This window comes from Marmota marmota, unplaced genomic scaffold, assembly GCF_001458135.2.
Source record: "Marmota marmota marmota unplaced genomic scaffold, marMar, whole genome shotgun sequence".
In the NCBI taxonomy this organism is placed as follows: Eukaryota; Metazoa; Chordata; class Mammalia; order Rodentia; family Sciuridae; genus Marmota; species Marmota marmota.
In genome coordinates this window covers 3109160-3180096 of record NW_025999944.1, presented here as the reverse complement: position 1 = coordinate 3180096, position 70937 = coordinate 3109160, and the positions used below count along the sequence as shown (strand labels likewise).

General features: G+C 48.3%; 2 protein-coding genes across 5 annotated transcripts in view; one reads left to right on the top strand and one right to left on the bottom strand.

The window, feature by feature from the left end:
- The window catches only part of Clu (clusterin), a 14076-nt gene extending 4517 nt beyond the window's left edge, over positions 1-9559 (bottom strand). For 2 of the 3 annotated variants that reach the window (XM_015499446.2, XM_048801530.1), the window contains exons 1-5: positions 9405-9559; positions 6055-6185; positions 4485-4633; positions 1749-1919; positions 679-1090 (exon numbers count right to left, since the gene is read on the bottom strand). In XM_015499446.2, the coding sequence (XP_015354932.1) occupies positions 679-1090; positions 1749-1919; positions 4485-4633; positions 6055-6148 (826 nt within the window). In that variant the 5' untranslated portion in view covers positions 6149-6185; positions 9405-9559. Of the gene's footprint in view, positions 1-678; positions 1091-1748; positions 1920-4484; positions 4634-6054; positions 6186-8933; positions 8958-9404 lie in introns of those variants that run through there. The other variant, XM_015499447.2, reaches the window with a different exon arrangement.
- Positions 9560-19250: 9691 nt separating this feature from the next.
- On the top strand, positions 19251-51691 carry Scara3 (scavenger receptor class A member 3). Of its 2 annotated transcripts, XM_015499445.2 has the most exons (6): positions 19251-19551; positions 34588-34686; positions 35870-35989; positions 38433-38531; positions 39762-40805; positions 49816-51691. In XM_015499445.2, exons 1-6 carry the CDS (start codon positions 19545-19547, stop codon positions 50265-50267), a joined length of 1821 nt encoding a protein of 606 aa, XP_015354931.1. In that variant the 5' UTR covers positions 19251-19544; the 3' UTR covers positions 50268-51691. The 2 variants fall into 2 exon arrangements, with proteins under 2 accessions (XP_015354931.1, XP_048657485.1); XM_048801528.1 differs by lacking the exon at positions 34588-34686.
- The last annotated feature ends 19246 nt before the right edge of the window (positions 51692-70937 follow it).

Here is a 70937-nt window from a genome sequence, read left to right as displayed (position 1 = left end):
TGCTCTCCTGCTGGCTGGTCAGCAAGGCTCTGGAAGGAAGGGGTGCATCCTCCTCAGAGACTCCTGACACCACAACTTCCACCCCTGATGGAGCTGCAGGAGACGCTTATTCAGCACGAGGCCCTCCGGCACTTTCATGCTTTTCGGGCCAAACCCCAGAGCCGAACCATACAGAAGAGGGCGCAGCGTGGCCAACAGAGCCTTGATGAAGGAAATCTACTCCTGAGGGTCTGGGCTTCTCCTGTCCACATCACACCTCACTCTTAAACTATGCATTGCGCCCTCATTCTGAACCAGGCCCCATGGTCACAGCCATGAACCCCTTCCTTAAGGGTGATGTGGCTGTGACGTACTTCCCTGCCAAGAAGGTGTGGCCCCACACCAAGCCCCCTAAATTCACCAGGGAAAGAGGCTCCAATCCCATAGGAAGGGCAGGCAGTGTCATGCAGAGCAGCAGCTGGTTGGCTGGAAATAACACCGACTCCAACCCCTGCAGAACTACATGGGGGAACCCCACTTTGTCGGCCCTGAAACCTCATGCATTCCTTTACCTCTGTCGCAGTCCTCTTCCTCTTTAAATGGGTTAATGCCACCCTCCCGGGGTTGCTGGGAAACATGGGGATGAACACATCTAGTGGGCTCCCATCCCTCCTTGGAAGAAAGGGACCTCTTTCTGACCTCTTATGAAGTCCATGTTCGGGGACTGGGAGCCTAGGCCGTGGAACGGGACGTCCATGGCCTGTTGAGCCTGGTGTATCATTTCGAAGAAGGGCTGGAACAGGTCCTGGAAGCCCAGATGCCCGTAGGGGGAGAGAGGCAAGATGCTGCGGGCGAGGCGGGACTTGTGATAGAGGAAGTGAGGCCTCCGGTGGGGGAAGCCGAAGGGCGAGATGTAGCGGGTGTCCTGGGGCTCGTGGGTGAAGAAACTGTCCTGGAACAGTGTGTCCATGATCCCCGAGGCCCTGGTGAAGCTGTCCTGCATGGCATCCAGGATGTGGTTCTGCTTACGGTCGCTCTCCAGCAGGGAGTCGATGCGATCGCCGTTCATCCAGAAGTAGAAGGGCGAGCTCTGGTTCAGGAACTCCTCCAGCTGGGTGGCCAGACGACTCAGTGAGGAGGTGCCTGCCCGGCCAGCCCTGCCTCTCACAGCACAGGCACACAGCAGGTGACTGAAGGGCCCCCACTGGACCAGGTCCCAGGTGTACCACCTGGGAGGCCAGTGCCCCCACCACCCACTCCACCCCCACCAGGCCCTGAGGTGCACAAATCCCCTAGAGTTGATGAAGTCCAGTTCAGAGGGGCCCCCTGTCACTTGTGGCCTTTAAGGACACTGGCCCAGCTGCTCGGCTGCTCAGCATTCAGGGAACAACCAGATTCACTTGAGTCCCAACCAAGTGAGGCCCATAGGTAAGGCCCGTGGATTCAATATTAATGCACTAAAAAATGTTTTAGTTTCCTCCGCCTCAGTGGGCGCAGGACTCTGCCACGCCACGAAGCCGTTTGTTGTTATCCAGCTAATCCTTGCTGGGTAAAGGTCTTTGGAGGGAGGCACATACCTGACACACGTTAGTGACAACTGCCATGTCCACACTCACATGAACAATCATGACTGACAATCACAGTCAATCATGGCATAGGGTCGGGATGCAACCGGCCAGTACTAACCAACAGCACTGGATGTGGAATGAAGTGTATTTTACTAGGTTCTCCTCACTCCCCACTCAAAGCCTAAACCACACCCTTTTCACCTGGTGGCCAACTAAGCCCGAGCCGCTTCTGCACACGCGTGCGTAGAACTTCATGCAGGTCTGCTTCAGGCAGGGCTTACACTCTTCCCACAGGGCCATCATGGTCTCGTTGCACACTCCCGGGATTGCCTTCAGCTTCATTTCAGAGTCCCTGGTCTCATCCAGGGCATCCTACAGGGAGACAGGAGGCCAGGTTTGCCACAGAGACCACACTTCACCCCTCCCCTGCACTCCCGCTAGGTGCCTGGCCCTCCCCACCTGCAGGACTCCTCATGGTCTGATCACCAGATGTGCTTATTTCCTCCCCTGCACCAACACTTGATCCCACATTTGCCCACCTGGAATGCTCTTCCCACTTGGCTTCCCATAGCCTCTCCTCCCTGGAGGCCCAGCTGACCTCTAGAACTCAAAAGTTCTGACTTACTGCTGTGGCAGTTTCTACCCCGATTTACTTCTCACTTATACCTCATTTGCTATATAATCCCATAAGAGTGTATCCCAAGGAATTTTCAAAATAAAGAAAAAAAAACTTTATATAGGTATATGTCATTGCATATATTTTATATACGTGAAAAATAGTCTGGGGGTCCATTTTCAGAATCTAGAATTCAGCCTTAATTGGATCCAATAGTAGTCCTTCCCTTTTGCCCGCACTAATTCTAAAATCAGCCAATCACATAGATGGTAACCCCAGACCCCTCCAATAAGAGTGCAGGGAGGCACTGTGTTAGGTTAGAGATACAAACAGAGCGAATGCCCACCTGGGCACTCTTGCTAGCAAGGTTTCCCTAGCACCCCCTTAGGTGGGAGTAAAGGTCTGCCTTGCCTACCCACTTTCCACAATGCATTTTGATTTCTTGCAGCACCTTGTTATTTCTAATATATACACACATCAGAAACAATCCAGATGCTCAAAAGCAGAGTACAAGTTAAACAAATTATAGAACAGTAATCCACTCATCAGTTTCAGACATCCAAGGTCAACCTACTACAGTCCAAAAATATTACAAAAGTACCATGAAGAGTTAAGATGTTTTGAGAGATTGCATTCATACTTTTTGTTACCATATGTTGTTCTAATTATTCTACATTACCATATGTTGTTATAATTGTTGTTGTTAGCCTCTTTTGGCACTTAATTTATGGATTAAATGTTATCAGAGGTATGTATGCACAAGAAAAAAACAATATCTACAGGTTTGGTGGTGTCCTTGAGTTCAGACATTCACTGTGGTCTTGGAACATATCCTCTGTGGATAAGTGGGGAGACTACTTACCATATGTACCAACAGGTAACAAATACATCATTCATTACAAGGGATATTTATAAGTTTTAAGTATTATAGTAAGCATTTTTATTTTAAAAATTCATAATCTTGAATACAGCCATTGTGGGGGAAAATATAGAGGAAAAAAAGCAGGAAGAAATAGATCATATGTTAACAGTGACTCCCTGCTCCCAACCCCCAACTCAGAACCTATTTGGAGCCTGCACATGGTCAGGGTTTAGAAAAACCTATTGAAATGAATCTGGGCATCAAGCCCTGAGCCAGGCATGGAACAAAACCAGATCCAAGATTTCACCCCCAAGAGTCTTTGAAAAGCAAATAAACTTTCCCCATTTCTTCACTACAGTCCCAGCATCAGGTGACACAGCCCAGGAAGGACTGTGGGTCACCATGGCAACCCAGCAAGGCACCCCACTGAGTCCCTCCCCTCCCCGCCAGCAGGGAGGGCCCAGGCACGGGTGTCAGCTCACCCTTACCTCTTTCTTTCTTTCTTTCTTTTTTATTATTTCTTTATATATGACAGCAGAATGCATTACAATTCATATTACACACAAAGAGCACAATTTTTCCTATCTCTGGTTGTATACACAGTATATTTACACCAATTTCTATCTTCTTACATGTACTTTGGATTATGATGTCCATCACATTCCACCATCATTTCTAACTCCATGCCCCCTCTCTTCCCCTCCCACCCCTCTACCCTATCTAGAGTTGTTCTATTCCTCCCATGCTCCCCCTCCCTACCCCACTATGAATCAGCCTCCTTATACCAGAACATTTGTTTTTTGGGGATTGGCTTACTTCACTTAGCATTATCTTCTCCAACTCCATCCATTTACCTGCAAATGCCATGATTTTATTTTCTTTTATTGCTGAGTAAAATTCCATTGTGTATATATGCCACATTTTTTATCCATTCATTTACTGAAGGGCAACTAGGTTGGTTCCACAGTTTAGCTATTGTGAATTGTGCAGCTATAAACATTATGTGGTTGTGTCCCTGTAGTATGCTGTTTTTAAGTCCTTTGGGTATAGTCCAAGGAGAGGAATAGCTGGGTCAAATGGTGATTCCATTCCCAGATTCCAAGGAATCTCCATACTGCTTTCCATATTGGCTGCACCAATTTGCAGTCCCACCAGCAATGTATGAGTGTACCTTTCCCCCCACATCCTCACCAACACTTATTGTTGTTTGTATTCATTAGCTGCCATTCTGACTGGAGTGAGATGAAATAATTTTTACCCCTCACACATCAGATAGAGCACTAATCTCTAGGGTATACAAAGAACTCAAAAACCTTAACACTAAAAAAACAAATAACCCAATCAATAAATGGGCCAAGGACCTGAACAGACACTTCTCAGAAGAGGATATACCATCAATCAACAAACATATGAGAAAATGCTCATCCTCTCTGGCAATCAGAGACATGCAAACCCTTACCTCTTTCTTCTTCTTGGCCTCCTCTAAGGTGTCAAGCAGCGACTTGCGTTCCTCATTTGTTTTTTCTATCAGAGTCTTTATCTCCTTCACCCCCTTGACAGCATTTTGGATTTCCTTATTAATGTACTTACTCCCCTGGGTGGACATCTCTACAAGAGAAAGGCAGGAGGCAGGACGGGCAAGATGAGATCAGGTTGGGGTGACAATCCCAGAACCAGATAGGATGGTCAGAAAAGTCTGTTTGGCCCAGAGACTGTCAAAGCTGGGACCCCGCCCTCACCCTGGGGAGGTAGCACACAGCCTTGCCTAGCAGGACACAGGTCCCCATCACAGGGGTCCTGGGTGGTTCTACCCGACTGCTCAGAGATGCAAACCTCAGGAGCAGCACGTCTCAGAGAAGCACTACGCCTTCCCACTGCCACACCACCTTGGGGAACCCACAGCCCTCAAGATAGAATATACCGTTATTTTGGCTACACATTTTCTGGAATTCTGTTTAACCAAATATTTGTACTTCTTTGTTCCAATGCAGAGTGGCAGGTGACAGGGACAAGAATATGAATGAATGGCACTGTCACCAAGGAGACTGCTTATCCTGTGCCACATTCTCTTTACCTACTTACTCCCAACACATGATCATGCCCACCAGATGGGAAAAGATGGGGACAGGGAGGTTTAGGGCCCATGGGCACACCATGTCCATCATGTAGGATGAATAAGTCCTGAAGGTCCATTTACAGATGGTGCCCACAGTTGGCAACACTAGATACCATACTTGGGGTTTTCTTTAGGAAGTAGATCTGTGTGTTCTCACCACAGAAGTAAAAGGTAACTAGGGAAGGTGACGGACATGCCAATTAGCTTGTAGAGTGTACATGTATTTCAAAGCATCGGTGTGTACTGTGATATATAATTTTTCTGGTCAATTATACCTCAAGCTAGGATGGGAAAGAAGCAGAGTCATGAGATCAAGATAGTAGCCCAGGATCTACAGCCAGGGAGTGGCAGGGCAAACACACACCCAGGTCTCCTCTCCAAATCTGGGGTTTTAGCCATGACCCCGCAGAACTGGTCCGCTAGGAAGAGGGGGTGGGTGACAGGAGAAGGGGTTTCTGGAAGGGGCTCAGGGAAGAGAAGACTGCAACTGCCAAGCACTCACGCTGAACAGCACTGTCCCTTCCCTGCCCTGTGAGTGGAGAATGTGGAGCCTGGTTTCTTTTGGACAGGTGAGGACACGTGGGCAGCAGCCCCATCACAATGCCTCAGATGGCCAGGCGCAGTTTGGGGAAAAACCGTGGGAGCCAGTAGGGGGACAGGGAAGGGAATGGCCCAATGAAATGCCAAGGGCTTGGGAAACGCAGACCAGTGCCCAAAAGACACCTGACCACAAAGAGCCTCAGCTCCGGGGGCAGGGCACGGATGGTCGGAGAGGGTTAGACAGAGAAATGCAGACTTGGGTACAAGATGAAAATGGCCTTCAGCACTTGGGACTGCAGAGACGGCACGTGAGCTTGTGCAGCAGCCCTGCCCTGGGCCTCGCCAAGTTGCACTCAAAGCCCAGTTTACTTGCCCTGGAGCTCCTGGTTGGAGACCAGTGGTTCTCCCAGGACCTGTCCGTCGCCCCAGGTCAGCAGCAGCCCCACACACAGCAGCAGAGTCTTCATGGTGCCACCTTCTCTGATTCTGGAATCCTAGCACGCTCTGTTTAGAGAGAAGGGGAAGCCATCATGGGAACAGCTGGGCCACTGTTGGCTTCCTGCCCAGCTCACTGCCTGCTGCAGCTTCCAGGAACTTGGGGACATGTGGCCCTCAGCCGTCCCCTCAGCTGGCATTACTGCAGTTTTATCCCTGAGAAACTTTGGAGGACAGACCAGACCTGCCACTGACACCTTCAAAAGAAAACGAAGGCAGGAGATACACTGAGGGTGCAGACTCGTGGAATCAGAGCGGCTGGGCTCCCCGCCAAACTTCCTCCTCCCACTAAGCAGGGCACACAGGCTTCCTGCATTGGGTCTCCTTGTCCAGAAAGGGCATCTAGGTATCAAACACTGAAAACAGGTCCCTTGGATCACTCATCTGTCCCTTCCCTGTTCCTCCTCACTTATTCACATCAGACATTACCAATCAATCACCACTCTGTTCCCCTCAGAGCCCCAGCACCACCTGAAGGTGCTTTATAAGAGTCTGAGACATGAGCATTCACCCCCTTAGGTTGGCACAGGAAGTTAAAGCCATTGGCCATCCTTAGTGTGAGACTTCAGGCAGGCTGCCTGTGGATTCCGAGGTATCCATCATGAGCACAGCAAAGAAGGGAGGGCCATCCAAGGGGTAGCGAGGGCAGAGTGAAGGAAGGGAAGGGCCAAGTGAAGGGTTAACCATGAGCCCAAAGAGCAAGTTCCCCAGAAAAGTCCCTTCAGGAGGACGTGCTCCTTGGCTCTGCCAAGTCCTTTTCAACCAGCCCATTCCCTCCAAGCTGGCACCAGTGTGCCCTGCCAAGGCACCCCTGCCACCATTGGGCCACTTGCCCTGAGCCAGGGGACACGGGCCACAACCTGGGTCTTACACAATGGTCCCTTTCCTAGCAGCTAAAGTTGTTGCATAAGACAACTCCCCCTGCACCCTCGATCCCCCGCTCTGTGGCTTATCTGGGCTCACCGATTTCCCATGCCACTAGGGTTCACATCTAAAACCTGCTCTCAGCAGGCCCATCTGGACACTGGGTAGATCATTAATAAGACAAGTCTCTCCTGACGCAATCAGATGCAGAGCAGGCAGCAGCGTGGGAGTGAGCGCGGGTCAGCGCCTTCCCCAACCATGGGGTGGGTGGCTGAGCTGGGCAGGACTTCAGGCCCACTAGGAAGGATCTGGTCTCATAGGCTGTGCTCAGTGAGGCCTGGAATGCCTCCGGCAGGTACAGAGCCTTTGTTACACAAGAGAGATAATGCTAGCCAGAAACCCCTCTCCCAGAAGGCAACCCCTCCACCCCCACCCCTGCCCGAGCAACAACTTCTGGGAAATCTATCCTCAATGGTCAGAAACAGGTTCTCACCCAAGGGCAGGGCGGTGGACCTGAAGAGAGAGGGGAGAGGGCAGTCAAAGCAGAGAATAGGATGGAGGTGCTGGAGATGAGCAGCTGGCATGGGGTCTGTCCCAGCAGCCATCAAGCTCAGAGCTAAGAAAGGGGTCACTCTCCAACCCAGCCTCTCCACCTTCAGGGGCCGGGCCAGAGCCCAGAGGCAGGTGGGGCTCCCTGGGTCCCACAGCAAGCTGGTGGCAACCCAGGGTAAGAACCCAGTCCTCCCAACTATTGATCCAGTATCTTTTCTTGATACCAAGTCACTTCAATCTCTGAGCCTCTGGACCTAACAAGAGCTTACTGATGTAAATACCTTCTATAAACCCAAGGGTCTGATATAATCATTGTATATTCTGACTGCTTTCAAACCTGACTGAGGGTCTATCCTGGGTATTGGCAACCTCTAACTGGCATTTCTGGAGAGGGGCAGAGGACTGAAGCAGGCCTACAGGCCACCTATGGTCCTCTGACTCTGGTTTAGCCTTAAGGAAATGATGGGTTACTTTTCCAGGGTCTTGTGATAATGCTTTTTTTGAGTCAGCATCTGCTTTTCTCCAAAACTAGGCACCTCTTGGATACTGCTGGTCCAAGGACAGCATGAGAATGAGGGCCAAAGCCCAATGCCCTCCCTCTAAATGAACTCTTTCCTCATCCCCTTCAGGGCTGGAGTCATGCCAAAGTCAAAGACCTCCTTTCCCCAGCACTGCACCACAGCCTCTTCCCTTGTGGTATTTTCCCTCCATGTTTGTTTGTTTGTTTGTTTTGGTACCAGGGATTGAACCCACTGAGCCACATCCCCACCCCTTAAGACAGGGTCTCACTAAGTTGCTGAGGCTGACTTTGAACTGGCGATTCTCCTGCCTCAGTCTCTGAAGCTGCTGGGATTACAGGTGTGCACCACCATGCCTGGCTCCTTCCTTTTGTATGCATTTTTATACCATAAGATTCTTTGCAATCCCTGTCTTCAAGTCTTCTTTAGAGGCACACTTTTGTGGGTGCACCCTCTTGAGCATCCTTTTATAATACTGTATGTACTTACTCTTAAATTCCTAATCTCTCCCTTCTTAAAAAAAAAAAAAATCAGATCAGCAGCAGCCACAACTTCCCTCTCTCCCCCCCACCCCCACTAGGTGCAGGAATTCTGGAAGGCTAAGAGGCTTCAGTTCTTTTCCCAACCTGACACTTTAACACTGGAGACAGACCTCCCAAAGCCTCCCCAGACCTCAGATTATCATCTATAAACCGAGATGTGGAATCAGACGTCTGAGGCCTGATGGAGATTTCCTCTAGTGCACCTTAGGTGCATAAGGAAACAGAAAAATTAGGATTTAGGTGACTGCAGCATATACTTATACCCACAACGTCGTACTTACAAAGCGCCCTCCGGAGAACCAGAAAATAGGAGAAAACAAGATGACTCAGCCTGCAACCGAGATGAACACCTTCACTGCGCCGCGGGAAGCGCCCACACGCAGGCAGCGCCGCCACGCCCCTGTACCTCCCACAATGCGCAGCAGCCTCCAAGCCTCAGTTTCCCCGATTTTGCAAAAGGAGGATTTTACATGTGACCGATTTACTGCTACAAAATTTGTGGTTATAGCTCATGCGCACAGGGACTCCAGAGTCTCGCCTGTGCACCGCCTACCCAACCGGCCTGCGGTTCAACTGCCTGGCGACAGGGCTCTGGCCACCTCCCGGTGGGGTCCCCTGGGAGCTCTGTCTAAAGGTCAGGGCTGTGGAGTTGTCATCTCTCTCCACCTCCACCTGGCTGCTACCCCCGCCCTCCCATCGACCCCCTACGTCCCTGCGCTGGAGTAGGAAAGATGGGGACAGCTTACGCTTACCCGTCAGCTGCGCCAGCTCCCGTGCGCTCCTCCTAGCGACGCCGGGTGGTGAGCACCGCGAGACGCCGTATTTATAGCGCTCGGCCTCGCGTACACCCCCTTTGGGGCTGGCTGCAAACCTGCATGACTCACGCCCAAAGAATGCCATGGAATGCGCGGGGAGCTTTCTGGAAGCGGGGAGGGGGGGCTGTGCAGCACTCGGCTGGGGGCACCGGAGGGCGCGTCAGCTCAGCGAATGACCGCGCCAGTTCTAGGAGACACCCTGGGACTCGCTCTGCCTCAGGTGTTTCAGAAGCTCAGAGTCTGGACGCACCCCAGTAGGGCAGTGCTTGAGGGGTGCCCCAATCCACAGGGTTAGAAGGGTCCATTCTATGCTGGCCGGTACCCAGTCCAAAATACAATCTCACAGTCCCCCGGCCCCATTGAATGTTAATCTTTCACATTAAACACGCTCCACTTCTCCTGTTCTATTTAAATACGAAAGTGTCAGAAATAATGAGGGTAAGATGGAGAGAGGCGTTGTGCTTGGGAAGAGAATACATTAAGTGTTTGAAATCGGTTAAAGGATGAGCAGAGCATCTATTTGGGGAGACAGAAAGTCTCCCTGGACTCCTAAATCCTTGCAGCTTAAGCAATTATTGTCCCCTTTCACTTGGAACGCAGCCAAACAGGCTGGGCTCCAGTGCTGGCACGGGACTAGTGCAGCCCCAGTTTAAAGTTCTACGTTTGCAGACTTGAAATTCTCATGCTCTCTGAACAAGGGCCTTGCATGTTCGTTTTGCACTGGGACCCATGTACAGAGTCATCCTCAACTGGCTTCTGCTGAGAGCAGGTGCATCTCCTGTCCCAGGAATCTGCACCCCCACCACCCCCAGAAGGCAAGAAACTGTCCAGGAGTCCCAAAGGTGCTGATACTTCTTAGGAAAGAAGCAGAGCTGTCCACTCTGGACTCTGGGACATTGGAGTTTGAGTAGAGAGGGCAAGGGCTGGCTTTGCTCTCAGGCTGGTGGGAAGACGGATGGAGCATGTATAGGCAGCCTGGTTTGGGGTGGTTGATTTTGAAACCAGGTGAAAGCAAAGAGCTTAAAGAGCTGTGTGGTCAGGGGCTGAGTGAGTTTCCTCTTCATGTCTGTGGAGGCTCAGCCTTAAGGTTGTTTCTGGTTCCCCCAGAGGGGAAATCCTGGGCTGCAGTCATAGCTGTGCCTCCAGGGTGACTTAGACGCCTTAGCCTTGCCCTTGGGCCCAGTGTCTTCCATCTGGACAAGAAATCTAGAATGTATCCTCTCTTAATCCTCCCTCTACCTGATACAATGCCAAGTGCAAGATCACCCACCCAGAAGGGAAAAAGGCAGCAAGAACTGGAGCAGTATTTGCCCCCAAGAAGAGGCTTCACTTTGTTTTCCTTTACAAACAAGTTGAATTATCAGCAACAGCTACATTTTCTGTGGAAACTGCCTCCTCTTTGGCATATCAGTACCTGGGGTCACAAGAACTATTTTTGTGCTCACTCCTTGTAACTTTTCTGTTCTGTAGTTCCCCCAGCATCCTGTACAGGAAGCATAGATCTTCGATAGTTTTATTTTTAAAAACTGGACTTTGGAGGTCAGGCAGGGAGATCTGCTTAGTCAGCTGACTAAGAGAAAGGGAGGAGGGGAAGAAAGGATTTGGAAGAAGACAGCATGATTCACAGCCATGACTGGGTCCCCTGGGAATGCTTACTTGATTTTTCCAGCTCCTAAACAAACAAGGTTGGGAAGATTAAATTTTAAGAAAAAAAGTGCAAATTTTGAAGGCACCATAATGCATCACCGGATTCTTAACATTCTAAGGAGACTGCAGAGTCCTAGTCCATCCCTACACCCACCTGGACATCCCCACCAGATGGTCATCCTGCTTCTGTTTGAGTGCCACCAATAACTGGGAGCTCACTACCTGCAATGTAAGCATTTCTCTAGGAAAGCTTTTAATAGGTTAGGACATCTCTTGTTGAGGCCCAGCCTCCTTCCTCCTGTGAAAGCGATCCTGAGCCCAGCTCTGTCCTCTGAAACCACACTGGGAAAATCCAACCCATCTCTCCTCCAGTGGCCTCCTGATATTTGAAGACGGTTAGTCGGCTCTCCCAGTGACCTCAGGCTGGGAGCTCCTCATCAAGAGTCATCAGACTCTTCCTTAGCCCTTGGGCTTTTTGGACCTTGCTTCTCTTGAAACACCGGAACCCAGCACTGAGCCTACCAATGCCAGAAGCGGCCTGGGCACAGAGCAGAAAAAGGCCACTCTTTCTCTTGCCCTAAACACTGCAAATAAGCTTTTATCTAGATGCTGAGTCACTTGGCTGATTCATGTAGAATGCATTATTTTGGCAGGTGCTGCTGGCTATGCACTGCTGTCCCCTGGGGAACTTATATGGCTGGTTTGGGACTGGCAGGGGAATGATGGGAAGGGGTTTGGTAGGGACGCGCTCTTATCTCTTTATTCTTTGCCCACCATCTTTGGCTGCCCAGATGTCTTTGAGCCAGATCTGCTGTGCAGTGTCCTTGTTATGCACCCCACATCCCGGCTATTACCCAGCTCAGCACCACCAGCGTGCAGTTCAGCCACCATGGATATAGCTAGAACAAACTAGAAATGAACAAGAGCAGTTTCCTATGGCCTGCATTAAGGATCACTTTCTAAGCCAGGCACAGTGGTGCCCACCTGTAATCCCAGCCACTCGGGAGGCTGAAGCAGGAGGACCACAAGTTTGAGGCCAGCCTGGAGAACTTAGCAAGATGCTATCTCAACATAAAAAATAAAAAGAGCTGGGGGTGTAGCTCAGTATGAGAAGCCCTAAGTCTAATTCCCAGTACTATTTTAAAAAAATCACTGTCTGAGCTGCAATTATTTAATGAGTACCTTCAGTCAATTAAAGGCCCACAATAAAATCATGGATAATAAAACATACGCAGTAAAACCAGACCACAACTGATGCAGAGGCATCCTGAGTGCTTTTTCTGGCTCTCCCTAAAACTCATCAGTTGGTCATCTCCATCCCCCCCTTTAGGATCTTTTTTTTTTTTTAATGTTTTTAGTTGTAGGTGGACACAATACCTTTATTTTTATTTATTTATTTTTATGTGGTGCTGAGGATCGAACCCAGGGCCTCGCACATGCTAGGCAAGCACCCTACCACTGAGCCACAACCCCAGCCCCCACTTTAGGATCTTTTGAGGAAAAGGTTTGAGGCTGGTCAATCCTGAGTTGTTCTTCCTGTACTTCTTTACTATTAGAGACTGGTTATGTGATCTGTATTTCACTTCAAAGTTACTCAACTCCTTTAGCTCCAATTGTTAGGTTAAGGAGCCTTGAAAAAAAAAATGGCCCCAGATTTACTTCGAGTCAAACATACTCTTTCCACAACCACCTAGAATCCAACTAATTATTATTTCAGTTGAGTGGTTGTCTATGGAACCTTATAATAGCTACACAATGGAATCCCCTGGGCCTTGCCTGAATCCCACCTCCAGAGGTTATGATTGATTAATCTGCAGGCAGCATCAGAGTTTTTAAAACTCTCCAAGAAAAGCAGCCAAAGTTCAGGAGCACTGCTCTCAAGTTTACAAATCGCTGGTGTAGGCTTTCCCACCCCATCCTCACTGCACCTCAGTGTCACTGTTGGAGCAAATGCTGTTAGTCCCGTTTTACAGAAGCACAGGAGGGAGGCCCAGAGGAACCCTTGACTGTTTTGCCTGCCCTGAGCTGAAGTCTGCCTCCTTACACTTTCTTTGTCCTTTATCTTATTTCTAAGGCAGCATCTGTGTTATCCTCTCCTCTGTAAGACAGACCTCCCAACATTTGGAAACCAAAATTATATTTTACCTTAAGTGTGTCTTTGTGCAAATCCTGGACCCCTTCTCATAGAGTGAGGTTGCCAGATGTCTCTCTCTCTCATTTCCACCCCAAAGATACTTCGTTTGGTCGTTCATTGTCTCCCTTGTGTGGTTTCAGACACCAACTCTGGCTGGCCAGGTGATCTGACTGGTTCTCTGTGTCCACACGGTAATCTCTGTTTACTTTTGTGTAATCCTGTAATATGCTGTGCTTCTCAAATTGTTTTAAGCTGACCTCTGGATCAGGTTGAGGTGCTAAGAACACCCAAAGACACAGAACACGCTGGCTCTGGGTTTCCTCCAAGAGTTAGGGAGAAAGGTGGATAGGTAGTAAATGATCAATCTTTTCTTTACCTGCCTCATTTTCAATTCCTTTCTAAATCTCATGTTTCTAGAGCAATGGATGTCTGCATACTTGGAATATGTGTATGTGTATATTAACAAGCAAATATATACATAAATAATGGATTTTTGCCTTTTTCTCTTCTACTTATAAACAATAAGTCACACGACACATCATTCTGCAACTTATTCTTTTCCACTTAATAAAATATCATGGACATCCCTCCACATCAGTGCACAGAAAGACCTAACTCATGCCTTTCAACAGCTGCGTCATATTACACGGGGAGGCTAAACGTATTTTATCCAGCTGTCTCCCTGGTCTAACTTCCTGCTGTTTCTCTAAGCAGCTGTCTGGAGGCGTCCTCAGTCTTGTTGGTGCCTTTATTGCTCTGTTTAAGGTAAATCCAGAGCACTGCATAAAAGACATGGCTGTTCCTGAGGTTCAGCTGTCTTCTGTGGACCTTCCCCAAAGGTTGTGGTGACTTCCAGCCTCTTGGACAATGCCCACTCCCACGTGATCTTCAGGCTGCCTGTTGTCCTTTGGAATCTGCAGCAATCTGGTGGGTGAATGATGATATTTTGCTACCCTAATCTTCTTGAATGCTTACTGTTTTCAACTAATTTCCTTCCCAGTGACTTGCCTATGTGGGCTTGGTTTGTCTTTTTCCTATGAATTTATAATAGCTCTCTAAGAACACAGAGAGACCAACCCTTCGGGTGGCCAATGGTTCCCCTCACACATGAGGAAAATTCTTATGCAAGTGAAATTTGTTTATCTTTTTCTTTGTAGTTTCTAAATCTGTGTCTTGCTTAAAAACATCTTGCTCTGGCCAGGTGCAGTGACACATGACTGTCATCCCAGCAACTTGGGAGGCTGAGGCAGGAGGATCCCAAGTTCAAGGCCAGCCTGGGTAACCAAGTGAGACCCTTTAATGACTTAATGAGACCCTGTCTCAAAATAAAAAAAAAAAGAGGACTGGGGTGTAGCTCAGTGTTAAAGCAAAAATAAGGAAAAAAATTAAATGTCTTCCTCTAACTAGAAGATAGTTATTTTTCTTCTAGCTTTCCAATGTGTTAATTTTTTTTATTTAGATATTTAATCAAAATGAAATTTGTGTGTGTGTGAATGTGTACATAGATGCATGTGTAAGACAGGGATAAGGCAGTGATTAACCATTTTCTTCCAGATGTCTAACCAGTCATGTCAGCATGATTATCAAATAAACCACCCTATTCACACCAAGTGGAAATGCCATTTTTTCATATGTGATACTTGTCAAATAAACTTGGATCTATATTAAGACCTTCTGGTCTATTCCTCTTATTTGCTTCTTTTTCATGTGTAACATATTGTTTTAATTACATAGTTTTAAAATAGTAGTTAATATTGAGAAGTTAATCAACATCATTCTTCCTTTTTAAATTTTTTTGGTGATTCTCAGACTTTAATTCTTCAGTATGAATTTAAGATTAATTTTGCCCAATTGAAAAAAAATGTCGCTGTAATTATAATTGCATTAAATTAACATATTGGTTTCAGGGAAACTCAGATTTTTTTCTATTTTCTTTTCCTGTTTAGGAGTATAGCATATATCTGCAAGTAATTTAAACTATTATTTTTATTTTTAAATAAATCATCAATTTTTTTGTTTTTTGAAAGAAACAACTTTTTGTTTTGTTGATTTTTTTAAATTTTTTTTGTTGTTGTTTATTTCAATTTCATTAATTTCAGCTCTGGTTTTAATTATTTCCTGTCTTTTACTATTTGGGTACTGATTAAATAAATTTTATACGATTTTAAAATAAATAGTACAATGAATACCAGTGCACCCCACATTCTCCCCCATTTCCCACCCTGCCACCCCTTCCATCCCCAAACTAGGAAAACTGTTGTTTTTATATTAAAAGAAATACTGTTTTGTAGTGGTGTGATATGGTATGCAACTGACATACTGTTTTTTTAAAATAAAGTAAAAACCATAGATATATTGATTGATCCAGAGCCAAAAAGACATAGAAAAGTCAAAAAGTTCAGAAGGAAACCTAGAAGTGTTTGGAATAGGATAACTGAAGAAAGAGATTCAAGATGGATCTGTCGGTGGTGTTTGTGATGGCTAATGTTATGTGTCAATTGGGCTGGACCTAGTTTCCGAGATATCTATCAAACTCTATCCTAGATGTTTTTGTGAAGAAGTTTTTTAGATGATAGTAACATTTAAATCAACAGACTTTGCGTAAAGCAGATTAACCTCCAGGACATGATGGGTCTTATCCATTAGCTGAACGTCTTATGAAAAAAATGACTGTGGTCCCCTTAGGAAGAGGGAATTCTACCTCTGCATGGCCTTTGGACTCCAGCAGCAACATAAGTTCCTCTCTGGGTCTCTAGCCTGATGGCCTGCCTTCCAAATTTTCTATTTTCTAGTCCCCATGATTACATGAGCTGATTCCTTAACCTTTCTATCTCTATGATACCTCTGTAATCTCTCCATATAGATCTAGACCCAGATACCGAGAGACATGGCCCTGTACATCCATGAGAAGAGTCACATATACACAGCACACACACACATGCCACATACACACATAGTTCCTACTTATCCATAGTCTTGTTTTCCATGGTTTCATTTACCCCCCAGTTGACTGTGGTCTGTGCAAAGTTCTTGAAATGAATAATTCACACATTTTAATTGTATGCCATTCTGAGTAACATGATGAAATCTCACTGCATCTTGCTTTGTCCATCTTAGAGCACAAATCCCTCCTTGTCCAGTATATACAAGCTGTATCTGCTACCTACCTAGAAAGATACTGTGAGAGACCATATTCACATAAATTTTTTAATAGTATGTTGTTGTAGTTGTTCTATTTCATTATTCTTTTTTGTGAATATCTTACTGTGTTTAATTTGTTTATGAAACTTCATCATAGGTGAAAAAAAAAAAAAACCCAGTGTGCAAAGGGTTTGGTAAGATCTGCAGTTTTAGGTATCCCCTATGGGTCCTAGACCATATCCCCTGAGGATGGGGGGCACTGTATACATCCTATTGGTTCTGTTTCTCTAGTGAGCTGTTACTAGGACAGATGTTGAAAGTCAAAGGAAAGGGCCAAAGGGCAGAGGACCCCTTTGGAAGTTTTCACCCTACCTTGATGGCCCTGAACCAGGTCCATGGTCTAGCTGTTGGTAAAATGTGCCTGAAACATCAGTCAAAATTGGTCACCCAAAGGCTGTAGTGCCCTTCAGGAAATCCTGTCTCCTCCCTTCTCATTCTCTGACATTCTCTGTTTCTATCACACGCTCCTTTTTGTGCCTTCTTTGCTCTGAACCACTCAGGTTCTTTGACCCCTTGCTTCTACCAACTCCTCACTGGCTCATTTTGGTCTGGGCCCCTCCTGTACCTCTTCAGGCCTGGGTCCCACTCTGCTCACCCCGGGCTCGTCTGCTGCCAGGGTCCAGCTGTCTTTGTTTCTTTGATGGTGCATCTGCACGATCCCATCATGGCAACACCCCAGAATACAACAACCCCATTCTCCAGGCCCAAAGTGCAGAGGTGAGTGGTATCTTCACATCAGGGTGAGGCCCTTTCACCACAAACTCCAAGAAGCGAGGGTAAAAGCAAAGGTCATGTTTTGTTCTTTCTGTCCACAATATTTTGGGAGCATCTTTTGAAAGGCAGTGTGTGATCTTCTGTCTCTGAGCACACAGGAGCTGGATTTAGCCTGCCTGGGTTCAAATCCCCAGATCTCCACTTACTAGCAAGTGAATGCTAAGCGTATGATAAAGCCTCCATACCATGTCCTCCTCTGATAGATGAAAAAAATATGTGCCTATCTCATAGGCTGTCGTGAGGGCTGTATTAGTCAGGGTTCTCCTTGAGGAACAGAATCAACAGGAACTAGGATTATAAAAAGGGGATTTATCAGGTTGGCTTATGCAACCAGAAGCTGGAGAGTCCACAGTGGCCATCTGCAAGCTGGAGAGCTGGAAGAACCAGTAGCTGCACAGTTCCAGAGGCTGAAGCCCCAGAACAAGAGGGATCAACAGTGCCACCCTAGTCTGAGACCAAAGGCTTCTGGAAAATCACTGGCTTTGGAAGAGTGAAGAAGTGAGAATCTGACATCCTCAGTGGATCACAGCAGCAATCAAGAAACCTTCAAGAAAAATCAAGCTTGCATCTACTGCTGTTTCCTTGCTCTCCCAACTTTTATTCCATCTAAGCCACCATCCTATTGGGTGGTGCTGCCCACTCTTAGGGAGGGTCTCCACTTCAGTTCGCTATCCCTCATGCCAATCACCTAGACACCTTCACTGACACACCTAGAAACCTCTTAATCATCAGCATCTCTTAATCCAATCAAATTGACAATTCAGTTTAACCATTACAAGGGTTAAACAAGTTCATGTTGGGGTATCAGACGAAGTAGTTTCCTTTGACTGCAAACTGAAAGTTTGATCCTTGATCCAACCCCAGGAGACTCAGACTGCGAATTCTGATACAAGGTCCCAGGAGTACCTCATGCGTATTCCCAGGCAGGTAATGTCCTTTCTGACCCTTAATCTCCTCATTTGTAAAACAGGGAGCTGGATCCCTGGTTTCTGTCCCTTGAGGTCACTGTGAGGTTCTGCTAATATAATGGAAAGATGCTCTTTGCATACTATAAACTAGCCCCTGCAAGGTGGAACAATTGGAGACAAGTGATCATGTTTTTTTCTGGATCTGTTGGAGTTTGTAAACAGAGGTGGCTGTCCTCAGCTCAAGGAGAAAATTCTCTCCCGCGCTTGGCCTCACTGATATACTCCAGTCTTAATGCCTTTGGTACAGAGGCCCAGCAGTGCAGAGCAGGGCCTGACTGTAGCAATCAAGAGAACAGGCTGGGTCATGCCACTCTGTGGTCCCATTTGTCCCTGTCCTTTCCTATCACAATGTTCAGTTCACCTCTGTTTTGTTGCTTTTCTAATTGTTGACAGACCTTTGTGTGACATGTCCCTGCACATTCCCCAGAGCTTAGGGCACAGCTTGGGACCTGGTAGGTGCTCAATAAATGTTTGCTCAATTAATGAAAAATGACACACGAGGAGTGTTTTTGACACGGGTCACAGTTCCTTGTTTGAAGTCACTTCTCAAAAGTCATTGCTTACACCAGAGGCCCCACTGCAAAAGAAGTCCCAGAATTTGGAAGCGCTCCTGGTCCAGGTCTCTCTGGAGGAAAACCGAAGCCTGGAGAAGAAGTGGATGTCCAAAGTCACTCAGGTCTGCAGTGGCAGAACTAGGGCGACGTCCACAGACGGCCTGCGGGGGACTGAGGGGCTCCAAATGGGAACAGTGCGGGGCAAACCGGAACAGCAGGGGCTGGGGCTGGATCCCAGGAGGCCTTCCTTCTCCAGGCCCCTCGACCTCGCAGATGGGTAAGAAAAACGTGCAGCGCTAAGAAACCCAGGGTCCCCGCTTCAGCCACCAGGCGGTCCCAGTGGTGAAATCTACTGCGACCGACAGCCCTCCCTGTGCGCCCCAGTGCAGCCGCGACGGCACAAAGAGGCCCGGCCGCGGCAGTTTTGAAAATACCAAGGAAGTTGATCTGGGCCGGGGCCCAAGAAGTGACGAGCAGGAGGAGGCGGAGGGAGGGATGCGAGCGCGGTCGGAGGAGGCGGCGGGGCGAGGGGCGGCGGCAGACCTCGCCGGCTCCGGCGGGCAGCTCGGCGGCGGGGCGCGGCGCTAGGCGCCCGGCGGGGCGTCCCCAGGCTGCGACCCCGCGGGACCCTCCCCTCGGCCCGCCGCCTCCGCAGGGGCACATTGCGGCATGACTCCCGCGGGCTGCGCGTAGGGGCGGCGATCGCTGCCTCCTGGGGAGGACCCGCCGCTTCCCGCTCGGTCCACCGCAGCTCGAGCGCCTGCAACGGGGCCCTCGTGAGGCCCCCGCCCACGGGACCATGAAAGGTAAGACGAGAGACCCCGCCGACCTCCCGGAGCCCAGACCCAGGCCAGAACAAAGCGGGGCGCCTTTCCTGCAGGCAGGGCTGAGAGCGGGGGTGGTCTCCTCCCTTTCTGGTTACCCCACGACAGGTAGTGCAGGGTGCTGCGGGATGGGGTGGGGTGGGGCAGCACCGAATCCTGAAGAGCAAGGGTCAAGTTTTAAGAGGGATCACGCACGCCCCTCCTCCATCTGAAGCCCTATCCTATCCCTCAAAAACAAATTTAAAGTCCAGAGAAGTTTCCGATCCCTTTAGCCAGTCAACATAGAAGGCTGTCACCAGCCCAACTTCTAGCACGAAGCTTCCCATCCTGAGTACCCACCCAGAGGCTCCTGCAGCCGCCACCTACCCTTCTGCCCGCTGCCAGGCCGAGGATCCCCACCCCAAGAGAGACACAGCCTTCAGCTGGGCCCTCTTCCTGCCAGCCTTCAACACTGTCTGGCCTGACCCGCCCTCTGACCTGGTGCAAAGAAGCTGGGAAGTCCCATGGGCCAGAACTGAGCCCAGGTAGGGGCCATCCTCAGGGCAGTCCTTGTGGCCAGTGTGGGATGGAAATAAGAACCAGAGGTGAAACCAAGAGGCCTTTCTGGGCCTTTCTGAGGCCCTGGGAAGAGCATGCTGATCTTCAAACTCATTTCGAGGCCGGGAAAGAAGCAGTCTTTGGAGATAGGCTGCAGGGCAGAACTTTTTCAGGGGTTTAGGACCCTCTCCAGTGCCTTTCAATAGTCTCTGGGTAGGAGCCCTTCGATGCTTGGGTTCTAGCAGTGAGAACCTTGCCTTCTCACCCACAAGGACACAAGAGACCACAGGGCTCTAAACTATACTTTCACGTGTTGTGAAGGAAGATATGGGGGTGTGGAGGGGGGCCCAGACTGCACAAGTCTGTTGCAAACAGAGCAGCTATTTGTCTCTTTGATGCAATAGTCTGAGGGTTCATTTGAAGAAAGGGCTCCACAGACAAAGCTCTGACTGATGCAGCCTCTACATTGTAGGGTTGAGGAAACTGAGGCCTCAACAGGGAGAGCTGGCTTCATGGATATGTAACCTCGGCAGTCGCACGGGGCTGTGCACTTGGTTTGTTGCTCTGCTCATGCTGCCTTGAAATTCATCATGATTTTCTAACAAGCAACTTCTCACTTTTATTTGCTCTGGGCCTCCCAAAGTCTGTGGCTGGCCCCGTGGAGAAGAGACTTGCTTAAACCTGCCAGCTAGTCAGGGGACCAGAACCCAGGGCTCCTGGCTTCCAGTCCTGAGCATACCCCTGCTTCTCTGCTGTTCCCTTCCATCTGGCCTCTGGCACCTCTGCCTGTGCTTCCTCATGGCCACACCATGTCTTGGACTGTCTGAGATGAGCCAAGCCAGTTATAATCAACCCTGGGGAGTTCCTTTGGCAGGCAGAGGGAGCCTCACCCACTGAGCTCCTTGGGGCACATCTCTGGAGTTCTCCCTTCCCCCAGGAGCAGGCCAGGGACAGGCGTTACCAGAAGGGTCCGGGAAGCTCTTAGCCACATCTTACCACATCCTATAGGCCACAGGCTGCCCTGAACCTTGGAGGGTGGTAAGATGCTGCACATTCTCAGAGCGGTTTTGGCTGCACCAACATTCCAGACAAACACTGTAAGAGAAAATAGAGTGCGGGAAGGACAGGCCAGCCCAAAGCCTGTGGAATGGAGGAGAAAAGAGCTGGTGTGGATGAATATCTAGGAAGAGGTTCCTGGGGGGAGCTGCTGACATGTGTCACCAGATTCCTGGGGCCTTCTTTCTGCTGACGGGGAGGCTGTGACTCCCAGAATGAAGCCCCAGCCCTGCCCTCTCGCCTCCTTCCCCTGCTCTGAACCAGCAGCCTCTGCAGGTGCCAACGGACTCCTGGCCACTGAGGCCTTAAGACAGCTCTTTGGAAATCCTTGGTGATCTGTGGCATCCCAGGGCCCCACGGGGCACTGCTGCTTGGGAAGGCCAGGGTGGGCTTCCAGCTCGCCTCCCTCCCTCACAGCCTCTACCTGAGATGGAAACATCAAGGCAAACAGCAAATATTTGGCCTTTGGGGTCTGTGGAGTGTGAAGAACCAGGATTTTTCTCACCCAAGTGGAAAAAGCAAAGTGCCCCTCAGAGCTGGGCAGTGGCCCCTTCCAGAGAGCCTCTCCCTGAGGGAGGCTGGCTCCACAGGCTGCTCCGGAGCTCCCGCCAATCTGCCAGTTACATCTGTTGGCAAAGACATGGTCCCTTGCTCAAAACAAACATGGTGATGTGGTGTTTCAGGGGGAAAGGGGCGTGGCAGGGACTTACCCAAACAAGAAAACATGCCTGTGGAGCAGCACAGCCCACCGGTGGCTGAGCGCCAAGGCCCACTCTGCCAGCCGGGCTGTTCCCTCCAGCGGGCCCCTCTTGCCTGACATCCAGCCAGGCCTCCCAGGCAGCCACATCTTTTAATGTAAGCTGGCACCTGGCCCCTCTCACACATAACCCTGAGGGATACCCAGCTGCCACCAGCCCCTTGACGACAAGCTCACCTCTGAGCTTCCCACAGCTTTTCTGAGCCATTAACAGCCACTTGTGGGACCATTTCACACCGGCCATGACAGGGTCTTGATGGGAAAGCTCTCCCAGACTCCAAGAAGCAGTCGGGTTTGCCGTGAAGATGTTTGATTAGAGAGTAGGCTACAGACTGTCTTCCCAAGTCCTGTCATGTTCCCCCTCTGGGCCCCTTTCTCCTCTTGGGTGGTCCCCAGGCCCAGGAGCTCTGGGTTCCAGCCGCATTTGGGGAATTAGAAGCAACTCAGTGGAGGATGATGAGAAGCGGGCCTGCTGCGGGCTGGGCCTCGGAGATCCTTGTGCTCAGCCGCCTGCCTGCCTCGCCCAGGGCAGAGCCACCCCCTGCTGCTCCAAACTTGAGAGGAACAGGCCCTCCCCCAGAGAGTGGTACCACATAAAAGGGAGAAAGGGGGGCTGCAAAAACAGCAGCCCTATGTCCTGGGAGAAATCTGCCTCCCTGGTCCTCATTCCTAGACCTCTGGTCACCAGGAAGGACCTGGGTCAGAAGGCAAGGTTCTCACTGCTAGAATCCAAGCATCGAAGGGCTCCTACCCAGAGACTATTGAAAGGCACTGGAGAGGGTCCTAAACCCCTGAAAAAGTTCTGCCCTNAAGCCAGCCAAGCAGCCTGATTGCGGTGGGGGGGGGGGGGGCAGAGTCCTTAAATTTCAGATATTAGAGATCAGCTGCAAACTCTCAAACATCCCCCCACAAAAATGGTCACCCTGCCATTTAGTTGGGTAACTTTAATAACAGAAGACTCACATCCCAGAGCTAATTTGTGAAAGAGGAAAAAACACAGGCGTTAGGAGATAGCTTGGCAGTTTCCATGGACAGGCAGCTGTTCTGGAAAGGTGTTAGAATTGGCAGCCAGGCCGGCGTGACAGCCTGTGCCACTCATATGTGCACCACCTATGGGGTGTGTGTGTGTTTGTGTGTGTTTATGTTGGGAGGACTGAAGCCCTGAGGTCAGCCCAGTCCTGTTACAGACCAGCTTTATCACTGCAACAAAGTCCCTGGACTTCTTGGGCCTTAGTCCCCCTCATCCAAGGAGACTCGGTGACCTCACAGGGCAGTGTCAGTGTGAGTTTCATCAGCATGGTATCTCTGCCTTTTCCCTGGTAATTGGGGTGATCGTGACATTTGTTCAGTATAACATCTGAGCCCCCCACTGGGTCAAGGTCCTTAGAAGCAAAAATCATCCATGGTGCCCTCAGGTCCTAACATGGGTTTCAATAAAGATACATGCTCTGTTTAACGATTATAGATCAACTGCCTGACCCCAGGGTTTGCAAGTCTACAGATGTCTAATGGCCAGGAAAGGTACAAAGAGTCCAGACATTGTCCTTTCTCTGAAGGCACTTACCCTTCACTAACACACTTCAGATTTGTGCCCAAAGCATTCAAACAAGACTTTCAATGCTAAGTGTTATAAGAGGGCTCCGAGGAGGGTGCTATCGGTTCTCTTCCTGGCTCTCTTCCTTGCTCTGCTTCTCAGTGTCCCTGGCACCAGACAGACTCCCAGGCTCTTGCTGAGCCCCTTCCCTGCAGTCTCTCCGGGCTCATCCGTTGGACACTGGGGATAGGCTGATGGCACCACACATACTTCTCTAGCTCACGACCCACATTTCCAGCAGTGTCCTCAACCTCTCCATCTGGAGACCTGCAGACACATTCTTCACCATTCAGATGAGATACCCCCACCCCACCTGAACCCTGGCTAAGCCCCTGGTTATTCTGGATGCCACCTCACACTTTTTAGTCAGCCAACAGGTACCAAGCAATTGCGTTTGGGGAGGAGGCAGGCCAGCTGGAAGGGAGGCAGGGATGTGGGCAGAGACAGGATGCACACATCTACTAGAGCTGAATAATCAAGGTAGATGGTACAAAAGAACGAATGAGCAACACGGACAGAGGATTCAACAGGAGGCCCCAGAGAGCAAGTGAGCATTTCCAAAAGGCTTCAGTCCAAGGGTGAGGGAGCCTTGGACCAGGTCAGGCAGGAGAGGCAGGAAGTTGTGTTGGCCAGAGTTGGACGTTAGGTCCCCAGGGAGGTGTGTCTAGTGGTGGCCAGTAAAGAGATTTGCCTGGAGTTGAGGTTTGCCAAGAGAAGCTGAGACCCATAGGTCAGAGTGGCCTCGAGTGCCAACTCAAGGCTTGTAATTGCATCCTGTGGGTGGTGGAAAGCCCTGGAAGGGTGTGTCAGGAGGAGGTCTGTTTGCTCATCCCTAGAGACATCCTCTCAAGACTTTAGCCCATGCTGGTAAATCTGCTCTGTTAGAGAGGGGGAGGAAGAAAAGGTACCTGTGACAGAGCCAAGAGGAGTGGTCAGGGACACAGGCAGAGAAGTAGGACGGCAATGCCATGGAAAGTGAGAGGAGACGGCTCCAGGGGAGGAAATGTCCACCAGGGTGAGCAGCAGAGTTAGCCCGGGTCCAGTTAGCTGCTCCGCAGAAAGGCAGCTGCCAAGGGGGAGGGGGCGGGAAGGGGACCTAAGGTCTGAGGGAAGAGGTTTCAGGAACAAAGAAGGAGTGGGCAGAATGGAAAGCAGGCCAGGCAGAAAGGGACTTTCAAGGTGGGGATGGCCTGTGCCCCTTTGAAAGCAGAGGGACAGAAGAGAAGGGGAAAGAGCTGGGGCGTGGGAGGAGGGAAGAGGAAAGGTTCTCCATGTGGGGACACAAGGAAGGGAGAAATGGTACAGAAAACAAGAGGTTTGCATTCCTGACTGCATGTAATCTCTGTATGGTACTTGTTACTTAAAAAAAAAAAAATCAAAAAATTCAGAAAAGGGAAAAATATAGCCCTCACATGTAATCCCACTCCTCAGAGACAATAAATGACAAGACGTGGATGAACATTCTTCCAGAGATCTTTCCGTGTGCATTTACACGTGGACTCCCCCCATGTACATAGGAAGGATAATGCCATCCATCTTATTCTGTCATATGAACTTTAAAAATTAGCCGGGCATGGTGGCACATGCCTATAATCCCAGTGGCTCGGACTGAGGCTGAGGCAGGAGGATTGCAAGTTCAGCCACAGTGAGGCACTAAGCAATTCAGTGAGACCCTGTCTCTAAATAAAATACAAAATAGGGCTGGGGATGTGGCTCAATGGTCGAGTGCCCCTGAGTTCAATCCCCAGTACCAAAAATAAATAGATAACATAAACAGAAAGGGCCAGAGGTGTAGCTTAGTGGCAGAGCCAGTGCTTAACATGTCCAAACCCCCCTTTTCCTTTCCTACTATCAAAACACGTTTTTTAAAAATCAGTAAAATGCCAGGTGCAGTGGGGCACACCTGTAATTCCATCAACTCTGGGGTTGAGGCCAGGAAGATCTCAAGTTCAGGGCCAACCTCCTCAACTTAGTGAGACCCTGTCTCAAAATAAAACGTACAAAGGGCAGGGATGTAGCTCAGAGGTAAAGCACTTCTGGGTTCAATAACCCAGTACCAAAAAATCAACAAAAGCACATAAATATCTTTTCCAGGCAATAAACATAGATTCATCTGTAGATCACTGAATAACATTCCGTAGTGCAGCTCTAACCGCCTGCAGAGAAGCACTGAGGCCATTCACATTCCTCGGGTTTATCACAACATGTATCGATCTTCTCCACACACTTCTTGCCTTTTCCTCCTCTTCTAATTACTCTCTTAAGAAAAGCTCCTAAAGAGGGTTGCTGAGCCAGAGGGCAGCTATTTGAGCTACTGAGACCCAATCCAGAGAGGTGTCTTTCCACATCCCTCCCTATGCTGGGTGTGGGAGGTAGGCATCTAGAGGCAGCTGGGGAAAGGTAAAGGGTTGGGACCTAATGGTCTTCATCATTTTGCAACTGAAGGAGGTGAGCTCATCTTTGGAGAATGACGTGGACAGAGAGAAGGAACTGAGGAGTTGGAAGTCAGGCTCTTGGTGGCAGGACTTGGTTGGAGCCAAGTCCATGCCACTCTCTGACATGCTTCCACTGGGATGGGTGGGGAAAAGCCACCACAGTGCAGAGGAAATAGGCTGAGCACTGACTCATGCCCTGGTCAGGAGAGAGGGCTGCAGGATCCAGGGCTAAGGCTGGCTTTGTGGCAAGGCTGCTCTCGGGGTTCAAGGTGGGTGAAGGTAGGGGGGTAAGAGTTCAGTGCAGGTGGGACGAGGAAAAACAGTTGAGGGGTGCAGAACAGGAGCCCAAGACCACACAGGGGAACAGCAATAAGCTTTGTGCCCCAAAGTGGGCAGGCTGAGCTGCGGCCAGCATAGAGGTTCCAGGTCAAGGAGGCTTGAGTTCCAACATAAATGTTGCCTCCAAGCAAGTTGATGGCAGAAAAAAGGATGAAGAAATCATCCGGTCCAGTGATGCCATTTTCTAGAATGGTGTTCTCCAAAGGAGGCGTATCTCTGAATAACAGTCCCATAGAATTAACAGGTATATATGTGTGTGTGCGTGTTCTATACATACATACATATATGTGCACATATATAATATGTATGAATATTATATATAATACGCACATATATTATATATAATGTGCATGTATATTATATATAATATGTATAATATATAACATATAACATTATATATATAAAATATACACACACACATATATAACTATATATTTTTAAGATGGGCAGGAAGTGCTGTGGTTAAATAAGACTGAGAAATATTGGACTGAAATACAGATTTAAATAGGCTTTTTTTTTTTGGCAGAACTTTTCAAAACGTTTGCTATGCTCATGTGACTCTCTAATGGTGATACAGTGCACAGCATTTTCCCAACTTCCTTGGCCAAAGAACCCCTTTATCACAAAGAATATTTTGGAATTACTCTTCCATAGGACATGTCTTGAAAAAATGTATTTCTTTGAAGCTGGAATTTATCCTGAGTGATGGGGATTGGGATATGACCGTAGATGACAGGATGACAGTTCAGTAGGATAGAAAAACAACCCTAATAAAAGCCACACAATCCTTTTTTTTTTTTTTTGGTCTGAGGAATTGAAGCCAGGGGTGCTTAACACTGAGCCACATCCTAGCCCTTTTTTATTTTGAGACAGGGTCTTGGTAAGTTGCTTAGGGTCTTCCTAGGCTGCTGAGGCTGACTTTGAACTTGCAATCCTCATGCCTCAGCCTCCCAAAACTGCTGGGATTACAGGTGTGCACCACTGCACCCTGTATAATCTGTATAATCCTTGATCAAGCATTCACTGTGTGCCAGCTGCTCTTCATTCAGCGTCTTACTGAATTTTCACAGCTGCTCTGGGAAGTGGAGGGTACTCCCACTGCCTTAGACCCAAGGAACGAACAGGAAGCTCAGAAAGGGAACACTGAGTGCCACAGGACACACAGTGTGGACCTCAAATGGTGAAAAGTAGCACGTGGGATTTTAAGTACCAAAGGGGATGACAGGGATCAGGCGAATTGGGGACTTCCAGCCTCTCATCTCACTGAATTTGTGGCTCCAGGAAGTGGAGAAGGGGCTGTCCCCACCCTGATCACCAGTGTGGATGTCATGGGGTGACTCCAGAATGAGTGAAAAGCCCAGTTCTCTTCTCCAGTAGAGGCAACGCCACCCTCGAGGGGTTACTTAGAAATGGGGGTGGGAATTGGGGGTTGTCATGGTGACCAGGATATGAAACGCCTGCAGCGGAGATAAATTCCATCTGATGAAAAATTGTGCAACCCAAATTGCAGCAGCGTCCCAGTGAGAAAAACCAAGGGCAAGAGAGAGGGGGCAGTCATCGTGGATGAGGAGGGTGTCCGATAAAGGGGGGACTTACCCCCAAGCTCTGTGATGGCCAAAACCACAGTGGAAGGCAGCAGAGGAAGCATTCAGACGCAGGTGACAGGGACTGGAAGAGGAGCCACCTGCCCCAGGGTAGCAGACGTGAGTTCAGGAACAGAGGAGCTTAAGGGTGGGGACCAACAGGGAGGTGAGCGAGAGGAAAGAGATGGCAGGACCACGGAGGCCGAGGAGGACCAGGCGCGGAGCACTGGAATCTGAAGGAGAGGCCCAGCTTGTTTGAAGCTGAGAGGGGCCGAGGATTCCCACGGGAACACAGATCACCCGCAAAGGAAACCTGTGGAAGGAGGCGGTGGCGCAGGGTACTAATGAAAACCACTCTGCAGCCTTAATTGCAGCCTTCTCCAACCTTAAACTACAGCTGTGCTGCAACTTTAAAGATAGCATGGGCTCTCCAGAAGACTCTGAAAGCCTTATTTTTCCTGACCCAAATGGCTGTTTTGAAAACCCACTCTGAACTCTGCTGAAGATAATCATCAAAATATGGCCGTTGAAGTGCCCGAGGAAAGGCCTTTTATTCAATTCCTCGAACCACCACCCACCCTCGCCGGCTTGGATGGAAGAATGCAGTCGCAGAAAGGCGGAAGAGTGGATCAACTGCGCATTTTTTGGCCAGCCAGAGGAAAGCCGGCTTGAGCAGCCACGGTTAGCCATTGGTGAGCAGGTCGGGGTTTCCATCCCAGAGGTGGTGAGGCAAGATCAGCCCCCAGAGATGTGCCAAGACGGGCACCTCCAAGCAAACCTTCTACGTGGCTCTGTGGGAAGAAAGGCTCAAACACAAGGCCTTCCTCCTTGGGGCCGTCCTTCCAAGGTTGGGTAGGAGATCACGACAGGGACAGAGGCCCCTCCAGAGCTCCAGTGGTCCCCCACTGCATCAGTCTCCTCTTGCATCACTGGCCTTCAAGGGCAGTTTGATTTCCCCCCAAGCCTACTGCCTGTGATTTGGGCACAATGGCCACGGGAAGCATGGAGGCTGGCTGTCCTTCACTAGATGATCCATGAGGCTGGCTTCTTTATGACAGGGACTGGGACCTTCCTTTGTCACAGCTTGGGTCCTTGAGGCCTCGGACAAGGGAGGCAGCTACTGAGTCAAAGAGCAAGGTTATATCAAAGCTATGCTCTGGGAGGGCGTTTAGGTGTTTGCTTTTTTATGATTCCCAGATCAGCCCTGTTGGGTCCCCTGGGGGCCTTTACTAAGGTTTCCACATCAAAGAAACAGCTTTTCCTGGGACTGGGGTTGTAGCTCAGTGGTAGAGCACTTGCCTCACACGCATGAGACCCTGGGTTTGATCCTCAGCACCACATAATAAATAAATAAACAATTAAAAAAAGAAAAAGAAAGAAACAGATTTTCTTCTCCAGTGTCTTCTCCTAAGTCCATCTCCTCTTGTTTTTGATCTTGAAGTCAACAGAATAAGAGGAAGGAAAAGAGAAAAACTGTGCACCTGCAACAGAAGCCATTTCTGCCTTCTAGAAACCTAGAGGACTCCCGAGGCCTCTCCTAACACATGCTTCCCCTGCCATTCCCAGCAACCTGGAGGTGTTATGCCGAGGCACTCCTCAGCTTCCAGCATGGTGGCAGTTTTAATTTCAAGGGTGTTTCTGCAAGACACATATGAGGACCACAGCCTTATTGCAGCGGGCCATGGAGATTCAGGCAGCGTTTGAAGACAGTTAGCTGCAGCAGGGAAAATAACCCCTCCCATCCACACAACCCAGAGCCCTTTTAATTTTAAGGGAACAACATCATAGCCCTTATTCTCAGGCTGTGAAGTGGGGGGGGGGGAAGCAGGGCCGTATCTTACTGTCCCTGCTCACCCCCACCAGTTCCTTCTGGGCAGCTCAAGCCTCAGGCCTCTGTGTGCTAATTTTGTCTCCACTGCCTGAAGCCTTTATAAACTCGGGGCATAAACTCCCTAGCCACAGAGAGATCTAATAATAAACCAGATTTAAACCATATTTGAAGTTATTCATCTTCTTTTTTTTCTTAAAAATAAGCTCATGATTAAAGCAGCAGAGGGTAAGAATTAACTCAGGACACAGGCCCTCGCAGGGTCATCAGGCCCTCTGCTGAATGCCCGCTGCGGCATCAGGAGCGGAGGGAGGTTTCCAGAACTGAAAGAGGTGACAAGTTGCTGGGACCGAGTGGCCTCCAAGCTGGGACCTCCCCGAGCGGGTCTCTGCAGACACTTTACGTATTTCTGGATCTTGCTCCAGATCCTGGACATCTGGGAACCACTGACTGGCTGGTGGGTCACTTAACCTTAGCCTTGGTAACGCAGTAGGAGTGACTCTGTGACGTGAGTTCCCTTCCCATTCCCCTGCCTGTGGTTCGCTAATTCCGAAGACACTTCTGAAAGCTGGTGCCCCCAACCCTACGATGGCCCAGAAGGCCGCAGGGGAAGAGCACGGGAATGGGAGGAGGGTCTTCTCCCACCTCTGTCCACCCCACTTGGTCCGCCCTGGCTGATCATCCTCTAATCAATCACACCTCGGTCTTCTGCCAGGCTTTTCTCGTTCTTCGTGTTCATGTGTGCATCTGTTCTCGGGCAGAACAATCTCCATATAATGTGACTTCCATGAGCCTGTGCTTGCGAAAGCTGGGCCCGTGACTGTCTCACGCATGCTTTGGATTATGTTCTCATGAAAGTAAACGAGGCCAAAGTGGCCGTTGCTGCCATGTTCCGGACATGGGTGTCTCAGGAGTCCCTGAGCCTGGGGCTCCGTCCTGGAAAAAGGAAATCCAGGGATTAGGAAGAGGAGACGCCATTCTTAGGGACTAGGGAGAGCTGTGAGTTATGGAGCTAGATGTCAGCACGGGGAAGATGGCCAAACACTCATGAGCTCCCCGTCTAGTGAGTACTGGGCTGGCAGCCGTCACTTCCCTCCCCATGGGCCACTCCTCACCGTACCGGAAAGCGGTCGTGACTGATTCCCACTTGCTAGGAACGGCCAATAGGAGGGGCTCTCACTGAAAAAGCCAGGTTAAGACCAAGCTATGCTCGGGGAGGAAGTGTCTGCTGAAGGCTGGTGTCAGCCTCCCTTGATTTAAGTCATCCCAGATTCCTGCAAAGGCGGTAAACAGCAAAGTGATGAACTTGGCCTTGGAGCCAGAACAGGGAGGAGGCCCAGTCACGAGGGAGGGCAAAGGAGCACCACCAAGGGGTGGGGAGGAATGAGGGGCAGGGGCTGGACATCCTCTCTGATCCCAGGAATGGCAGGAATCCCTCCCTGAGGGGACCCAGGCAGGGCTTCTGCAGAGCTCAAAGAGGCCCCTGTGATCTGGGTGAGGTTCAGGTCAGAGGAGCACAGAAGACTCTCGGGAATTCCAGCCCTCTGGTGTGCAGGAAAGACATCAGAACCTCGTGACCGTCCAGGGAGCTGTCCCTATAAACTGTTGGCAGATTGATGATGAAATGGCACCTTGAGTCACAGAGCAGGGCTGTAAGGTTGATTTTGCAGGATAATTATGAGATTGGTCGTATCCCACCCATCACTCTTCTTATCCCTCCTTCCTCCTCCCAATTTACAACCCTCTCCAAAGCACTCACCCACACACCCAGATTCACACACATACACCATTGTGCCATTGGCAAGAGGCACCTGGAATCCAATATTGTAGAGAGGAGAGCCAGGAACCAGAAAGTTTTGCCACTAGTTGCTCAGTGATGTAAGCCAGCCAGTAAAGACCTGATCTCTCTCTATCTGTATCTCTCTCCCTCTCTCAACTCAGTTTCCTAACCTGTCAAGCTGGGAGATTAATTTCTCACTCCATCTTTCTCTCAGGCCAGTCGAAGGGATCCACTGGGGCAGTGGAATTCCCAAGTCCTAAGCCCTGGTCTCGAGTCCTACTCAACTCAGAATCTCTGGGGATGGGTCCCTGATCTGTTCTTTTGAGCAATACCCAAATGAGTCAAAGTGCAGCATAGAACCCCTAGCAGAAAGCACAATACAAAATCATTCATAGCTTCATTTAAAATTGTGTTTGTTGAGCCCTTTGGTGTGCCAGTCACTGTGTCAGGGGCTTTGGATAAAGCAGGGAAGATGGAATCAATCCCTGTTCTAGGAACTTAAGTCCTGGGCAAGAGAGTCTCTATCAAAGGAAAACACAGAGCATGAGAAGCACGTGCAACACGGATTTACTCGACTCTGGGAGCTCAAGGAAGGCTTTGCTGCAGAACTTAAGTCTCTCAACTTCCCTGCTCATCTGCTCAGGGCTGCCTTTGCTCAGCAAGTCTTCTTGGGGACTCTGCATCTTAGCTTCTGGTTGGTCACAGTGGTCACTGTGCAGTCCTTGGTAAATGAGGTCATAGGTTCCAAAGAGTTTTAGGTGAAACTCAAGACGGTCAATCGTTCTGTCAGAGGCCCCGAGGCTCTGTGTGCTCCAACTTGTGCCTGTCACCCCTCCTTTCTGACCTCAGATGCAGAAGCAAGACTTCTTAGCATTTTGCAGAGCCTTTGTGCCTTACCTCGGTGGTTCGAGTTTGGTGGGAAGATGCCCGAACTCAAGTCTTGGCTTTGCCACTTGTGTTCTGTGTGCTGTTGAGCAGTTTCCTTCACTTCTTCGAACCTCAAGGTTTTTTTTGTCTAGACCTTTCCACAGGCAAAGCTGTACCTATACACATGCCTGCAAATGTAGATACATATGAGCTGTAATTATGAAGGTTTTAGAAATTTGAAGTTCATATTGATAGCTTCCATTCAGTCTGTTCTTGAGGGGCTCTTTCTTGCCTCTCCCACTCCATATTCAAGTGTCCCTTTACCCAAGCAAGAGCCCTGGGTCCAAGCTACACCAGCACATTGACTCACTCACTCAACCCCATTTTAATCTAAAATAATTTAAGAATTGCTCCAGCCATGCTACAACAAGAAGCAAACCTGCATAAGAAGGTCAAGGTTCATTTGCATTTTCCCACTCATACCAACCCCATCCCAAGGTGACCCATGTGGACTATGTCACAAGTTACTTAAGGATGGTTCTTTCCTTCTTTCTTTGTCCTCCTGCAAATACAATGAGGCTCATTTGTTTCAGTTTTCCAGTTTTTCTATATATATTCCTTCATACCTTCCCTTTTTCACTTAGTATCTCCTGGAAATTATTCCACACCAGTTAGTAGCGATTTCCCTATTTGTTTCTACCGCCACACAGAGCTCGCTTCTGTGAATACACACCACAGCTCATTAACCAGTCTCCTTCGATTGTACGTAGACAGTTTCTGTGTTAGGAATTACAAATAACCGTGCAATGAATAACAGTCGCGTGCATTCCACAATGTCAGAGGTGTATATTCTGGATAAATTCATAGACGTGCGATTGCTGAGCTGGAGAGTAAAAGCATATGTCAGATCCCCTCCATAAAGTGTGGACCGTTTTGTGTCCCCACCCCAACTTCCCACCGCACGGCGAGCAGAGTGTATTGTCAGGCCTCTGCATTTTTGCCAGTCTGGTGGGTGAGAAATGTCATCACAGTGTGGTTTTAAATTACATTCATCTTATTAGTAAAGTGGAACATCTTTTCATTTGTTCAAGGATCATCTTATGCATTTTTCATAAATCGTGCCAGTCTGTGACCCATTTTTCTATAGGATGTTTGGTCCTTTATTTCCTTAATTGTTAATGCTCTTTGTGAATCTGGCTTATGCGCTCTTGTCTGTGATACATGTTGGGAACTTGACTTTTGATTCTGCCCATGGTGTTTTGTTTTTGTTTTTGTTTTGTTTTGTTTGCCGTGCAAAGGTGGTTTGGTTTTATTGTCATGTTTGCCTCTGGATTTGGAGGCAGTTTTAAAATCCCCTTTCTAGACTTTTCTGGAACAATCTAGATTTCATCCCCAGCTCTCCTCCCTGCTTCCCAGAACAAAATCCCCAGTCAGCTTGGAGGAGGCCCTTGCTCATTTTGCAACATCCCCTCAGGGATTTGGCTTATTCTGCCTTATTTTAGGCATCTTCATTCCTGTTGTTCATTAAAAAAAAAAAAAAACAGATCTTACTTTAGGGGTCTGGGGGGTCTGGGAAACAAGCGCAGCCTTCTGAATGAGGGAACACATCATTTGGGTCTTATTTAAGGACTGCACACTCCAAGGGAGGAAGCACCGACTTGGCCTCCAGACAGGGGGTCTTCTTCCCCTGATCCCTTGGCACCCCCTGGTCCTGGGAGGCATGTGAGGCAGGGGGTGGTGCCCGACCTCTATCCTCCCACCTCCTGCCTCCTCCTCTCCTTGGCTTGCCTGGGATGAATGCCTTCATGGTGGAGACCACATTCAGCCTTGTCCTGGAGAAGAGGAATTCTGTTTCCCTCACCACGTGTCAGGGCACGAGAGGACACTGAGCCCTATCAATCAACCAGCTCTTATTTCTTCTTCCTTCTCTCCCAGGGGTCTGAGCAAGATGCAGATAGAATAAGTCATGGAGCTGGCTCAGGGGTCTTTCCCAGCCCACGGGAGATAGGGAGAACCCTCATCCAGAGGGGTGGGACACCGGCTCCCCAGCTGCCTAAGTCTTAACTCTGTGCCCCTTTTCTTGGCTTAACTCAGGACACCTGGAGTTCAGGTGGGGTGGGCTGCTCGGACCCAGGCATACAGTGGGCATGGGCTGCAGGGACAGGTGCTGAGTGGGCTGTCGGAGAGGGACGGACGTGGCTCAGGGTGCAACCTAGGTCTGATGGCACTGGTTCCACCGCAGTGAGGTCGGCTGGTGGTGACGGGGATGCGTTGTGTGTTACCGAAGAGGAACTGGCTGGTGAAGACGAGGACATGCCGTCCTTCCCGTGCACCCAAGAGGGTAAGAGCTCTGAGGGCTGCCCCTCCTCCTCTCTGGGCTGAGAGTCCCTGCGCATCTCCAGGATGGTGAGTGGCTTGTCTCACTAGATGGCTTCAAAATCCTGGCTCTCGTTGCCTTACCACTTACTGGAGAGTGGAGGGCAGAGCCGCGTGGCCCCGGACTGAGCAATATGGACGAAGCCAGCATTTGACACAAGTGCCATCTGTCTCCTATGCTCCTGAGCCCTGTCACGGGCCTCACACTCTATCTAGGTCAGGGGACTTTGTGCCCCGATTGTCCCCTCCATTGTCTCCCATGCTATTTGCGTTGATGTTTGGAGTAGGACCCTTGGTGGCTTTCGGTGTGGATTAGAGCTCTCGTTCTCCACCTTGGCTGTGTTCTGTGATCGGCCAGCAATGCCTGACACTGCTTCTCATAAATGCAGGTTTCTTTTAGTCTGGAGTGTGCACCAGGTGGCACCAGGATTTTTAGTCATTTCTGGTACTCATCCTGCGCAGACAAAGTGGAGTTCACCTTGGGAGTTCCAGTCAGGGCCATCCCCACCTCCAGTTGGGCATTGGGCACCTGCCAGAGTTTCCAGGAAGATCTGGCTCCTTCCTTCCTCCACACCAGCAACCTAACTGGTAGACTGTCAGTATTTGTTTGGTTTCCAGAGGAACTGCTGGTACCTGCCCAGTTTGGGGACTGATGACCAATGTTCTTATTTGCCAGGGGCTCAGGGGTTTCCCAAGGGGAGGGGCTTTTAGTTTTAAAATGGAAACAGACTCTGCAAGGAGATACCATGACAGGAGAGTTTGGGTTCTAGAAGGTCCAGGGCAGAAGGGGACAAGCTGGTCACCCAGGAGTACAACAAGACTGACGATACTGTGGACTACCACCAGAGCCACTGAAGAGGGTAGAGGTGTTTCCCCATCCCAGAGCTGAATGAAGACACCAGAGAGAGAGAGAATGTCCATGGTGATGGAGGGTGTCCTTTGAAGACCCTGACTCTGTCTCCTCTATTCCAGAAAGTTCTAGGACCTGGAGAAATATGGTGAAGCCCGTAGAGAATGAGAGTGGGGACTCCCCTGTGGGCCTCATTTGACAGGTGATGAGGCAGGCCAGAGCAGGAAGGTGGAACTGACCCTCCCATTCCAGCCTCGGCCCCTGGCCTAAGCCACTGTCCTCCTTCTGTCCCCCTCAGGTCGGCCAGGACCCCGCTGCAGCCGCTGCCAGAAGAACCTGTCTTTACACACGTCGGTGCGGATTCTGTACCTCTTCCTGGCTCTGCTCCTGGTGGCCGTGGCTGTGCTGGCCTCTCTGGGTGAGTGCAGGTTCCCCCATCCCAAGCTACTGGGCAGGAATTCAGCACCAAACTCTCTCCCATGAAGACAAGCCCCTAACACCTGTAGCCCAGGCCTCAGAATCAGCATCTTTCTGACTAGGAAATCTTAACGTCTGCTCCACCTGGAGACTGGCTCCTAATTTCTGGTCTGTATGGCCTGGAGCAAGGCCCTCCCCTGCTCAGGGCCCCTCCTTCCCCATGGTAAATGAGATAGTAGGATGTGATCAGTGGCTCTCCATGTCAGCTCCTTAGAATGACCTGGAAGCTTTAAAAATTACTGATGCCTGGGCCCCATCCTGGGAAACATAACCAACCCAGTTCCATTCAACTCTCCAGATGGCTCTGTTGTACATCTGGGGTAGAGATCACTGGATCAGGGACTTTTAAGTCCCTTCCCTGGTCTATGTGAGTGTTTCTCAAAGGGGGTTGGATGTCAGCCTCCTGCATCAAGATCACCCCCAGCATTCACTAAAATGCAAATGCCTGGGTCTTACAACAGGCCTACTAAACCAGAGCCCTGCAGGAGAGGCCTAGAGCTGACGTTTGGTGCTTCTCATGTGTCCTATAGTCCATGACTGTGGTGGCTGGCCCAGGGGACAGTGTGTGGCCAGGTTCAGGTAACCACTGCCTTCTGGATGCTCATCACAATTTAAGGCAAATTGATTGAGAGAAATTCAGTGGTGTCTCAACAAAGCCTTTCTCAATTCACTTCAGACTTTGAAAAAAATAGGCTCCGGTAGGTTTGTTTCAATTTCCTAGACATCAGGGAAAAGACCGGGAGTGGGGAGGGGGAAGGGAGGCAGCAAGGGTGTCCTCACTCTGGGTGCCAACGCTGAGAGTGAGGACCTCCCTGGGAGGGGCACCAGGTCCTATCCCTGACTGGGGACATTCAGTAACCAAGATTCTTGACTTAAAGACAATAAATCAAAAAGTAAGGAAAACAGTGAACACGTTGATATATAAATGACAAAGTGTGAATTGTGCAAAGAGGGGGATAAATTACATGGAGTGAGCCCTTGGCTGCTGGCTTGGCAATAGACTTCATGAAGCACCAGAATAGGAATCGAAGTCACTCAATCTCTATACCGTCAATCCTCCAGCTATACAGGGGTTCTCAATTGAGGGGAAACTGAAAAATGCTGAAAACTGAAAAATACAAGCCTATATAGCAGAAATGATTATTCCTAGGCTCTCTCACATGCCACTGTCACAGAGTAAATGTCTTGACCTCTCTGAGACATGCAATGTTAAGTCGAGTCCAGGGATACCAAATAATTAGAAATCACAGAATTTGGGAGCTGATGAGAGCCTTAGAAGTCAACTAGCTCTACATGTTTTATTTTCTAGATGATTAAATTGAGCTCTGGAGAGGTTGTCCAAAATCACCCAACAAATTTTATACCAATCTGGGTCTAGCAGCTGTTTTATCTGGCTCTTAAGGCAGTGCTAATGTCATTCCCCCACACTTGATTTCGGAGCATCTGTGGGAAGCATCCTGTCTACCTCCAATCCAACCTGCACCCTCATGTCACTGCCAGGCCCCTCCAGGGCCCTGCTGGAGAACAACTGGCATCCAAATGCTGCTGAGATACCCGGATCCAGCCAGCTTCATGCCTTCAGGAGGGTTCCAGGTTGCCCTGGGGTGTAGAGTGGTAGAAGTTTTTCTGGAGGACAATTTGGCAACTTCTACCAAGGACTTAAAAATGTGTTAATGTCCTTTGACCCTGTGATTCTATTTCTATCACTTTATGCTAAGAGAAATCATATGCACACAGCCATCGTATATGAGGATGCTTCTAGGATCAAGCTTTACTCATATTCACAGGTCCAATTGAATTTATAAGCTCAGAAGACAAGGTACCTTAAGTGTACCCAGAATCAGGAGATATTTGTCACTGCTATTCCATTTACATAGAGGACCATGCAGACTCTAAAAGGAATGATTCTGAAGTGACTTACGCCTTGATGGAAAAATGCCCATGACATGTTACCAATAAGGGGCGAGTAAGAGAAAATAGATGGAATATTCAGAACATCCCAATTTTGCTTGTTTACTAAAACAGCATTTATCTATGTAGATGTATGATGCATGTTGATGTAAACACAGCTACAAGAAATACACAGAGATATTGCTACAGCAATTTCTGAGTGGCAGGATTAAGAATAACTTTTTTTTTTTAAATTTCCCTATTCTCTCATATGAACAAGTCCTATTTCTAAAACCTGGGGTGGGGGCATGAAATATTTTTTTAAAGGAATGTGTTTCAAACTTTAATCTTAAGCACCTTCTCTTACTGGGAAGCCTCCTAGGAGAAGGGGGGATGGGGTTGCTTGCAGAAGGCTGATAAAAATACCTCCTCAACCAATGAGCACCGTTTCTCTGATCCAAGACTCTGCCCCCATTTCTCATGTTTCCCTGTAGTTTTTAGGAAAGTGGATTCTCTCTCAGAAGACATCTCCCTGGTCCAGTCCATTTATGACAAGAAGCTTGTGTCAATGCAGGAAAACCTTCAAGGACTGGGTGAGCATGTAGTGCACAGCTGTGCTGATCATGTTGGACCAGGTTCATGGGGTGACAGGTCCCTCCCTCTGTGCCATGGGCTTGGTTCAGGGCAGGCTTTGCCAACCTTCTGGGCACAAGACCAGGACAGCCCAGCTCCTCTCCCCTCTGAAGAAGGCTGCTTCCTGGCTTCGCCTAGGACTATAGAGGGGTGTGTTCTGCATGGGCAGATCTAGCCAGAGTCTAAGGTACAGAAGGAAGCCAAGTGTAGTCCACTCCCAAAATATCCTCACTCGGGGCCATGATTTTTGTGTATGTGGTGCTGGGAACTGAACGCAGGGTCTCACATATACCAGCAAGTACTGTGCCACTGAAAGACATCCCCAGCTCCCCAAAATGATTTTTAAGGCCTTCCAAAGCCCCCTTACCTGTCAGCCCCTCCTCATCTCTGCCTTAAGCCATAGCACAATTCCTGATGCTCATTATCCCCAGCTTTAGCCAGGAACGTCCTGAGAGAAGGAAAGCAAAGGAGCCATGATGGAATGTTTTAAAGGTGGTATGCAGCCACGTGTGGTGGTGCACAGGTGTAATCCCAGCGACTTGGTAGGCTGAGGCAAGGGGATCACAAGTTCAAGGCTAGCTTTGGCAACTTAGCAAGACCCTGTCTCAAAATAAAAAATAAAAAGGGCTGGCATTGTAGCTCAGTGGTAGAACACCCCTGGGTCCAACCTTAGTACTGCCAACATAAATAAATAAAAATACAAGTGGCATGCTCTGATGCAGATGGAAAGTCCTGGTCTGCCACTAACTGGTTGAGTGCTATCTGGCAAGCCACCTTTCTGTGCCCCATTCCTCATGAGTCACAAGGCGAAAATCCCTGCTCTATCTTCCCACAAGCATATTGTGAGAGGGTCGAATAATGGATAAAAAAAAAATTTTTTAAATAAAGTACAAAAAGGAGGTTCTTGGCCACCTCAGAGAAGGCACTAAGATCTATTCTTGAGAATGTGGTGGTGGGGTGGAGAAAACGTCCTGAATCTTTCATTTCAGATCCTATGATTAAGGGTATTTGGTAAAAAATGAAATTCCATCGAGATGGCAAGGCTTTCTAGAAGGATTTCATAGCAAACTTAGGAAAGGAAGCAGGGTCAGGAAGCCCCTTGCTGAGTCATTGTGCCCTGAAATGTTTAAAGAAGCACCATTGGCCCACGGTTCTTCAGCAACTCAAAATGTTGTCCCTTTCTCCTGAAGACCCAAAAGCTTTGAACAACTGCTCTTTCTGCCACGAGGCTGGGCAGCTGGGGCAAGAGATCAGGAGACTTCAGGAAGAGCTGGAGGGCCTTCAGAAGATGCTTCTGGCCCAGGAAGTCCAGCTGGACCAGACCTCGCAGGCCCATGAACTGCTGTCCACCACCAGCAACCAAATCTCCCAGGAGATGGGCGGTTGCTCCTTCTCTGTCCACCAAGTCAACCAGTCTCTGGGGCTCTTCCTGTCACAGGTGAGGGGCTGGCAGGCCACCACCACTGGCCTGGACCTCTCTCTGAAGGACCTCACCCAGGAGTGCTATGATGTCAAGGCTGCTGTGCACCAGATGAACTTCACCGTGGGGCAGAACTCTGAATGGATCCACGGGATCCAGCGCAAGACGGACGAGGAGACCCTCACCCTCCAGAAGATTGTCACCGACTGGCAGAACTACACCCGGCTCTTTGGTGGCCTGCGCACCACCTCTGCCAAGACCGGAGAAGTGGTCAAGAACATTCAGGCCACCCTGGGGGCCTCCTCGCAGCGCATCAGCCAGAATTCCGAGAGCATGCATGACCTGGTGCTGCAGGTCATGGGCTTGCGGCTGCAGCTGGACAACATCTCATCCTTCCTGGACGACCATGAGGACAACATGCATGACCTCCAGTACCACACTCGCTATGCCCAGAACCGCACGGTGGAGAGGTTCGAGTCCCTGGAGGGACGTATGACATCCCACGAGATTGAAATCGGCACCATCTTCACCAACATCAATGCCACCGACAACCACGTGCACAGCATGCTCAAGTACCTCGACGACGTGCGGCTCTCCTGCACACTGGGCTTCCACACGCACGCCGAGGAGCTCTACTACCTGAACAAGTCTGTCTCCCTCATGCTGGGCACCACGGACCTGCTCCGGGAGCGCTTCAGCCTGCTCAGCGCCCGGCTGGACTTCAATGTCCGCAACCTCTCCATGATCGTGGAGGAGATGAAGGCTGTGGACACGCAGCACGGAGCAATCCTTCGCAATGTCACCATCCTGCGAGGTAAGAGGCAGGTCAGGCAGGGATGCTGCCAAGCTCTCAAGGGCCTTTCTGATCTTGCACCTGGTTTTAGGCTAAAATCCTGGCAGGCTGGCACAATCCTGTAGCACGTGCCTAAGGCAGCGGGCAGCTTAGGAACTATCCTTGCAAAATTCTTTTGGAAAGTTTTGGTGGCTTCTAACTTTGCTTATCATACAAACTTGGGTTTTTATATATGTATTTGTTTAATTGGGCCCATTAGAGAAATAGGCAGGCCTTGGCTTTCAGAAACTGTCTGCTTCTGTCTTTTTCCTTTCCCACTCTCTCATTAACGCCCTCATCTGCCCGTCCAGCTATCTGCCCCTCAGAGGCTCCTCACTCTGAGGTGCCCTTCTCGTCCTGTACCCCACACACACTTGAGTTCTCCAGAGAAACAGAACCAATAGCATGTGCATATAAATATGATAGATAGATAGATAGATAGATAGATAGACAGATATTATAAGCAATTGGTTCATGTGATTTTGGAGGCTGACAAGTGCATAATCTGCAGAGCTGATGTCCCAGTTAAAAAGCTGTAAAGCAGAAAATTCTCTTACTGAAGGGAGAGTCAGTTTTTAGTTCTACTCAGGCCTTCAACTGCTTGAGTGAGGCTCACCCATATTAGGGAAAGCGATCTGTCTAGCTCAGTCTTTCAATTTACATGTCAATCTTATCTAAAACTACTCACACAGAAATACCCAAATTGATGTTTGACCAAATATCCAGGCTTCCCACATTTCAGTAAGTTTGACACTTAAAATTAACCATGACAAGTCTGTCCCTTGAGCCAGATGCCGTGGCACATGCTTGTAATCCCAGCTACTTGGGAGGCTGAGGCAGGAGGATCCCAAGTTCAAGGTCAGCCTGGGCAATTTAGCAAGACCCTGTCTCAAAATTAAAAAAAAAAATAAAAAGGACCAGGGATATAGGTCAGTGGTAAAATACCCCTGGGTTCAATCACCAGCACACAAAAAAATTTTAAAAAAGGTTATTGCTTGTCAATTTGGCAGCCATACACATTTCCTGACATCAGCACACTTAATAGCCAAATAAAGATAATAGCAAGATCATACTTCTATGTATCGTGATGCAAGTATCCTGTGTACAACCCAAAACACCCTAACCCTTTCCCCAGAAGAAGAGTGATTTTTACTTTTCTCTTCACATCCCATAACTCAAATACTATGATGTGACGTTAACAACATTTAGATGCTACGATATAAAGTCAATGAAACAACATCTGCAGCTGAAGTCCCCACCTGGTTAAGCCTATCAAAATCCGCTGTTCTTCTCCAAGGTCCAGCTGTCCTCTGCACAGGGAAATGAGAGTGAGTGGGGCCACAGTGGGCATCAGCGCCCCTTCGCCTTTCCAGTCCTTCCTGTGGCCTCCGTAGTGTAGCGTTGCCTTTGGTTTACCCCTTTCCTTGGTGGAGACAGCTGTAAAGGCCTTCACTTGGTTTTTCCCACCACAAGAGCCCTCGCTCCCTGGTCAGGAGCCAACCTGGGGGTTCTGCCAACTCTGGGTGTATCTATGCCAACTACACACCCTGAAACCGGATGTGATGGGAAATCACAGGATGGGTCTAGGGTCCACTGACCCCACTGTGAGTTAGACACGAGACAACAGGAGACCCCCCCCCCTTCATTCCACCCATCTAGATTGAAGACCACCCAACCTCCAACAGCCTTTACTCTGACTCGGGGGCCACAGTGATGTTTTGGGTTGCCTGGAATCAGTATCAGCTCAGAGCTAGGGTCCTGTAGTCCCGCCCAGTGTGTGTAAGTCTGAAATAACAGAGCCACTTGGACAGCCCAGTCTCCTAGCCTTTGCATCCTTCCTCCACAGTATCCAGGGCAGTTCTGGCACTTCTAACCCATTTACTAGGGGTCACCTTTTGGTCCATGCTTCAGACAGGCTCAACTCACCAACCAACCTGTTAGAGTCCTTTCTAACTCCCTGGGTGTCCCCAGGCAAGGAGTGGACCCAGGACTCAAATCCAAGGCTGCCCAGATCCTTGAGTGGCCTTCCACTCAAAGTCACACACTCGGAAAGCAGGCAAGGGAACAAGACGTGCTTCCCAGTACAGATGGCCTCCTGTGGTTCCTTCAGTCGACTCTGGTCCTCTTTCCACCAAACCCCAGCAGGACTGACTCCTTCTCCCAGGCACTGTACCCTCAGACTGCCCTTAGATTCATATTGAAAAGAATCCTAAACTGAGTTCCCCTACACCAGGAACCTGGATGACTCCTTGATAACATCCCCAGAAAGGGTTTGTCTCTGTGGGAAACTTCAGCAGATCTTGGTTCTAGAGAACAGGATAAGTAGGCGCTGTGACCTGGTGGTTCTAAATGTCTTGGTCTAGTCACCCAGGGAGCTCCAAGAGGGAGGTGGAGGAGCTCAGGAGCCCAGACAACTCTCCTCTCCACAAAACTCAGACTTAGCACCAACCTTTCTGACCCTCTGGTTCTCTTTGGCCATTTAGTTCCAAATCTGTGTTGACTTCCTTTTATACCATTGAGCATTTCTACTGCCACTAGGGCTAATTTTTCTTTAATTTAGACTAGTGAGGTATAGAGAGAGAGATCCTGTTTTTGCTCATTGTTATTTTTATTTTTGCAACTAAGCCAGATACTGAGTATTTTGATGGAAACTGAAACCTTCGCACAGTACTTTGCCTAAAGGGTGTATCTCTGTGGCCTCTAAGGAGCCACGTTCCAGTGAAGGCGTCAGTCGACAGTTCTTATAGATGACAAAGACTATTTGCACACTTTGTTACATGTCAGCCTCACAGTGACCCAACACAGTGCTCTCCCAGCAACTGTGGTTTCAGTTGTTCACAGTCAATAGCAGTTCAAGAGAGAGAGAGAGAGAGAGAGAGAGAGAGAGATTTCTTATTTTAAGAGAGAGAGAGAGACCACAGTGATATAGCTTTTATTATAGTATATTGGTTATAGTTGACTTATTTTATTAGTTATTGTTGTTACTCTCTTCCTGAGCCTGGTTTATAATCTAAACTTCACCGTGGGTATATTTGTATGAGAAGAAACAGTGTATATAGATTTTCATATCATCCCTGGCCTCAGGCTTGTGGAATACGCCCTCTGCAGAAAAGGGGGGACTACTGTGCAGTAGAAAGACAGATGTTGGTGTCTCTGTTTCATAGGAAGGCAGATGAGAGCGGGAGGAGGTGGTTGAGGAATGAGCCAAGGTCACCATGACCCCTCACTGTCGTTCTTAGATGCACTCATCGATTGCTTACCCAGAAAGGGAGATGCACACACCCAGAGACATTTCTGCTCAGGTCCTGCTCAGGTGCAGAATGGAGAAGGAGATAGTACTAAGAGGACTGACAGGAGAATGGCCTTGCAGATTTACAGTGGCTTCTGTCCTGACCGTGGCAGAGTTCTCATCAGAGGGCCTCGTCTTAGCCTGAGAGCAAAGTGGGACATCTAAGCTCCATGGGACCCTCAATTCAGCCTCTGAGCAATTATTCAAGTGGTGTCTATCACCCAACATAACCTCCTGGTCATCAGCGTCACCCTATGTAAAATTTCCCACATCTGAAAAAAAAGTTCAGGGTCACAATGCACATCCCATCCCACAGGGACCTGGTCACTTATTCATTCACCCACTGCCCCCCCCCTGCCAGAGCTGCACTGCTGACTAGAATGAAGGGAGAGGATGACAGTGGCCTCAGGCAGCAAGGGAGGTGCCAAGTGCTGATGAAGGGGAGGAGCCTGGCTTCTAATTTGCTCTGGGTCTAGGCAGAATCACTCCACCTGTCTGGACCTCTGCTCTTTGTCATCTGTAAATGAAGGGGTAGGACCAGTCGATCTCTGATACCGATTCCAGCTTTAATCCCAAGTCTCCTCTGACTCACCAGAAAGCCCCTGGTGCTCCCAGGGTGTCTGTCCTCTCCTAGACCTTTTATCTCTTCTACTCTCCAGGGTCATTTCTGTGTCTGTGCTGCACAGTATCTAAGCTAGGACTATCCTTTGGGAATTGAAGACGAAACCCATCACCTCTCCTTAACTGAGCCACCTGAGGCACAGCTTTGGCTATTTTCAACTCCATTTCTTCCACCACAAATAGGAATATTAATTCCTGCCATACCTATTCTCCCTGGGGTGTTTGCAAGGATCATTGGTAACAATGAGCTTGAACAAGGTCCTATAAACAAGGTCTATGAAAGGGTGTCCTAATGCAAGGGGTTGATATGAAGCAAAATTGCTTGATGGCACAGGCTCTTGGTTCTACTCAGAAACACTCAGCTGAGTGCATGGCCTCCGGAAGGTACTCAAGAAATGTTTGCTTGATAAATCAATCAATAAAAATATGAACAAAGTACAGAAGCCAAGAGTGATCAGCAGGGGCAAGGTGTGGAGGAATTACATTTGCCTCCACCCCACTGCCACACCCCTAGGGCCCAGGAATTTGCATGTTGAGTCAGGAAAAGCAGAGTGGCCCCATCTTTCTGTTGTTGGAGGCAGGAGCTGTGGCCAGATGTCAGGGAAGAGAGGCTGGGAAGCCACTGACAGCTCTACTCAGCACCTCAGCCTGAGAGCTGAACCCTTTTGTTGGACGTCTCGGCCTCTCTGCCCAGACCAGTCACAAGCCCCAGATGCCTTGGGGGAAAGCAGCCGCGGGGATGTCAGGGTGGCTTCAGCGAGCCCCTTCTCCTGTATCTCAGCCTTTGGTGTCCCCAGGGCCCTCAGAAAGCTGCTTTGGCTTTTCCCTCACCCTTCTGGCTGCTGTTGGTGGGAGGTTTAGTCTGTCACAAACTCGTCCATCTAGGCAGGGGTGCCAGTCCACAACAGCTCTTCAGATCTCCTTAGGTGACCATAGCCAGGACCAAGAATCCCTGGCCCAGGCAATATTCTCACGAAACGGGAGCCTGAGCCCAGCCACCAGTGTGCTACCTCCAGAGCTGGCACTCCAGCCTGGCCCCCCACGTCCAGGCCAGGACGCCTTCCACTGGGCCATCCTCACTTTTCTTGTTCCTTCTACCCTGGGAAGCTGACCCGTTACCTCTGACTGTGAGAGGCACCAGGGGCTCCTCTTGTCCGTGCTCCAACCCACCCATGGGTGAGCAGTGTCAGTATCTTGAGAAACTGGATATTCTGGCTGCCCCCGCATCCCCTTCCCACCCGGAGTGCAGACCACAGAGCTGACCACCCTACTCATCTCAGACATGCAGTCACTTGTGGCTGGACCCTAATGGGCCTGACAGCCTAATTGCAGCCTGTGGCTTCCTGCGTAATTATGGGCCTCCCCAGGACTCCAGAAGGCTCTGGTCCCCTCTCCCCGCTCACACCTCAGCCACCATTGCTGGAGTTTCCTCCTTGGCCCGAAAAGTCTCCCCTCTGCTAAGAGTGGCAGCCAACCCTCCCCACCTCACCCTCACCCCATTTCTTACCACTGGAAGGATCAGGGGCACTGTCCTAAAGATGGCCTTGGTCAGCCTGCAGCCACTTTCCTTCCCCCTGTGCTAACTTCAGGTTGTTGACTTTGTCCCCAGACAGACCAGGTCCCATGCTTTCCAATTCTCATAACTCATGACTGTCCAGAGGGGCAGCAGGGGACCTGCCTTCTGAGTGCCCATCCCACTCCATAGGGACCACTCAACACTCTTCAGAGCAAGGCTTTGGGGCCCTCTCCCTCCTCCAGGAAGCTCCCAGGCTGTTCGTCCTGGTCCTGGGAGGCTGGGAGAGGCCCAGGAGTCACTGCCACAGTGATGAGGGGCAGGGGAGAGACAGCGGGGTATAGGGGAAGGACCCTGGGCCTCAGAGCCTCCCAGGCCTGGGTGGCGTCCTGGCTCCACAACAACTGGTTAGGGGTCTTGGGCAAGTTCCCACCTTGTGCACAGTGGTTTATCACCTCTAAAGTGACAACAACAACCTAATGCCAGCCACACCACAGACACTGAGTTGAAAAATGCTGACAAATATTAGCTTGTTTCACAACCCTTTCCTTCCCATGTCTGTAGCAAGGGCAACTGTCAGGAGCCCATGCAGATGCCCAGCCCTGACCACCTCCCTCCACGTGATCTCCTTGATATCCAGTTTCTCAAGACCCACCCCCATCGGGTTCTCAGAGATGGGGTCAGCAGTGGCAGCCATAGCTGGGCAATCCATACCTGGGGCAATGAAGTGAGTACTGTGACCGAGACTTCTGCCAAAGATCCAGCAGGAGAGCATGGGCATTTGGTTCTCCTCAAAGACAATATGGAACTGCCCTAGAAAGAGGAGCCTAAGAGGGGCTGGTTGGGGGAGGAGGGGTGTGTCTCTGCCTTTTCTCCTCTGCTGCTGGTGTGGAGACCTTTAAAAGCCCTCATTCCCAGCCACTATGTCCCTTGGACCAGGAAGGAGAGGTCGCCCACCAAAGATGGTGGCATCAGAAGGAATGGAAGGGTCAGGAGCACTGTCCTAAAGATGGCCTAGGAAGAACATGAGGGATGTCAGCTGGTCCTGGAGAGAGGCGAGGCATCCTCGTCAAGATGAGACTGTTCAGACTGGAGGTGGGTTGTGGCCGCTTCCACCCAGAGGTCAAGGGCAGAGAGCATGGAGAACCAGGGAGCTGGGGCAGGTCCTAGAGGAACCTCGGTTCCCAGGGCAGGCCGAGGACAAGCCCAAAGAAGCCACAGTGGAGGAGCAGGGTCAGAGGCAGGGGAGAGTGCCCAGTCAGAGAGGGAAGGGTGGAGGGAGGGACACATGTAGACTGCTAAGTGTGATCCTCAGTTGCACTGACTCATGTGTTAAGGTGCGTGAAGTACAACACAATTGTGCTAATTATATTACGTGTAACTTAATTGTGTATATTAAGTGCAACTCATCTGGGAGTCTCGATTGCATTAAGTGCAATTCTCAACTGCACTCTGTTTTGGAATGGGGAGGGACTTCACCGGCCCCCACCCTCGCATAGCCTCACGGGCCTCACTGCCTCTGAATGGCTCTCTGCTTTTCCAAACCATAGCTGGCCCAGGTGCCAGGAGGAGAGTTAAGATGAAGACAGCAGCCGTGGCTTTGCCAGTTGCCAGCAAGGTCTGCCAGCTGAGGGAGGCAGCCCCTTGAGGGCATCTGCCTGTGCCCATGGCTCTGGCTGCCAGGGGCTCGCTGGGCACCAGAGGGCAGGTCCTGTCTCCTGTCCTCTCCAAGGTGAGATGGGGCCATCTACCGCCAGTTGCCCCCAACCCTCAGCCAACCAACAACTGAATCTAAGCCTCTGCTGCTGGCATACCACAAGAGCCAGCGATGCAGGCCCACATCCTCATGGTAGGCGGTGGCAGAGAACAGACGCGAAGGTTTGTGCTGGCTCTGCTGAGGCTGGCTCTGTCTGAGCTCTGATTTCCAGGATCGGTCATAGTAGAGGACAGTATTCACTGATGCTGTTCCACACAGAAATACTCTGGGAAGGATGCAGAAGAGGAAACTGCAGAGGCCGGGGAGCGTGGGGGTCGAGGCGGCAGGCAGAAAGTCACATCCACCAGAATGAAGAGGCCCAGATGCCACAGAACTGGATTTTGGCAACTTGGAGAGCTCCCAGCTTGGAGCATACATCATCCCTTCCCCCAAGAGGCCCCCTGAGTTCCACTTTCCACTCAGGAAGCCATAGGGGTGTCACCTCACCTCCCTGGGCTTTTGACTCCTCTCTTGAATGAAAGATTTGAACTAGATTCCATTTAGCTAGAGAATTTATACCCCATGCTAACATAAATACATTTTACTGTCATGTGTAACTAAAAAAAAAATACAATTTTTTCAACTTATAGGATTCTACAGGAACAGAGTTATCATGGAGCCTTGAAATCCACAGCCCCCATAAACCCTACCCACTGACCCTTGCACAGACCACAGGAGAAGCAGGTCTGCCCTGGGCCCTGGTCTAGTGATGACTGAAGCTGTTCTGCACAGAGGCCAACCTCATGAAGCCAGAAAATTCTCTTTGTGCTCCTGGGGCATTTTAACGTGCCTGGGCAGAATGACAGTCCCTTTCTGCAGTGTCCTCAGGTTGGCACAGCTCTGAGAGGTGCTAACCTTCAGCTGGAAGAACATGTGGTCATCTCACCCATGGCATGGGTGCCCCTTAAGCGTGGCTCCATAAGGAAGGCTGTGAGTCCTTCTTCCCCAGGCCCCAGGCCAGGGCCAGTCGTGTAGCAGGGGTCCACAGCTGCCTGGGGGACTCACCCTCTTTGAGCATATTACTGAGTTTTCTGGACTGCATGCGAGGCTCTGTGCCTAGGGTAGGGGTGCAAGTCATGGCCCACACTGTCTTTCTGGGGCTCCAGAATCTAGCAGCGGCCACCAGAGAGGAACCTCGCTTTGGCAATCACTTCACTGTGGCTTCTCTCTCTATGTGTCAGCCCAAGATTCAGATGTAGTGGCCTCAAGAGCTCAGAAAAGAGGCTGGAGCTTCAGGGCGGGCTTCCTGGAGGAACAGCCTCTCTCTGGGCTCTCACTCTGCGTCCTCACCCTCTCTGGGACTCTCCTGCTCCTCATGCCTTACTTTCTTGGTTTCTCCTCCCTGTGACCAGACTCCAAACCTTTTCCCAGTTGCATGAGAGGCCATGGGGTTGGGTCAGGGGGTGGGGACAGCAGGCAAAACCACAGGAGGTGTCGAAGGCCAGACTAATCTCCAGAGCAGGACAGTCAACCCCAGACAACCTTGGCCTTTTCCCAGCACAGTCTGGTTCCTGTGGTCCCCAAGTGGAGTCTGGCTCTTGTGGTCCCTGTGCGGAGCTGTAGGAGGGCCTGGAAGTCACAATACGGAGACTGGCCGTGCACCAGGCCTCGCTGGCCACCCTCACAGGTCGTACACGGAAGCTGCTGTTCTTATGCCCCCCCCAAACAGTGGAGCGATGGCCTGAACGCCCAGCGGTGGCAGCCCGGGCTGGGCTTCTTCTGACCCACTTTGTCACTGTGCTCCACCCTGTTTGAGGGAATTGTGAAGACAGCTTCTCATGACTGACATATCCCCTCTTCTCTCCCATCCTAGGTGTCCCCGGCCCTCCAGGACCAAGAGGACTCAAAGGAGATGTAGGCATGAAAGGACCTCTTGGTGGCAGAGGACCCAAAGGAGACCCTGGCAGCTTGGGCCCCCCTGGACCCCAGGGCCCTCAAGGACAACCTGGGGAGCCTGGACCTACAGGAGAAAGGGGGCCAGGTGGTCCACGAGGCTTCCCTGGCCTCAAAGGCTCAAAGGGCAGCTTTGGCAGTGGAGGGCCAAGGGGACAGCCGGGCCCCAAAGGTGATGTGGGGCCCCCAGGACCAGAGGGGCCTCCAGGGTCTCCAGGGCCTTCCGGGCCTCAGGGAAAACCAGGGATTGCAGGGAAGACAGGGTCACCAGGCCAGCGGGGGGCTATGGGGCCGAAGGGTGAACCAGGGATCCAGGGTCCTCCCGGCCTACCTGGTCCTCCAGGCCCACCAGGAAGTCAGAGCCGCTACTGAGAAGGGTCCCTGGCCCAGACATCACCACAGCAGAAGGGGAAGAGAGCTCAGGGCAGCTCAAAAGCCACAGAAGATTGTGGTCCTTTGATTCTGATGTAGGGGTGTTCCCCAGAGTTGATACTGCAGCTTTGGGCTCCCCAAAGTGACTGTACCATAGGAAAGCAGCGCCTGCACACACACACACACACACACACACACACACACGTACACACACATTTCCCTGCTGGCCAGGGTGGCCGACGGGGTTTCCCTGGCTAGGCAGGAGGAGAGGGCAGAGAACCCCCTCTCCTGTGACTGGGCCTGCCAGGGACGTGGCTACCTCAGGAAGAAGGTCTTGAATCTATCTCTGAATGGTGACCAGCTCCCGTCTTTCCAGTGTCTTCATACTCACGCAACCCAGTTCCCTGAGGCTCCCCCTGGTTGAAAAGACTCAGCAAATCTTTAGTGGGGCATTATAATTAAAACTCCAGAGACCAGGTGGGTTTGATGATAGCAAGCCCCTCCCCATAATCACAGGGACAGAGTCATCAGGATGCTGCCCCTGCCTTGCAAAGGGCCATGGGACTCTGCCCTCTCTGGCATCTTAAGGCCCTGCACACAGGGTCCCTGAAAAGATCAACTTTTTGTACGTGTCTAGACAACTCCCTACTTCAATCTTGCCTCTGCTTCTGAGGAGCAGCCCAGAGGGAATCCAAACAGTAGGTGCATCTGTAGGGAGGGAGACCAGCAGGCCCTGGAGTATTCTGCATCAATGCCACCCACTCCCTCAGAAGGCCTCAGAGCTAGAGATGTAGGACAGAGGCAGGCTTGAGGGTTCTCTCTGCAAAGCCACCCCCTGATCCACCCATGATTGGTGTGCCCTGTTCTCTACGGGGCATAGCTGTGGTGGCCAGGGACCAGGCTGCAGGAGGGCCCATCTCGATAACAGGATGATTCTTGCCTCTCGCATCCAACTTTTGCCTCCTGTTCCCAGCTGCACACCAACTTAGAAGCACTGGGCACTGTGACTCAGAAGGGCTGAGTCTTCTTTGAATAAGCAGCAAGGGGACTGGGTGTGGGAAGAGCCTGGACAGCTAGCTACAGGCGGCATCTTTGACGTCACCCCACGTCCTCTGTCAACTTCCTGCACACACTGGCAGAAGGCGACACTGGGAGTTGGTCAAACTCACTGTAAAGCTCCCCTGCTCCTTATGTCAAGCAGATTCAGACACCCCTGGGTGGAGCAGGGAGCTGTCTCCTCCCCAACATTGCCTCAGAGACCTGCCCTCTTCCTGTCCCAAGCCTTCATGGCAGCTTCCTTGTTAATACAGATGTGCAACTGGTTTGTACCACCGGCCCTCCCCCCACTGCCAGGTAACTCTTCGTCTACATGATACTGCCACGCAACATGATATTACTGACCCAGTAAAGAGCTGTTTCCACAAGGGAGGTGTCTTCTAGTTCTTTCTGTCCAACCGGGGGACATGATCTTTCAGGGCTTTTCTTCACATTGATCTTTGAAGGGTCCCACTGTGAACCTGGGTCTAAACCCCTGGCCTCTCATTCTAGAAGTGCTGGGCTTTTTTTTGGTGGGGGGAGCAGTTCCCAGTGGTTTTCAGGAGAGCCACCCCCAAAGGGCAGGAACCAAGCAGGGGTCAATGAGCCCTGTGAGTCTTACAGCATGGCCCTGTAGCTCTTCGGCTAAGATGAAATTGGAAAGTAGGACAGCCCTGGACACCTGAGGGATTCCTCATCTTTCCCTCTTTTGTCTCTAAGACAAGGAGAGAGAAGAGAAAAGGAGGAAGAGACCAGGCCAGACCTGCCCCAAGAGGCCTGGGTCCACAGGTTCTGTTGGAACAGAGATCAGCTGGGCCCCTGGAAGTCAGCCAGGACCTGCTCCAGGAAGATTTGTAAGGCATAGTAACCTCACTCACTAGCAGAACATAGTCTAGCGCCAACCAGGGCACTGGGTCACTTTTTTTTGGTGGTGGTGGGGGTGGAGGGTGCTTAGTAGAGGAAGTGACAAAAAGGTAGAAGAACAGGAATGAGGCTGAATGGGGCCACCATACACAAGTCTCCCACCCCCTCGGCCATCTGTGTGGCATGAAGGCCCCTCCCACCAGAACCTGAGATGTGTGGCACTGAGGGTCACTGTGTGCTTTGGGGGTCCTGGGTGAGTGAGGTCCGAAGCCCACCCACCTAGGGGAGAGGAGCACACAGTGAACCTGGCTCTCTACCTAGAGCAGGGTGGAGAACAGGCCAGGGCTGGGTGGAAGGAGTCCTGGGGCAAGTCTGGCAGTGAGACTGGGAGGTCTGGGAAGGTAACATCAGGTGGTGGCACAAGAACAAGCAGAACGTGCTGGTGGATTCAGCTCACAGCCCCAAGCAAACCTCCCGGGAACTCCAGGTTGCGGGTAGATGGAGAACTCTCCCAGTAGGAGCAGGAAAAGGAGTGTGAGGCCAGCCAAAGTCCTAGAGTCAAACTGCTCCCAAAAGCTAGATCAAATCCAAGGGCCAAGTTTGGGGCCAGGAAGGAGACACAAGACCCCAAGGATCAAAACAGTAGATCTGAGAACATAAGAGCAAAGACCCATGAGACCTGGGAAGCTGCCACAAATTTGTCCCTGACTGTGTGGCTTGATCTAAAGACACAGGGCAGAGGAAGACATTGAACATACCTATGCAGTCATAGGGGGCTCTTTAATGTCCATCAAGGAAATAAAGAAGGGGAATTCCTGGGGTGACCACAGCAGGTGAACTCAGGACTACCAAAACTGAAGTCCTCTGAGTCCATGGTTAGCAGGAGGAAAGCTATCAGCACTGACTGCTGTTCTTCTCTTCACCCCAGAGAACTTGCTGGTCTCTCATCTGTCAGTGACCACTGATCTCTGTGCACCTGTCTCTTTCCTGTGCCCAGCTTCTGTTTGCACAAGGCCCAGTAGAACAGGGCTACTATTTGCCACCAGTGGACCTAGCCCTTCAACTACCAATTCCCAGTTCCTAGATGAGAAGTTCAATCACTAACCCCGTGTCAGTGTCTACCCTGATGCCATAGGCTGCAGTCACAGAGGGGAAGAAGGAGAGAGTAGGGGATCCCGTTTATGGTAACTCAGTCTCCCTGGTTTGCAGATGGCCATCTTCTCACTGTGTCCTTACATGGCACCAGGCGAACTTCCTCTCTCACAAGGCCACCCTCCTATCAGATTATGACTTCACTTAACCTTCATTACCTCCTAGAGACCATATTTCCAGATAACCAGGGGGTTAGGGCTTCACCCTATGAATCTTTCAGGACAGAATTCAACCTATAGCACCTGGAAATGGTCGACATTCCACAAACACCTGCCACTGTCCAGAGGATGCTCATTTCATGAATGTGAAGCTTCTCGAATCTCAGTGGGCACCACCACTCTCCTCTGCAGATGAGGGCCAGAATGTGAGCCCCTGCACACCCTTATTCCCCAATGACCCCTGTACTGTGGGAGAGACCTGGTGAGTCATCAGGCCTCACACCTTGGCTCCAAGTGAGAAACCAAAGCCTGGGAAGGTTGAGGTGCGTATGCGCATCCAGGACTTGATCTTGGGCAATGCAATTTCTTGTGTCTCTGGCTCTGCTGCCACTCCGGTTCTCAGCCACCTTCCTGTGGGTTTGAACCATTAAACTGCTCCTGCTGCACATTCCCCAGGAAGGGCCCCCCACCCCCATCCCTCTCTCTGTCCCACATCATCACATAGTGTGGCCCTTTATGGATACCACTGAAACTCCAAAGAGCTGACCATGGGGCTTAGGGCATGGGCAGTCAGATCCATACAGCCTGAAGCAAACTCTAGGAATCAATACGTTCATCAATCTTTTGAGATGGATCTGATTTGCCTCAGAGTAGAAAACTAGTCCCCGATGGAGGTCCCTCAGTGGACATGGAAGCAGGATAGGTCTTGATTCTGCCCCGCTGGGCCCTTCATCCTGGGACCACAGGTCCTCTCGGACATTCAGTTTCTTCATCAGAGAACAGAAGAGTGGGCCAGTCTGACTCCACTGGGCCAGGCATGGTGCATTCTCGGTCCCATAATTCTAACAATTTTAACTGACATTTTCCCTCCTGCTCAGCTTGGTTGCTTTCCTGGAATTGCCAGGGCCGGGGCAATAAAGTCTGAACCCAAACTGAAAGGTGATAGCTAGTGGAATTTCAGTCACTGGATTAGAAGCACAGACTGTCCTTGAGGTAGGTTTAATCCCCACCAGATTTGCAAAGCCCTGAAGTCATGCCTGGGCCTCCTCAGGGATACCGCTCTGCACACCCATTCATCTCACCCCAGCTACCTCGCCATCTCTCCCTGCCCGCAGTGCAGGATGGGGCTGGGCAAACCTCCTGACCTCCCTCCAGCTCCTCTCCCCAGGGCCAGGGCTGAGTTGGCAACTTCTGCTGCACCAGCCCTGGATACACCTGTCAAAATAGAGGGGAGAACTGGGAGCTGAAAAACATGATCTGACCACACTGAACTTTCCAGCAGGGCTGGGCTGGGCGAAGCTGGGAAAGGCCTGGGGTTCCGGAAAGCCTCGTTTTAACCATGGTTGAGCGCTTTCCTGGAGATATTGCTTGACCTGCAGAAACCCAGGTCATTTGCTTTTTCTTGCCTTGAGCCGTTCAGTCCTTTTGTTGCTTTTTGAACACTTGCAAGTACAAAGTTCTGTGCTTGTTGTGGTCAGGGTACAAAAGCTGGTGCAGAAGCGGCCACCTGATAGGTATGACCACCCCAAACCTGTAAAAACACAGACTGTGCATCTCCACCTGAGCCCATCAATTCAGTACAGAGATGGGGTGGGGTGGGGGAGATATGCACTTTACCCAAGTTCCCCAGCAAACTCAGATGCCCCATAAATTTGAGAACCACAGATATAGGAGACAAAGAAAGGAACATACAGGATTTTGATCTATGTGTATTATCTCTTTTTATCATCACAAGCAAAGTGCACTTGAATGTTTTAGGTCAGAAAACCAAGGCTCAGAAAGGCTAAGTCCTTTGCTCAAGACTATGTAGATGTCAAGTGGATTTTAACCCAGAATTTAGGGAAGTTGAATATGCTGAGCTACCTCTTACAAAATGCAGTGATTGAGATGGATCTGATTTGAGATGGAAATACACTGAATCCTGTGTTTGCATCTGACAAAGTTGAAATCCACAAAAGAGGACTTGTCCAAAGTTCCAGAGCAGGCCAATGACAAAGCTGTGACAAGTTCCAAGTAAAGGACTGCCAGTGTTGCTAAACACCAGGAGAAAGAGCAGAGTGGGAGGGAGAAACAGGAGTGTGCCTCACCATGAGAGCTGGAGGCTTCTTCTCAAAGGAAGCCAGGTGTCCTTCCGGTGATGTCCACTCCTTCTTCTTCCAGACATAGAAATGTTTTGTTTTGTTTTTTACATAGAAATGTTTAAAACCTCACCAGGCATGGTGGCACATGCCTGTAATTCCAGCGGCTTGGGAGCCTGAGACAGGAGGATGGACGGTTCAAAGCCAGCCTCAGTAACAGTGAGGTGCTAAGCAACTCAGTGAGACCCTGTCTCTAAATAAAATACAGAAAAGGGCTAGGGATGTGGCTCAGTGGTTGAGTGCCCCTGAGTTCAATCCCTAGTACTCTCCCTCCAAAAAAACACCTTAATATACAGTGTGAGGATCCCAGTGAATTTGTTCACTCATCAACAAGCAGTTAGTGAGCTGCCACTGACTGCCACGTACTGTACAGGCACAGGAGAGCAGAGCTCCAGATCCTCCTCAGCTTCCTGCCCAGAGCTTCTTTCCAAACTGCCACACAGAGAAATGAACTCCATTCAGGAAGCAGTGGTCTCAAGGGTGTAGGAAATAGAAATCAGGAGTTCCAAGGCATCTGGAATTGGATTCTGAGCAGGTACTGGGCAGGAGGAGCTATGCAAAGAATGAGCTCAGAAATCCACAAAGACTTCCCCTTGAATGGAAGATTCCACATGCGGGCAAGAATGGGACAGCCCCAAAGGCTCATGTCTATTTCTTACACACGTGAGACCACCACTTCCTACATGGGGTGCACTTCTCTGTGTGGCACTTTGGAAGGAAGCCCACCCACACCTACATCCAGTTCATTTGGATTGGGAAAAATGTTCCCCAAAATATTCAAGTGAAGCCCATTCCCAGGAAGAACACAAATAAGAAGGAAAAGCAACACGACCAACAGTTTGATCTTTGAGAAAACAAATAAAGATTATAAGCCCCAGATAAACTGATTCAGGAGGAAAAAAGAATAAGTAAACAATATTAGTAAATGAAAGAGAGGACATTGCTATGGATCCTATAGAAAATAAGGGAAATTAAAGAATATTGGGAACAGTGTTAATGTCACCAAATGCAACCACCTAGATGAGATGGACAAATTCATGAAAGACAAAAACTGCAGAAACTCATACAATAAACAACAAAAAATTTCCATAGCCCTATGAATATTTTAAAAATTGAATTTGCAGTTTAAAATTTTCCCTAAAGAAAATTCTAGGCCCATATTATTTCATTAGTGATTTATTTCAAACATTTAAAGAACAAATAATGTTGATCTTAACCAAACTGTTTCAAATGAGAAATGGAAAAGTATAAGATGCTAAGAGCCACAGCCAAGTAATATGATACATGGCATTTTTGGTTGAAAGGTGATGCCAGCAAGCCATTGAGATGATATGATTATGTTAAGATCTGCATTCATATGGATATTGGACTCCTGCTGTCCACCTCGGCCTGCTACAGGACTCCTGGAGAGTTCCCATTGGTTGGGGAAGTGCGGTAGGAGGGAATTCCGGAGGAGGGAGTTCCTGTTGGGACCCAGGAGAAGCCGGTGGGTCGGTCGGCAATCTTCCCGGGAGCGTACGGGCATTGGCGGCAGTTTCAAAAATAAAGTTTGTTCCTGCTTGAGTGGCTTGTGATTTTGTGCCCAGCCAGACTGCGGCAAGAAGATAAACTCATATATCAACAATTCTCACAAATATAAAGCAAAAATTCTTAACAGATTGAATTAGCAGACTTAGCAAATCAGATTTGTCCATTCATAAATAAGGCAATGCATTATAATACAGTGGGGTTCACCATAGAAATGCCAAATTAGTTGACCATCTCAAAAATCAATCGATGTAGTTCATCATATATACACAATTAAGGAGAAAACCCATTTGATTATATCTATAGCTGTAGAAAAAGTGATTCAGATTCAGCAATATTTTGCAATTAAAACTCGGAGCAGACTGGGAATCAAAGGCAACTTCAAACTAAGAAAATCCTCCCTCCTGATCCCTGGGAGACTCCCACAGATGCCTAGAACAGCAGATAGAGCCAAACCCTATAGATGCGATGTTCTTTCCTATCTGCACACACCCAAAGTTAATGTTTTTCCATCTTAATTAAACACTTACACACTGTGGCCATAACTTTTACGGTCTGGGATATGAAATCAAAACTCATGGATTTCTTTTTCCTTTTTCACAATTTAATGGGTAGAAGATCCATCCATACTTACTTAGATTTTAGCTACTTCTGCAAACAATTTTACTTCTTTTCCATTTCACTTAACGAAAGCATCTTAGGGTTTCTCTCTGGCATATCCAAATTGCCAGCATCACTACTCTCATGTTTTAGGACCATTATTAAGTAGAATAAGAGTTACTTAAACATAAGCATTGCAATACCATGACGGTTCCTGTGATAACTGAGATGTACTAAATAACTAATGGGAGAGTAGAGTACACATCATGGATATGAACCAAAGGATGATTCATGTCCCAGCAGGACATAGCATGATGGCATGAAATTTCATCACACTTCTCAGAATGGTGAGCAATTTAAAATTAGTGCAATGTTTATTTCTGATATTTTCTGTTGAATATATTCAAACTTCAGCTGACAGAGGATAACTGAAACCTCAACCCCCCCCCCCCACACACACAAAAACACATGAATAAAGAGGAACTATTATTCTTAAAGGTGAAAGACCAAATGCTTTATATCCAAAATTAGAAACAAGGCAAGACTTGACCCTCTCCACTTTCATTCAACATTGCTTTTAGGCAGTAAAATGAGGTAAGCAAAGAAAATATAAACATTGGGAAAAAAGAAGAAAAATTTTTACAAACAACACAGTTGTATATGTAGAAATTTCTAATGAATCTCAAAAAAAATTCTACTTCTACTAAAGTATAAATTTTGATCAAGGTCATAGGGTACAAGGTCAATATATAAAAATAAATTTTATCTCTATATACTAGCTGCAACAAATTAAGAAATAAAATTCAAGAAATGTCATCTACCATAGCCCCAAAGAAGATAAAATAATTGGGAATAAATTTAAGAATATTTGTGTAAAATGTATACCTGTAAAATTATAAAACATAGCTCAAGAGGATTTTTTTAAAGACCAGAATAAACAGAGATATACTATGCTCATGAATTGAAGACTCAATATTGTTAAGATGTACATTTTCACCCAAATTGATTGTTATAGTTTAGATATAAGATATCTTCCAACAACTCACATGTGAGACAATGCAAGAATGTTTAGAGATGAAATGATTCAAATATAAGAGCTATCATCTAATCAGTGGGTGTGGGTTAACTGTATGGTAACTGTAGGCAGGCAGGGTGTGGCTGGAGGCAGTGGGTCACTGGGACATGACTTTGAGGTTTGTTTTGCCCCTGGTGAGCAGAGCTCTCTCTCTTCTTCCTGGCTGCCATGTTTCCTGCACCATGCTCTTCCACCATGATGTTCGACCTCACCTTGGGCCCAGAGTTATAGAGTCAGCTGACTACGGAATGAACCTCTGAAAACATGAGCCAAAATAAACATTTTCTCCTCTAGATTGTTCTCATTAGATCTTTTGTTCACAGTTTAAAATAATAATAATAAAAGCTAATAAAACATTGATCTGTAGTCAATGAAATCCCAACCAAATTTACAGCACTTTTTAAAAGAAATTAAGGAGCTGATGCCAATGCAAAGGAGATAGAATAGCAAAAAGGAAAAAAAATGCCTTGAAGAAAGAATTAATTTGGAGGATTACATTGCCTGATTTAAAGATACTGTAATCAAGACAGTTTAGTATTTTAACAGGACTTAGAGGCTGCTCTTGCAAACAAACAGTTGCTCTGCACCTGTGCCTGCAAATAAAAAAAAAAATCATTGTATCTCTGCCTCAATTTTGTATCTGTCTCCTTTGCTCTGAGTGATGTCACCTTGGATTCCAGTAACAACAGGTATGATAGATGAACGTGTTATGGCGAGTCAAAAGTACCCCCTGGGCAGCAGTAACTTCCTTATCATCTTCATCCAGAGACAGTGATCGACCAAACCACAGCTGAACCCAGGCTGCTTGACTGTGCTTATTTCTGGTCCGTCTGGTCTATATAATCTGGAAGCTCATATCAGTGCCCCTGAAGACAGGGCTGGAAATGCTGGTTTCCTCTATCTTCCCAGGGTGGCCACACTGATTAAGTGCCTTTTTTGCTTTCAACATTACTTGTTCCATTTGGATTTTGGGGTGAGTAGCTAGACCTAATTTGTTGGGATCCCCAGAGTCAGGCTTCTGACTAGGACTCCTGTAACGGCATTAGCATGAAAGGATATTGATAGGCAAATAAAACAGAATAGAGTCCAAACTGAACTTAATGTGAAATTATCAACTGAATGTATACAAAGGCACCAAAAGAAATCAATGGAGAAAAGAAAGATTCTTCAAAAATCAGTTTAAAATAATTAAATATATATGGGAAAACATATCTTGACCCCTATCTCATACAATACAAAAAAAATATTTTGAGGTGGATTAAGACCTATATATAAAAGCTAAGACTAGAAAGCTTCTATAATAAAATATAAGAAAGTGCTATCATGAGCTTGAGGAGGCAAAGACTTTTCAGCTCAAACAAGAAAAGTATAAATGATAAAATTAAAAACTAATTAACTGGATTTCAGCAAAATTAAAATCTGCTAGGGCTAGTGGATCAGCTCAGGACAGAGCCCTTGCCTAGCAGGTATAAAACCCTGGGTTCCAACTCAGAACCACAAATAAGTAAATAATAAATAATTTGATTAAATTGCTCATTAAGAGATCCATTTAAGTAAACCATAAGACATATTACACATTGGGAGAAAATATTTGACAAATAATTTATAAATAAAATATATAAATATCTCTTATAACTGAGTAATAAACAATTCAAAAAATAGGTGAAATGTGGGGCTGGGGTTATGGCTCAGTGGTAGAGTGTCTGCCTAGCACATGTGAGGCACTAGATTCAATCCTCATCATCATATAAAAATAAATAAATAAATAAATGTAATGTGTTCATCTGCATCTAAAAAATAAATGAATGAAACAAGTTAAACAGACATTTCATAAAATAATATATTAGCCTGTAAAGAATGACCTGCATCATTAGTGATCAGGAAAATGCAAATCCAAACCATGACACCTGTAGTCAAACAGTTAAAATGAAGAAGACTTCCCATAGCAACAGTTGGCAAGGATGTGCATGGAGCAACTGAAACCCTCACACCCAGCTGGTGGGATTGTGAAAATCATGTGACCACTCTGGAAAACAGTTTGGTTATTTCTTTAAAATTAAATATATACCTCCCATATGGTCCAGCCATTCCTTTCCTAGGAATGTATCCAAGAGAAATAAAACCATATATCCAGAAAGTACCTGTACAAATATATTCATAGATGATTCATTCATAATAACCCCAAATTGAAACACATGTCCATCATCGGGTGAAAGATAAGCAAGCGGTGATGCAGCCATACAACGGAATAGCTCTTGGAGATAAAAAGAAACAAATAATGCTGAATACAAAAATATGGAAGAACCTTGAAAAAATCAATGCTGACCAAAAGAAGCCATCCAAGAAAGAACACACTGCATGTGGCTCCACTTGTGTCGAGTTCTAGAACAGGCAAAAGTAATCTAGAGTGGTAGAAATCAGGTTAGCGGCTCCCCGGGGCCGAAGTGGGTGTGACTTCAAAGGGGCACAAGGGATAGACATATTCTCTATCCTGATTTCTCAAGGTTCACCAAATGATACACTTAAAATGTTCTGGTACGTAGATTACACACCATAAAACTGACTCTTAGGATGGCCAGGGTGATGGCACATGCCTATAATCCCATGACTTGGGAGGCTGAAGCAAGAGGATCACAAGTTCGACGCCAGCCTTAGCAACTCAGAAAGACCCTCAACAACTTAGTGAAACCCTGTCTTGAGATTAAAAAAAAAATTTTTAAAGACAACTAGGATTCTATATTTTACTCATTAGAATAATTAAAATTAAAAAGACCTAAAAGGTCAAATGTTAGTAAGGATTTTCTTGGTATGAGTGTAAATTGGAAAAACCTATTTAGAAAACTGTTTGGTTTCATATAAAGATAAATACAGCTACCACATGACTGAGCTTTTCACTCCTAGGTATTTGCCTGAGAGATATAAGAACATATTCCTGTATGAAAAGGCCTCTATAAACATTCACAGCAACTTTAATCATAATTGCCAAAACTGGAAACAGCCCATGTTTTCAGCCCATGGACAGGAGAAGGTGTAAATAAACTTAAATGCAGTAGAACAGTGTGAGGGAGAAAGAGAAGGAGGAAGGAGAGGAAGAAGGAGGGAGGAAGGAGAGAAAGGAGAAAGCAAAAAAAAGGAAGCAAAAGAGGAAGTTTTAAAAAGCTTTAATGAAGAGACGAAACTAAACAAAAGAAGAATACATGTGGGGCTGGGGATGTGGCTCAAGCGGTAATGCACTCGCCTGGCATGCGCGGGGCGCTGGGTTCGATCCTCAGTACCACATGAAAATAAAATAAAGATGTTGTGTCCACCAAAAACTGAAAAATAAATGTTAAAAAGTTCTCTCTCTCTCTCTCTCTCTCTCTTCTCTCTCTCTCAATTAAAAAAAGAATACATGTAATATGATTTCAATTATACTGAATTTTAGAAAAGGCAAAACTACTCAATGATGCTAAAATCAGAATAGTCCTCGCCTCAGGCTGAGCAGGGGAAGAACAAGGTTGATGGGGAAAAGCCAGGCAAGCTCCCGCTGTCATGGAGATGGCCTCTGTGTTGATAGAGGTGAGTCACACGGGGTAGGCCTTTGGTGGAATCAACTAGGCAGGATGATCTGTGCACCTCACTGGATGGGAATTAACTCTCATTTGCTTAAAAAGCCATCAAAATAGAAATTCACTTCCCAAAACTCACGAATCAAAAAAAAGTGGAGCACGCCTGTAATGCCAGTGACTCGGGAGGCTGAGGCAGGAGGATCATGAGTTCAAAACCAACCTCAACGATTTAGCAAGGCGCTAAGCAACTCAGTGAGACCCTGTCTCTAAATAAAATACAAAAAGGGCTTGGGGGTGCTGGGGATGTGGCTCAAGCGGTAGCGTGCTCGCCTGGCGTGCGTGCGGCCCAGGTTCGATCCTCAGCACCACATGCAAAAAAAGATGTTGTGTACGCAGAAAACTAAAAAATAAATATTAAAATTCTCTCTCTCTCTGTCTCTCTCTCTTTCTAAAAAAAAAAAAAAAAATCTTTAAAAAAAAAAAAAAGGCTTGGGGTGTGGCTCTGTAGTTCAGTGCCCCTGGGTTCAATCCCCAGGACCAAATAAATAAATAAAAGTAAAGAAATTATAATAGAAGAAGCATGATAGATTTTTAGAAGAAATCATAATAGGTTTATTAAATATAGGAAATATCTTCTAATCCTTTTGTAATGAAAAGACCACATGTCAGAAGTTTAGGAGTGTGGCTGAGGCAAGACTTGGAAAGAAAATTAATAGCCTTAAATCAGTGTTAGACAAATAGAAAGGCAAAAATTTAACAAGCTGCGCGCCCAGCGAAGTCACAGAACCCACAGGAAGAAAACAGAAAGAAGGATATAATAGAAGGTGGAGATTAAGAAAATGGGAAGAAGAAAGTCTGGAACAGGAGGATCCACAAAGTCAAAAGCTGGCTCTTTTGAAAGACTGAGAAAACGATTAACCTCAGGCAGTGTTGATCAGGAAAAGTGCAAGAAGGCCTAAACAGGGACTGTCAGGATGGAAAAGGTGACAGTGAGAGGAAATATTTTGAAAACTTGATGCCAATAACTTTGAAAACTTAGATGAAACAAACAAATTCATAGGAAAATATAACTCACCAAATTAACTCAAGAAATAAAAAACCTGAAGAGTCTGAAACTATGAAAAGGAATTGAATCAGTGGTTTAAAATACTCCCCCAAGAAAAACAGCAGGCCCACACTGAAGGGACTTACCGGAAAGTTCTACCAAAACACTCAAAGGCCAAGGTCCAGTCCAGCAGAAACTCTTCTGGAGGATAGAAAAAGTAAGGAGCACCCCAGCTCATTCTCTGATGATTAAAAAAGAAAGAAAGAGAGAGAGAGAGAGAGAGAGAGAGAGAGAGAGATAACAGAACCAGAAAATAGATAAATAGATGCAAACAGGGAATTTAGCATCCATCACAGTTTTTAAAATTTTTTATCAAACCAGAAATAAAAGGGAACTTTTAGACATAATATGTAATATCTACCCTCAAACTCCTACCACAAACCTCTCTCCTAAAGGTGAAGATTGAAAGTATTCACTTTAAGAGTACCAGACACTGTGTACCTCCCAAGAGGACCCAAAATAAAATAAACCCCATGAGAGATTGTCCTCAGGTAAAATAAAGAAAAGAAAATTGACCCAAAATTTAATCAAGTGTCTGGATCTATCTAGATCTACCATCCAGTTTATAGGCAGCAGAGAGTACGGTTAAAAAACATCTTCCGAGGAAGAAAAGAAAGATAAGATTGGCAAATTGCTAAACTGGGTGATGGCTACCTGGAGATTCATTGTCTAGTCCATTTATTTTTGAGTATGTTTTGAGTCTTCCATAATAAAACCTCTGAAGACAATAATAATAATAATAACGACTACAGTAAATGTTGTTTTGAAGAGAAACGAGGAGGAGGAGGCATGGGGCTGCCACAGTCTGGCTGCAGCAAACTAATGGGGGGGGTGGTGACGAGCATCTTGTGTAGATTGATACAGCAGGAGTGGGAGCCGCTTTATTATGGGACAGAGAGGTATATATACATAACTGAATACACACCTTAACTTAATTAACATAAACTAGCAGTCAACCAATAAGGAATCATCATCTTAATGATTACACCCAGCTTAACCCAATTGACATAATCTAGACACAGCAGTCAGTCATTAAGGAATCTCTATCATCTTAATAGCTCGCTGGCGTTTACTTCTGAAACCACTCCTCTTGGCAAAGTGCCAGGCGCCATCTTGACTTGTTTAAGGACCCTGACATGGGGCTTCTCTCTCTGCTTGCCGTCACAGGGGCTCCCAGGAGGACCAGGCTGCTGGTCACACAGTCTCTGGCCCACAGCTTGTGCTTGTCCTGTTCTGGATCCTAAGGAGAATGCATCTCAGCCTTCTTATCATAAGAAATCATAGAACTGATCAAAACGTATGACCCAACTCTTTTCAGAAAATGGACAACAGGCAGGGCAAGAGTAAAGTCCGAGAGAAAGAATTTTCATAGGNGGGGGGGGGACTGGTTTACCAAGCGTCCACTCCCTCTTGTTCAGGTGACTACAGCCCCATTTTCCTTTGGATAAACACCTTTAATCACATCGTGTGGTTCAAATGGGGCTGGCCTCACCACCCACATCCCCCCAGAAGTGGGCAAGTGACTCAGGTCTGGCCAGTGACGGCAGGGATGGGCACGCTGCCTGGGACAGACCCATTAGCCAAAGAACATGAGGTCCTCGACTTGCTGGAAGTATTAGAGAAGAGGCACTTTTTCCTCCGAGCTAGTTGCTAATTCAGAAGTCTATAAGCCTGGAGTTCTTGTGGTCTTGTGCTTAAATGTGAGAGAAGATACGGCCCAAGAAAGAAACCACCATGGGAAAGCAAAGACACAAATCCTGGTGACAGTATTACCCTGAATGTAGCCACATGCCCCTCCACACCAGCCTCCCTCCTCCATCTTCCCGTGCATTAGTTAATAAAAGAAACTTGTTTTAGGTGGCTTTTCATTACTGTGGCCAAAGTACCTGGTGAGAATAACTTAGAGAAGGAAAGGTTTATTTGGAGGTCCTGGTTTCAGAGGTTTAGTCCATGGTTGTCTGACTCCATAGCTCTGACCTGAAGTGAGGCAGAACGTTATGGTGAAGAAAGCTGCTCACTCCTGGAAGCCAAGAAGCAGAGAGGGAGCAGAGCCAGGGACAAGATACAGTCCCTAAGAGCACTCCTCAAGTGACCTCCTTCCTCCAGCCACACCCCACTACCTGTAGTGACCACCTGGTAGTGCGTTCAAATTACTAATCCATCAAATGGACTAAGCCGCCGATGAGGTCACAGCTTTCATAACCCAATCTTTTCCCTCTGAACATTGCCACATCGATCAATATGTGAGCTCCTGGGAGACATTTTCAAACCCAAATTATACCAACCTTTGCTTGAGAGAAGACGTAGGCATAGGAGAAAAGGCAGAGTAAGAGAGAGAGATGGAGAGAGAATGGAAAAGAGAGAGTGAGAAAGAGCAGGGTAGAGAGAGAGGGAAAGAAATCATGGTGATGATGATGATAGAATGAGAAAGAAACAGCCAGTAGAGAGAGTCAGACAGAAGGAGGGAAGAAGGCTGAGATGCATTCTCCTTAGGATCCAGAACAGGACAACAGGGGACCTGCCACCACTGCTGCATTCAGCATTGAACTGGAGGTCCTATTTATTTCAATAAAGACAAAAACAAACAAACAAACAAACAAAAAAACAAAGAGTAGAAGGCACAGAGGGACCACCTGATGGGTGCTTTATTTTCCATCTCTTATTTCTATAGTGATGTGTTAATTCAGTCAACATCCTTTGTCACTTGCCTTTTAAAGAAAAATTGGTACATGATAAGTAAACATAATAGTGGGAATCACTGGGTTATATTTGTACATGCACATAAAATTTGATCACTCTCATCCCCTTATCTTCACTTTCCCTCCCCTCCTCCTGCTCCTGGTATTATTTTATTTATTTATTTATTTAAATTAGGTATACATGACAGCAGAATGTATTTTGATTCACAATTGCAGCACAACTTTTCATTTCTCTGGTTGTACATGACATAGTGTTACACCATAGGTGTAGTCACACATGTACCTAGGGTAATGATGTCCACCTCATTCCACCATCTTTCCTGCCCCCATGCCTCCTCCCCACCTGTCCCTCCCCTTTGCCCAGAGTTACTCCATTTTCCCCATGCCCCTCCCCATTATGGATCAGCACCCACTTATCCAAGAGAACATTCGGTCTTTGGTTTTTTGGGATTGGCTTACTTCACTTAGCATGATATTTTCCAACTTTGTCCATTTATCTGCAAATGCCATAATTTTATTCTCTTTTAATGCTGAATAATATTCCAAGGTGTATATATATATATACCACAGTTTCTTTATCCATTCATCTACTGAAGGGCATCTAGTTTGCTTCCACAGTTTAGCTATTATGAATTAAGCTGCTATAAACATTGATGTGGCTGTGTCCCTGTAGTATGCTGTTTTTAAGTCCTCTGGGTATAAACCCAGGAGTGGCATAGCTGGGTCAAATGGTGGTTCCATTCCAATTTTCTAAGGAATCTCCATACTGCTTTCCAGATTGGTTGCACCAATTCGCAGTCCCACCAGCCATGTATGAATGTGCCTTTTTCCCGACATCTTCACCAATACTTATTGTTGTTTGTGTTCTTGATAACTGCCATTCTGACGGCGTGAAATGAAACCTTAGTTTTGATTTGCATTTCTCTAATTACTAGAGATATTGAACATTTTTTCATATATTTGTTGATCGAATGTATATCTTCTTCTCAGAAGTGTCTATTCAGCTCCTTAGCCCATTTATTGATTGGGTTATTTGGTTTTTTAGTGTTAAGTTTTTTAAGTTTTTTATATGTCCTGGAGATTAGTGCTCTATCTGATGTGTGTGTGGCAAAAATTTGCTCCCAAGATGTAGGCTCTCTCTTCACCTCATTGATAGTTTCTTTGGCTGAGAAGAAGCTTTTTAGTTGGAGTCCATCCCACTTATCCTTGATTTTATTTCTTGTACTTTAGGAGTCTTGTTCCCTGGCACCATTTTACTTAGTGCATTATAATTACATATAAGAGCTATGTCCATGGTGGTATATTTGTGCATGGACATAGTATTTGTCAAATTCCATTTCCCAGGACTTCCCCATGCCCCCCTCTTCTCCCTATCTATCCCCTTCTCTATTTTATTAGTCTCCCTTCTATTTTCATAAGATCCCATTTTTAAAATTTTTTTCTCTCTCTGAAACTTCCACATATGACAGAAAACATTTGACCCTTGACCTTCTGCCTTTCACTGGGAACTGAACCCACTTGGCCTCCATGCTTCTATGAACCTACTCGCAAGGGATTCTTCTACCTGCTCACTCAACCCACCTGCCTCCACCGTCACTCAGAGGAGAGTTCCTCTGCCCCCTTCTCTGCTGGAACCTAGAAGCAGAGCAAGGCAGAGCTGGAAAGGGCACAGAGAAGGCACATCCATGGCTGGTGTCTAGATCTGAATCTCAGCCCTGACCGGCTGGACAGCTTTCGAAGTCTGGCTTTCCTCGTCTGTAACGTGAGGTAATGATAGTTCCCCACAGGGCTGGGAAGGACTGAGTTCAAATGTGTGAGCACACTTCCCAGCACCTCTGGCCTTTCTGGTGCCTCTTGCTCCTGTTCTCCATCCAGCAGCCAGAATCTTTTGTTTGTTTGTAGCATAAATCCCATCCCTGCTTTTCTGTGCTAAAACCCTTCTGATCGTTTCCCTCACACTTACACAGAAACCAAACTGTTTACAAGGCTCATGGACCCAGCTGCCTCCTCTGCCCTTTGGCCTATCACTTGCTCCCTCAGAAATGTCACCTTCCTGGGCTGGAGAATCTGGCTCAGTTGAGTGCTTGCCTCATATGTACAAGGCCCTGAGTTCAATCCCCAGTACCACCAAAAAGAAAAAAGAAGTGTGGCCTTCCTGATCTCCCTCAAGCAGGCGTGGCAGGTTCTGATTTTTCACGGCCTTCCACGGACTTGCCAACCTTCAGCTATATGAGCCATAGGCTGGGGAGGCCACTGTTTCACACTTACCGAGGGCAGCATAGTTGTCTGCATACGTGTGGGTCTGCCACCAGGCTAAAGTCCCTGAGGGCAGGCACTGGCCTATATATGTTGATCTCTGCCTTTCAGATGGTGCTGAGCCCATGTGGCTCTGGACGAGTGGTCGCAGGGGAGCCCATCCAGGGTCACCCTTCTGAGCATCTGTGCAGTCATCAAGTTGCTGTCTCTCAGCCCCACATTCTGTCCTCTGCTCCAGGCCTGCTTTATGAGGCAGGGCCGGGATTCCTCTCACCCCCAGGAGACTGCATTCCCAGAGGAGAAAGCTTCCCCCATCTGCTTGCTGTGGGCTTGGGCTCCTGGGAGCATTCCAGCCTCCCCTCACTGTGTAATTGCAACAACAATTCCTTCCTGTGGTAGCAACTGAATCCCACTTAAAGTCTCTCAAATCAGGGTCGCGTTCTTGCACCCCTCCCATGTTGGAGACATCAGTACTGACTGGGGCTGGGGGCCCCTTCTCTAAGATCAGACACCAGCAGCTGCTGAGCCTCCTCCTCAGGCATCTGAGCTTCAGCTCCATGGCCCACCCTCCGGGTCTCTGAGTTTGAGTATATGGTCTCTTGCCTTGTACCTACGGCTCTGGGGGTGGTGGCTGCTTCCTGCAGTTACTACCTCCATGACAGCAGGTTTGCTTCTCTCCTTGCCTCTTCTCCAGTGGGACAATCTTGTGCCTGCCAACAATCTTTTGTATTAAATTCTCTCATTTGAATAGCTGGTGTGATTTCTGCTCCTGACTGAACCCTGAATGGGACAGCAACCCAGAAGGCAAAGGATGAGCTGTCAGACCACTCTGTCCAGACAGGCCAAGGGGGCCAGAGGATGCTCACCTTAGACAGCAAGGAGAAGCATAGGAAAACTAGGAATCTGGTTGTCTTCTCTAGGGTCCAGCAGGATGGGGTGGGATGATAGGTGTGAGTCCAAGAAGCTTTCATTATTCAAAAGTACACATTAAATACCTCCTATGTTTCAGGTATTCTAACAAAAATGATAGAGCTGGATTTCATAAGGGTCTTGGTAGCTGTAACCAGCAGCCTGTGTGACATTTGTACTCTATTCTTACATCATCCACAGGAGGGAATGTGTGGTTGTCATGACTGACGGTCAGCTTTCAAATAAAAATCATCTCTCCCTCATATGCATGTGTGTGTGTGTGTGTGTGCACATGTTGTTAACTCATCCTTCTTCCTGACTCATTGTGTGTTAAGGACAGAGGCCAGAAGTCCAGGGAGAGCAAAGTTCCAGAACTTCAGAGACCTGGAAAGAAGATAGGAATCTATATGGTTAGATGCAGTGGAGACAGCTATAGGGGAATTCAGGTAAGAATATGCTTAACTCAGAGTTTTTCAGACTTCCCTAGGAAGGGAAATCTTACCTACAAATTCAACATATAACATAGATGAGGAGGCTAAACAAGGCTGCTAGGGACCTGCCATCTTGTATTTCTTGACCTGGGTAAAAGTCACACAGGCAGTGGCTGCTTGATGATGATGATGATGACGATGACAACAATTATTATTTGAAGTCCTGGGGATTGAACCCAAGGGTGCTCTACCACTGAGCTACACCCCCGGCCCTTGTTTTTTATTTTGAGACAGGGTCTCACTAAATTGCTGAGGCTGGCTTTGAACTTGCAATCCTCCTGCCTCAGCCTCCTGAGTCTCTGGAATTACAGGCATGTGACACCAGGCCCAGTTTATAATTATTTTTTAAGTGTACAAATTTTAAAAATTTCTCCAACTATATACTTCCCAGGTTTTTCCTTTTTTTTTTTTCTTTAAAAAGAAGGGGTGAGGACCTCTTTGTTTAAAGAGGCTTTCTGTAGCAGACCCAAGCCACCCCCTTAGATGATGGAATTCCATGGAAAATAATCAGAAAAAAACGTGACCAGAAGCCTATAACTCAGAAGCAATCTTAAAGGTGCATGTCCAGACAGGCCCAAAAGTGTCCTGGGAGAAGAGACTGGGTATCAGTTCCGAAAGTGTCCAGGGGAAATGGAGCCACCCCGTGGGTTGTGGGTCTGTAGACCAGAGTTCTAGTCAAAGAGTGGATTTGGAGGGGGCACAGGGGCAACCGCTCTAGTTCTCAGAACCTGGCATGCTAAGAGGAAGAGGGCGCTGTGCCAGGCTGGGGGTGGAAGCCCCTGAGGTACAAGGAAGTGAAACAGGAGCTGCTGATCAAAAGCCTGATTATTCTGTGACCCTTCCACACTAAGCCAGTGACTCAGCGTAATGCTGATGTGATGCACTGAGTTCTGGCACATTTGTCCCTCATAATCTTCCCACACTATGGACGGGATCCATGTGAGAGAACAGGATTCCCAAGGCCCTGTCTTTGGAAACAAAGGTCCTGTGTTTGGATAGGAGATGGTAGGTGAATCTGGGGAGTCCTGTGTTTGCGGGTTGGTCAGTCTGATCATCTCAGGGTTCCAGGGCCTCACAGAAGCTGGTGAGATGGGAGCTGGCAGACTCAGCAGA

What these genes read in the sequence shown, in the direction of transcription:
- Scara3 (XM_015499445.2), top strand. An exon ending in CTTCCCGTGCACCCAAGAGG is followed by an intron (nt 34,687 to 35,869) that starts GTAAGAGCTCTG and finishes TGTCCCCCTCAG; the next exon opens with GTCGGCCAGGACCCCGCTGC. An exon ending in GGCTGTGCTGGCCTCTCTGG is followed by an intron (nt 35,990 to 38,432) that starts GTGAGTGCAGGT and finishes GTTTCCCTGTAG; the next exon opens with TTTTTAGGAAAGTGGATTCT.